Here is a 72089-nt window from a genome sequence, read left to right on the forward strand (position 1 = left end):
CATATTAAACTCATATTATGGTACCAAAAGCTTCATCTTCTCTCAGGTCTAAAAATTTAGCTCAATATAAGAAATAAGACAAGAAAACTTATAGATTCATTGTATGAACTCATATTGAATCACAAGTAAAAGATAGATGAGAAAAGTTTAGCCAAATACATGAACAAAATCCCAAAATCTTCTATTTTTTCACCAAAATGAGCTGTACAATCAAGCGTTTCCACAAGTTCTTCCTTCAAGACTTTCTCTCCTAATGAGAGAGAATATACAAAGTTCTATGTTCTAAGACTCCCTAACTCTTCTCTATGATTCTTACAATATATAGATGTTAAGAGAGTCAAAAAGTCTTTCTTGAAGTGACATAAAGTTTGATTCACAATTTTCTAGGATTTCTTAAGCAGCTACAACCAAAGTTCTTTGCTGGAAATAAGCTGAAAAAGTTGTGAAAATGCAGAACAAGTTACTGTGCAAGTTGCACATACGTTTACATAATACGAACCCTTAATACGCATGCTCAAGGTCGCATATTGAGGGTGCATATTGCCTTCCCTATATGTTTTCATCTTTTCTACTCCGACTTCATCAAGAAGATAAAAAACAGAGATGCCTGCGTTTTGAGGTCACGGTTTAAGGCCAAAGAACTGCATCTGCTAGTCTAATATTCCCCAAATCATCCTTGAATTGCGTCCAACATAATTGCATGAATTCTTCTTGACTAAAGTGATCACTGCTCTTCAAATCCTATAAATGCAACCAAACTTCCACATCAAACTACTCAATTGCCAAATTTTGGCTATAAAATGAAACTTATAAAAATAGAACTTTAAAGAGCAAATTTCATCTTTAAAAATCATAATTCACACAAAAAATAATCAAATAAACATACTAAAAACACATAAAATAAATACCTATCAATAATCATGATTAACTGATTATTACTTGCTATTGTCTAAAAGTATTGTTTCATCAATGAACATTGGGATTCAAAAGTAGTTCATGGAAGTGTTAAGCTTAAGACATTAACTCATTAATATAGGTAAAATGAAACTTATAAAAATAGAACTTTAAAGAGCAAATTTCATCTTTAAAAATCATAATTCACACCAAAAATAATCAAATAAACATACTAAAAACACATAAAATAAATACCTATCAATAATCATGATTAACTGATTATTACTTGCTATTGTCTAAAAGTATTGTTTCATCAATGAACATTGGGATTCAAAAGTAGTTCATGGAAGTGTTAAGCTTAAGACATTAACTCATTAATATAGGGTTGCATCTTTATTTTTTTAACAAGTAATTTTATAGAATTTAATGAATCTATATTTTGTTTCATATCACATTAGTAAGTGTGAAATAGTTATATATATAACTGGTGATAAGTGCATATTTTGCATATTTTTAGTGTGTTTTATTAGTTAGTATTGGTGTGTCTTAACTACTTTTATAGCTAATTAACTAAAATTCTAGTGAAAATATGTATTTTATAGTTTAAGTGGTAAATGTTACGTTTCTATGAATTTTAATGGTGAAAACTTCATATTTTTATAGGTTTAAGGATTCAATCATCAAATGGAGTAAATTGAGAAGATAATTGGATGATTGATGATGATTTGAATTGATAAAAAGAGAACATGAAGTGCAAAATGTTCAAAGAATGAAATGCAAGTTTCCAGCTTTGATACCTTTTGGTATTTTGGCTATATCCTGAGTTAGAAATATCGGATTAAGGTGATTCTTATACCATTTTGAAGTTAAGAGATGAATATACATTTGATATGGAGACATCGAAATCCATTTTAGTCGTTTTCCTAGTGAAAAGGTTGAAATACAGAAGTGCATTTTCATTGTCGAAAGCTGTAGCAGAGTTCTAACCAGTTGAGGGTAATTAGGTCATTTCATGATCCACAGAGCTCCAAATTGGATGATTCTTGATGCATTGGAAAGTAACTAAAAGGGCTACAATTTTTATGTTTTGTACAAGAGCTAGTTTAGCCTCTATCATCAAGAAAATATCAGTTGAATTTGGACCAAAAATAGAACAAGGATGAATTCTACCCAGAAAGTGAAAACTTGCAAAGGAGAAAACATGTGATATAATACGTGACCTAAGGTCATGTTTTTTAGGTCGCGTATTCTTCAATTTCGGCTGCAACTTCCTCTACAACTCGTGCTATATTCATACAAGCTTTTTGACCCATTTTCCTGCAAGAAATTCTGTGGAAACATAATTTAAGGGCTCAAGAGGAATCTTAACATAATTTAATACTTTGTCTTTTGCATAGAATTCCTCTATAAATAGAGGCCTTTGGAGAATATTTTCACAATTTTGGAAGAATAGAGAAACTCACCAAAAATGTAGTTTTTACTAAAATTTTCTTAGTTCATTAGTTAGGGTAGTATAGTATAGCTAGTATAGTTTATCTATCTTGTATCTATAGTTAGATTTGGATGAAGATTAGAGGAGCATAGATGGAGAGTTTGAAACTCATGTGACAAGAGTGACTTTTCTCCTATCACTTTTTCTTTGCAATTGAATTCATGTTTAGCTATAATACAAGTTTGGATCTTGTTTTCATGTTTAGTTAAAGTTTATGCCTAAAGTTATGGATGAACTTACTATATCTTGTTAGTGATATTTATTTGGTTATTTGATGATATTATTTTGAACAACTTGTTTATCACTTTTGCTTTTCTAATCATGATTAACCGGCCATTAATTATGATAATCTTAATGTGTTAAATTTGCAATGAGAATTGGAATTTAATACTAATTCAAGAAAGTGATAAATCTAGGAGGGCTCACCAGAGTAAAAGTGCATTATGTGGCTTTAGTGACTTGTTTCATATAATTTCATGGAAAAAATGAACCTGTAGTTAATTTCATAACCACGAAAGTAGGTATGGTTTAGTTACAAATATAATTGATTCATTACGAGAGTAGGTTTCACATACATGAGGAAATTACGCCATAACTAACCAAAATAATAGCATTCACTTAACCGGTAATGTTATTTGCAAAAGTAGTAAGGAATTCCATACCTCTAAGAGTTTTTTATTGTATTTTTGTTACTTTTGTAGTGTAGAGTTAATTTCTTGCACTTGTGATAATCTAAATAATAAAGGAGTTCAAAACCATCGATAATTGAAAATCTTTCCTGTGCGATCGACACCTAATACCCCTATACTTAATAAATGATTCATATACTTGCGAAAAATCGCATGCGGGTTATTTTGAATTTTATAAATGTAAAACTTGACTGTGGAATGAGTTTATTATTATATATATACCCCACGCTCGTCAAGTTTTTGACGCTGTTACCAGGGAAAATTTGTCAATATCGGTGCTTAGAACAACTTTATTAATTTAGACATTTTTTCTTGCTTTTTTTGTTTTTTTTGTGTCTAGTGTCTTAATTGTTGTGTATAGTGTTTCATTGAGTCTTTATTTGTATGTTTTATAAGTGTCGAGTCACTTATTCTTCTTGACTAAATGTGTTTTTGAATTACTTTGAAAACATGTTTAGGGGCTCAAGAAGAGTAGTAAATATGGGAGAACAATGCATGAGAAGTGCAAGATCGGTAATGGATGATTACTTCATGTAAAGCTCCATGGATAGAGATAACTAAGAAATTATCGAAAGTATGTCGTTTGAAAATGGTTTAAGAGTTTAAAGGCTAAACTTGATATTATAACGTTAAAAGTTCAATTGGATACCATTACAAATATGCTTGAACAAAAGTGAAATTTTAATGCTTTCAATTTTTATCATGTAATTTGTAACTTGTGTGAAGATTATCATACTACTCATATATGTAGGCAAGTACAAAATGTGGATTATTATGATGAATTTAGGCACTATAATTCTTGTTTTGATCAAGGCAACCCTAGTTTGGGTAATTCTTATACTTATGGTTGAGATAATCAATATATTAATAGTGCTTCTCCTTGTTTATATGATTACTAACTCTAATTCGTCCAATATGAATGTAAGCCATTTTGGGAATTAGCAGTAGAAAAATTAGCTAATGCATCTTTACCTTGGGAATTAGAAAGTGAACCATTAGCTAATGGTTCTAATCCATCTTGGGAGCTAGTTATAGAAAATTCTTCTAATCAATTTGATTTAACTATAGAAAAGTTAGCAAATGCAACCTCTGATCGTTTTGCTAGGGTTGAAGAAAGGTTAAATGAATCAACTTCTCACTTTTATAGAATACAAGAACAATTGCATATTTTGTGTGAAGTTATTTCTTCTAATGATATGCAATATGATCCTAGCATGAACAGTGAGCATGTTGCACATGAAAATGGATTGCATTTTGATGGAAATAATGCATTTAATATGTGTTTCAATGAAAAAGAGTCCATTTCACATGATACTACCTTTGGAACTAACCTTGAATCTCAAGAGGTGAGCCTTAACGAATCATTGAGAACTCTTGAGGAGTTTGTTGAAAGTATAGATTCTAAAGGTATTGTCGCCCAAGAAACCCTTACGGCATCTCCTTTGGTGAGTACTCAAATGATACGCATTTAAGGTAATATTTATGAAACACTTGAGATGGATAAGCCACTTCTACCTCTAACATCATTATAACACGTGGCTTTTGTTATTAAGTCACCTTTTAATGATCCACCATGTCCTGTAAATGGTGGATCATTCATTGACAAAGCCTTCTTGAAAAATAAGGTGAAATAGTTAAGTTAATGAATAGGAAGAAGCACTTGTTGGGAGGCAACCTAATATTTTGGTGTATTATTTCAATTTAGTGTGATTTTAGGGTTTTGTTATGTATTGATGCTATTTTTTTTTTTTTTGTAGGTATTGGAAATGGAAGCAAAAGTGACTATTTGGGGTGAAAAAAGCGAAATTTAATAAAAAAAAACTCAACCTCTTAATTTGAATTAAAAGTGTTTTTTATTCATTAAAAAGGGATAAAATGCATGTTTTGATCATTTTACATATGTGTGTGCGTTGATAATTTCGACAAAAAAATGATCTAGAATGCATTTTGCGTAATTGGGGTGAAAACATAATTTTTGAAACATTAAGAAATTTCTACAGAAAAACTGTAGAATGAAGAAAAGCGAGCTCAGAAATACGTGACCTCAAGTCGCGTTTTCATGAGTTGTGTATCCATTTCTGTGAAAATAAAGAAGAAAACGCGATCTTCAAAACGTGACCTCGAGTCACGTTTTCAAGAACCGCGTATTTGATCCTATAATTTTTCAACTGAAAATACGAGTTGCAAAACCCGGCCTCAAGCTTGCATTTTCTACTGTTGCGTTTTAGGGTTTCTTTTTAAAGAATCAAAATGCAGGTTCCTTTTTCATTCTCCTCTTCTTCTTCTCCTCATGGTTTCTTGCTACACTCACACACACTTCACAAATTCTTATTTTTACACCATTTACTTGCAAGAAATCATCAAATAAACATCAATTGATCTTCATAGAGCCTTTTTAACCGATTAAAATTCAAGAAAAACACTTCAAAAATTTGTTCAAAGTTAGGGTTTCTAAAATTCTTATCCAATTAATTGGAGGTTAATTGGGGTGATTTTCATAGGATTTTTGCCTCATTTGCATCATCAAATATTACTCTACCAATTCGAGATAAATTTCTTGAACTTAATTTGGTATTTTAAAAATTCATCATTTGCATATTTTTTGACTTTATTAATACACTTTGAATGGCGAATTTGTGTTGTTATTTGTTGATGAATATAAGCTCTCTTATGCTTATTTAACATCTCTAAGCATGTTTAGATGATCAAATATGGGAATGTGATTATCTATGCAATGTTTCACTTTATGCACATTCATATTTTATGATCAATATAATAATTGCTCTTGAAATGTTGTTAAGCGTAATTGGATGGTTCAAATTGTTAAAATATGACTTGTTCATGATGCTTACATGTCTATATTCATTATATGGTGATATTTTAGCAAATTTGAATTTGTAAACTTTAGAGAATGACTAGTTTGTCTAGTTAGCAAAATGATGCATTTAAATGGATAAATTGATTGCATAATTTTCATATAGAGCTTGATTGGATGATGAATCTTAAATATGAAGAATTTAGCAATTTGTGGAATTTTACGAGTGAAAAATATGTGAAGTAAAGTGTTTTATTGTACCTTGAGGAGTTTCTTGTTAATTTTATATGGGTACATCACCAAGACAAAGGCATAAAGTTACGGATCGCCATTTTATATTTATTAATACCTTTGTTATTACCTTTGTTTCTCACTTTCAATTCTTAGGTTTATATTATAATGGTTACCAAATGGAACTCATGAATTTTTTTTTTTTTTGTAGAATTGCGGAAAATGGATAAAAAACTTCATTGCGGATTGTGGAACTTTATATTCGCACACTTCGATTGCAACAATATGGGAGTTTTACTTTCTTTATTTTGGTTTTCCTTTTTACACATTGAGGACAATGTGCATGTTAAGTGTGTGAGGGGGGAGAATAGAAATTATACATATTGTATGTGATTGACTTGTTGGTTGCAAATATTGGACTTATGATTTAAATTGTTCAAAATTGGGTTTGTTGGTAGGGAGTTTTATTCATTTATAAGGAAAAACTCTGTCAAATTTTTTCAAAATCTTATCTAAAATTGTAAAATTGCCTTAAAAAGTTTCAAAAATTTTCAATTTTATCTAAGGGGTAACAAATTCCACACCATTAGTAACTCAAATTTCTTCTACTTTTGAGAAAAATATATGTGATTTGAAAACTTTTTTTCTCATTTAACTTTTTTTTAAAGAAAAATAGCCTATTATTATTAATATAAGAAAACCAAATTACATAGAGAGAAACACCACCCCCAGCTTGTGCGACCTATTAAACAAAGTTACCCTTTATATCTACCCCTATGGAAACTAGAACAACTCCACCTATCTAAAGTAATATCTCCTCTAACTATGCGGGGAAGGTCAATGACGGAATCATAAACTACCGAGTCCCCAGAATCAACCCCAAGCTTAGCAAGTCTATCCACAGGTTTGTTCGCTTCTCAAAAACAATGTGATATCTCGATGTAGTGATGACCATACTGCACCAATTCTTGTAACTCTCGCTGCACCACCCACGGACACTTAGCTCTCCCCTGAATAATCTGGATAAGAACTAACGAGTTAGACTCCAAATGAAAATTGGCTAGTCCTCGAGCTATACCTAACCGCACCCTATGGAGTAGCACCTTCACTTCCGCTTTTAAACTAGTCATGTCCTCAAAGTAATAGGAGCATGCTAACAGGACCCTCTCATCACTATCCCTGAATAGACCTCCCCCTTCACTCCTCCCAGTGTTTCCTCTTGAGCACCCCTCTGAATTTAACTTCACAATTGCTTGCACCGGACATCTCCATCTAACCTGCACCACATTCACAACATTTCTCAACCCAACTATTGCATCAAAGAAACTAGGCCACGATGAACAAGAAATACTATACTCCCAGAACTGAGCGCCGAAACTCTCTCGAAACTCAGTAAAAACTCGGTCACAAACTTGTTTCACAGTCAACAGCCTCCCTTCAAAAACAAACTTATTTCTCGCTTTTCATAAGTTCCAACAAATCAATGAGGGCAAAAGTCGAAATAATAATCTAATATAAGGACCTCTACCAGACTTTAGCTACCAACTAATCACTTTATGCCTTATCGAAAAACCTTCACCAAACCCGTCAAACGACACTTCAAAGAAACTCCAAACCTGTCTAGCAACCTCACCAATACAAAAAATATGGTTAATAGTCTTTGAGAAGGGTACCGATAGCAAAAACAACGAGACGAGCCTACTATACCAAATTTATGCAATACACCTATAACTGGTAACCTGCCCCTCATTAATCACACCATAAAAAGGAAATCTTCAAAGGTAAGACCGATGATAGAAAAAAGAAAAGAGTCCGGAACTATTATCACCTCGCTGCACCACCTGATAGGCTGCTGCTGTAGAAAACTCACCCAAGGTACTTGGAGCTCAAATCATTTTGTCCACCTGACCTAAAGATGGTGGAGCAGCATCCAAGACCCACTTCACACAGTGCATAGGCAAAACCTGACATAACCACTGCACATTCCAACAACCTTGAACCACGAAGTCCGCAATTGGTTGTTCTTGAAAAATTTTCACTGTCGACACAACGGCCCTCATCCTAACCAATTATCGTGCTAAAAACTTGAGTTTTCACTACCCACCTTATATGCCTCTCTGCCACCACCTGAACGTCTAACATCCTCCTCCAAGTAGCAGATTGCCCTGGGCGAGCCTTTGAGTAGCAAGGGTGCAAATTCAAAGTATACTTTGAATGCATGAACTCTGCCCAAAATAATTGCCTCTGCCTGAACTTCCACCACAACTTCAGAGAAAACGCACCAGAGGCATGCTGTAACGACCGTAAGCCCATACCTCCCTCCCATAAGGCTTACACAGCTGGTCCCATTTAATCCAATGTAGATGTGACCCAAACTCTGACACGCCCCATAAAAAGCCTGTAAAAATATTCTCCAGCAAACTGAGTATTAAAGGTGGGCGCGGGTCGGGTACCCGCTCCATTCACCATTTGGCTGACCCGACCCGCACCTTGCGGGTCAGTCATTTTTTGATCCTTACCTGCCCAGCATATCAACGGGTACCCTATAATCGGGTATCCGCTGAGATAGGGTCAGATCAGCGGGTACCCGCCCCGTCCCATTTATCATTTAATTTAAAAAAAATGATTTCTACTAATTTAATTTTATATTTTACACATTCATCTAAGATTTAATAAATTTTTTTTCTAAAAAAAGGTTTTCCATCAAGAAACAAACATGTGAAGAAAATATAAGATAAAGGAAAAAAATTAAAAGAATTCGAAATCAATAAAAATTTGAAATAAGTAGCATAATTTTCAATATATATGTTCCACATTAATTAAGCTTTTTTCTATAAAATATAAGATCATGGCCTCTACAAATGGATCTTGTAAATAAACTATAGTCTCTCATATTTGTAATGCAATTTGTTCAATAAAATTACTTATTTAGTTCTTATTATTTTATAGGGTGTGTACAAAAATAAAAATAAAATAAAAATATATATATGCGAGGCGGATCGGGTATCCGCGGGTTTTTAATTATGTGACCCTAAACCGCCCCACATCTTAGCCGGTACCCGACCCTCTTTTGATCCGATCAAATAATAAAAATCAGATATCTTAATTTTCGGATCGGATCGGATCAGATATGACGGGTTTTCGGTTAGCGGATAATTTTGCCCACCCCTACTGAGTATCCCCTTGGGAGGGTTGGATGCCACAAAAATATGGGTAGGCATAGACGACAGCACACTTCGTATCAAAACCAACTTGCCGCCATACGATAACAATTTCTCTTTCCATGATAGCACCCTATTCACAACTGAAGTACACAAAGCTGAAAAATAACTCTTCTTCAATCTTCCAGAGTATAACAGACAACCAAGATACTTTACTGGAAAAGATTGTGCATGGAATCCAGTGATTTGTGTGACACTACACATTCGCACACCCAAGAGACTAGCATGAAATAAAAAAATAACTCTTACTATGATTGACCTTCTATCCCGAGATCATTTCATAATCCTTTAGCACCTTCATAATCAGCTGTAACGACTTCTTCATTCCACTCAAAAAAATAATAACATCATCTGCATACGCTAAATGGTAACAACCGGACACCCTCGTGGAATCTTAAAAGACACAAAATCCTGTTGCCCAACCAACGAATTTAGAAGTCGAGACAAAACTTCGGCACCTATGACAAAGAGAGATGGTGATAGCGGATCCCCTTAGCAAATACCCCGACTAAATTTAAAAAAATTCTGAGATGACCCATTAATAATAACTGAGAACCAAACATTGGATATCAACCTTCAAACCATATCTATCCAAATCTCACTAAACCCAAACCGTCTGAGCACTTGCAACAGGAAAGGTCAGGAAACCCTATCATACGTTTTGGCCATGTCAAATTTTAACAAAATATTACCCCCTCTTGTAGACTTCCCAATATCTGACACTATCTCCTAAACTAACAGAAAATTGTCGAAAATCTGTCGCCCCTTAACGAAGTGACTTTGCTGAGGTGAGATAATACAAGGCAACACCTTTGCCAATCTAACTATCAAAACTTTTGACAAGACCTTGTTAATAAAATTACACAAATTTATTGGCCGAAACTGACTAAAGTCTTGAGAAGCACTGACTTTGGAATAAGCACAATCAGTATCGAAGTAATACCCTTAGGCACCTCATATCCACAAAAAAAATTGCCCACCGCTTCATAGACGTCTTTGGCCATCATGTCCCAAGCAAAGGTAAATAATCTCCCTGTAAAACCATTTGTTCCAGCGGCACTCTCACCATCCATCGCAAACACAATCTCTTGAACCTCCTCCAAGGACGGGACACGCACCAACTCCTCATTTTGTTTATGAGATATTATTTTAGGAATTTCATCTAATGTGTCCCATGACCTCGAACAAGGATCCGCTAAAAACAAACTTTCAAAGAAATGGACCGTCTCTGTATCAATCTGACTCTCCTCTGCTAACCGAACCCCAAGTGAATTTTTAATGTGATGAATAATTGACTTGGCTCTCCTTTCTGCAGCTATAGAGTGAAAATATTTTTTATTCCTATCACCATCCTCTAGCCATTTAACTCTCGTCATTTGCTTCCAATATCCCTCCTCTATAAAAAGAGCATTCTTTAATACCACGCAAGTCTCTTGCAGTGCTATCAAATTGGGTTCAGAGGGATCATTATCAAAATGCTCTTCTGCCATTAATACCACCTTCTCAGCATGTTGCACCGCATCAAAAATATTTCCAAATTTCTCACGGGACCAACCTTGGATATATTTTTTCACCTGTCGCAATTTGGCAGCCAGCCGCTGCAATGGAGGCCCTGAAAAAGACCCTTTCCAACCTTGCCGAATTACCTCCAGTAGCTCTGGTTTAGACGTCCAAATGTTTAGAAATCGGAACGCTTTTGGCTTGTTATCAAGCCTAGTCACAGCCGACAATAGAAGGGGTGCATGATCAAAGGGGTCTCTTCCTAAATGTTGCACCCGAAAATTCAAAGATAAGGTAGACGCCGCTTGATTAAAGAGCATTCTATCAAGCTGCTTCCAAATCCGGGCTCTCCCTCCTCTATTATTGCACCATGTAAAACTGGATCCTGAAAAACTAGTATCCTGTACACCTACCATCGTCATAAATGAAATAAACTCCAACCCTTCCTCCGATCGAAAAGATAAGCTAGCTCTTTTCTCCTCCCCACTAACAATGGCATTAAAATCTCCTACCAGAAACTACAGGCAATCCATAGGGTTGTCCACTAATAGTGCTGCCCAAAGCAAAACTCTGTCTTGTCAAGTACATTTTGCATGTACAAAAAAAAAATCATCGGCTCAGGAGATAACTAAGATTGTATTTTAACTGACAAGTGTTGATCAGATTCCCCAATATGCTCACAGATAAATAATCTTTGAAAAAACATCCATAGGGAGCCCTCGCTATTAACAATACAACCATCTATCTTCAACTTTACCTAAATAGCTGGACATCTACCACAGATAACTTAGGTTCGCAGATTGCAAGTATTTGAATAGAGTAATCAGCAATAAGGCTTTTTAATCGACAAAGATTTCGGGCACGCAAAATACCCCAATATTCCAAAAAAGGAAATTAATCATTGGACAAGGCTACAGAAGAGCTTGAAGATAATTTTGTCTTAGACCGTAATGCTCGGTCACTAGGAGCTGGGGCACGCGTACCTTTGTGTTGAAGCTTCATGATTGCTTTCTTCCCATCCTCCGCCTGAACCTTTGCATTGACTTGCTGAACTGTAGGATCCAGATTAAAAATATCAATAAACGACCCAGTCTCCCTTTGCACACCCGCCACTTCGCTACGCGGCGATAAGTTCCCAGCTACTTGTTCTACACGATGAACCTCCTCCTCCTCCCTCGCTAACCCCACCGCGAGTGCCTCATCCGATCTTTCACTCTCTCCCCATCCTGATCATACTAGGTTGGTTCTGTAATCCCAGCCAAAGGCGGCACACTGGTTTGAGAACCTGTCGTTTTCCCCGACATGCCCGCTGCCATAACCACAGTGAATGGTAAAACTGTTGCGGCAGACCTTGACATCAGAGCCTCATGTCCTGCACAAATCTGGTTGTACACCTTCTCCGTTTCCACCACAGGAGAAGGTATGGCTCCCTTCGAATATGCGCCAGATGATTGCCCAACCAAATCAATGCTCAAAGCCACTGCTGCTGGTTGGGGAAGGTGACTGCCCAGAGCCTCCTCCTTCTCTGCTGCTGTTGGTTCACAACCTCCACTAGTAGCCGCCGCCAAAGGACCAGTCTTAGTAGAGTCCTTGGGTAAGGTATCCCCAACCAACCCCACGCCACTTGCACCCTCTTCCGCTATCAACCTATCTCCCTCCTTTCTGACACTGCCGATCTGCTTGGGACGAAAGACCACAGCAACCCTTCATTGTGTCTGTTTTAACCTTTGTGTAGCAATGTTGCCCGCTATTCTAGGTATTTAACATGACACCCATCCATGTAATGGCCCTGGTGGAAACCGAAAGAGCAATATGACGGCAAATTTTCAGGCTCCAACACTTGCCGAAATCCCTCTGAGTCACTTGTCCCAACACCAATCCATACCCATTTGGTCGTGCCAATGAGGTGGTTGCAGCATCCCTGAAATTGATGGTTCTTTGTCTACATGGAATGATGAAGTCCATTTAAATACCCGCATTGGGCATCCAACTACATATCATACGTTTCTTCCCCAAAGTTTATGGAAATCCTTCTTACTAGCAGGACGAATCAGCACATGTCGCTGATCTAATAGATCCACTGAAATCTCACCTTTCAAATCCAATTCCTTGAAAAATCGACAAATATCATCCATGGTAGGGCGACTCTTTGAGAACTTGCCAACCAGAGACAGCTGGAAAGAAGCTGCAATTTTTGACACATTCATCGGAGAGAAAACCACCGCCGGCTCCCCCCTTCTTGTCGTCTTGTCTATTTGCAATTCCAGAGGTGGATCACCCATTGAAGAAAAAAGTGACGAGATTGATTTATGCTGAAAAGAAGGCCGCGACGCAGAGCTTGGGTACCCTCCAGCCTGTGGCTGAAGGGCAGCCGAAGTTGCCATGGAAGAAGCCCTAGCCGCCCAACACTGAGAAGAAGGGATATTTTCGGAGAAGCCTAAGCCCTAGGAATAGAGGAAAAAGTTCTCATTTAACTTAAAAATGACTATTATGTGATTATAATTTGTGCATTTTTAGAAAAGTATATGACGTAAAGTGGAGAAACTTATGTCTAAATTTTGCATGTGTGATGAAGTTTCTTCTCTTTACTTGATTTTGTAAATTAAGTAATAAATATGGTCAATAATGACAATACTCTTCTCATAATTATGCTTTTGAGGGACTAATTATTATCTTTACTTTGAAAAAAAAAGTAAAAAATAAGCAAAAAATAAACAAAAGAAAAAAAAAGAGAATAAAACTGTTCTACTCCAATGGTTCTTATACTTAGTAATCGGTAGTTTTCATCTACAAATGTCGACTTTCGCATAAAATGGTATTTGAATTAAAAGTATGCAAAGGAATTTGAGGATGTGAAATATTGAGTAACCAGTGATTTTCATTTAAAACAAAAAGAGAATAAAACTGTTCTACTCCAATGGTTCTTATACTTAGTAATCGGTAGTTTTCATCTACAAATGTCGACTTTCGCATAAAATGGTATTTGAATTAAAAGTATGCAAAGGAATTTGAGGATGTGAAATATTGAGTAACCAGTGATTTTCATTTAAAAATGTCGATCTTCGCATCAAAAATCACTTTCACAACTTGAGTAATATTTAGTTATGTTATATGAATAAATCTCTCTTTCAATAAGAATAAGAAGATGATCATGGGTTTAGGAAGCATTTTATTGATCATATGACTTGCTTGTAAAATTGAGTAAGAATGAGAAATTGACTTGAACTTGTTATAATTGCAGTATAATTGACTCTTCTTTACTTGATATTATGAGTACTTGAATTTAATTGAATGATTATATAATAGTTGTTTACCTTATTTTTGAGGAAATGAAGTTGAATTGTGAACATATGTTTATTTTTAAAATGCTGGATCATTGTTGGTTTATATTTCTAATTGCTTGAGGACAAGCAATGATTCAAGTGTGGGGGAGTTTGATAAGTGCATATTTATATTTTTTTAGTGTGTTTTATTAATTAATTTTAGTGTGTTGTAGTTATAGCTAATTAACTAGGATTCTAGTGAAAATATGCATTTTGTGGTTTAAGTAGTAAAAATTGTATATCTATGAATTTTAATGATGAAAACTTCATGTTTCTATAGGTTTAAGGATTCAATCATTAAATGGAGTAAACTGAGAAGATAATTGGATGATTGATGATGGTTTGAAGTGATAAAAAGAGAACATGAAGTGCAAAATGTTCAAAAAATAAAATGCAAGTTTTCCAGCTTTGACAAGTTTTGATATTTTGGCTATATCTTGAGTTACAAAAATCAGATTGAGGTGGTTCTTATACAATTTCTAAGCTAAGAGATAGATATACATTTGGTATGAAGACATCAAAATTCAGTTTAGTTATTTTCCAAATCAAAAAGTTGAAATATAAAAGTACATTTTCATTGTTGAAAGCTGCAACAAAGTTCTGACCAGTTGAGGGTATTTTGGTCATTTCACGGTCCACAGAGCTCTATTGCATAATTCTTGATGCATTGGAAAGATAAATCAAAGGATTACAACTTTTATATTTTGCACAAGAGTTAGTTCAACCTCTATCATAAAAAAAATATCAGTTGAAGTTGGACAAAAACCAGAGTAAGAATGAATTCTGCCCAAAAAGTGCAAACCTGCAAAGGAGAAAACGTGGAATACAATATGCGACCTAAGGTCTGGTTTTCGAGGTTGCGTATTTTTCAATTTTGGTTGCAACTTGCTTTGCAACTTGTGCTATGATCACAAGCTTTTGACCCATTTTTCTACAAGAATTTTGGTGGAAACAGACTAGGATAGCTGCAAAAGAAGCTTTACCATTCAAATCTTACTTGTTTATGCGCTCAAGAGGAATCGTAACATGATTTAACACTTTATCTTTTACATGGATTTCCTCTATAAATAGAGGCCTTTGGGGAATATTTTCACAATTTTGGAAGGACAGAAAAATTTACCAAAAATGTAGTTTTCACTAGAATTTTCTTAGTTCATTAGTTAGGGTAGTATAGTATAGTTAGTACAAATTATCTATTTTGTATTTGTAATTAGATTTGGATGAAGATTAGAGGAGCAAAGATTGAGAGTTTAAAACTCATGCGATAAGGGTGACTTCTCTCTTATCACTTTCTCTTTTATAATTGAATTCATGTTTAACTATAATACAAGTTTGGATCTTGTTTTCATGTTTAATTAAAGTTTATGCCTAGAGCTATGGAGGAATTTGGTACATCTTGTTAGTGATGTTTATTTTGTTATTTGATGTTATTATTTTGATCAAGTTATTTATCACTTTTATTTTTCTAATCATGATTAACCAACCATTAATTATAATAATCTTAAGATGTTAAGTTTACAATGAGAATTGAAATTTAATACTAATTCAAAAAAGTGATAAATCTAGGGAGTACACTCACAAGAGTAGAGGTGAATCTATGTGGATTTAGTGACTTATTTCATATAATTTCATGGAAGAAATGAACTTGTAGTTAATTTCATAATCACAAAAGTAGGTATGGTTTAGTTACAAGTATAGTTGATTCATTACGAGAGTAGATTTCACATACATGAGGAAATTATGCCATAACTAGCCAAGATAATAACATTCACTTAACCAGTAATGTCATTTGCAAAAGTAGTAAGGAATTCCATACCTCTAGGAGTTTTCTATTTTATTTTTGTTACTTTCATAGTGTAGAATTAATTTTTTTCACTTGTGATAGTCTAAATAATAAAGAAGTTCGAAAACCATTGATAATTGAAAATCTTCCCCGTGGGATCGACACCTAATACATTATGCTCAATAAACGATTCGTATACTTTTGAAAAATCATGTGTGGGGTATTTAAGATTTTACAAATGTAAAACTTGACTATGGAATGAGTTTATTATTATATATATATCCCATGCTTGTCAACTGATACATCGGCAAAAGCGTATATCATGTACATGTATATGTTTATATAGATGAATGTATTTATATGTACATGTGTATATGTGTATGTATATATATAATACATATATACATGCACACACATATACATGTATGCACAGATGTACATATATATGTATGTATATGTATATGTGTGTGTATGTATATGTATTGCATATATACATATATAGGTATATGTATGCATATACATATATATATATAGGGCAAATTACACTTTATTGCCCTATAGTTTAGCAATTTTTCACATAACCGTCTTATAGTTTTAAAAACTATACATAATCTCCTCATGATTTGGATTAAAGTGTCAAAATAATGAAAATAATCATTCGTAATAGAACCTTTAAAAATGTCGAAATTACCCTTATAAATACATGATACACTAACCCTGTATGATTTTATGTTTTACTATTTAACCTTCTTATGATTTAATACTTTACCATATAACCCCCTTATAATTTTCAAAATATACATATAATCCCCCTTGGTTAATAAATAATTTTCAACTTTACATAAGATTATTTTTAATATTTTAGGTGACTCCATTACGAATGATCATTTCCGTCACTTTAACACTTTAATCCAAATTATGAGGGGATTATATATAGTTTTTGAAACTATAGGGGGGTTATATAGAAAAATACTAAATCACAGGGGGATAAAGTATAATTTGCCCATATATATATCTATAAACACACACACACACACACATACATTAAACCTTTGGATTACATGCTTACCGTATAATTCATTTATCAATTAGCCACACTTTTGAAAATACAAACAAAACCTAAGATACTTCCACAATTTGAGAATCTATGAAAGAGGTCTAAAATTAAAAATGGCTATAATTAATAAGGAAATAAATATTTCATATCCTTCTACTTAGTAACAACAAAACAACAAAAACTCTGCAAATACCAAAGCTGAAATGGATTATCTAACTCAAGAAGGAAAAAAAATCTAATCCAATTATTCTTTTTGGCAATTCCAACTTAAATATCGGAATACTATCCCACATGAAATCCAAAAGTGGTGCCTGTGTAATAGATTGCTAGTATATTTACATTCATGCATACATAGACAAATGCATATTTACATACATACATGTATTTCTTTTGTAAAAGACACAAATTACCAAATCCAATTTCTCTTATGAACACATATGAAACCTTGATTAATCTAGAACAGTTAATGTTGATTCGATTATACCACCAAGGTCTATCTCTCCTCTTTCTGATTCGGTTATACCACCATGGTCTATCTCTCCTTTTCCTCCTCCCCCCTACCATGCAAGGCAAACCCATGCCCAATTTCCAACTAGCAACAATAGCAAGCTCCCCCACTCTTTCCCAATGCAAATGGTTTTGGATGAAGTATTAGGCATGATGATTTATTTGTTTCAGATTAAAAGGGACGAAATTACAAAGCTGTTTTATATATATGCTTATGAAGAACTTCCTTTGATGGGTGAGAGAAAACAACAAATAGAGAACTCATGTACCACACAATGCGATGGAGATGAACTTATGCAGTTTTACCATATACCATTGCCATTCTACACAATAAATTTGTTTGGAGCAAATTATTGAAGGAAATTGATTTTGACATTCAATTTCTTTTCCAAAACTATTGGAGAACTTTGGAGTGCTAAGTACTTCCCATTTTTCATTAGATCCCTAGATAGTTGTTGAAGTTAAGTTATGTCCAACTTTGAAGAGTTGCAATCGGCTAACTGTTATTAATGACATGTTTTTAGCACTACACTCAAGTTTAATTTCTAAATACACCCATTTTTTATAAGTATACATGTCACTCTTATAGTATAGGATGTATAAAGGTCGACCTGATGAGAAACTGAAATCAACTACTTGATCCTCCACTTGCTCTATTATTTAGATAAATAACAATTAAAGCATAAAAAGCAAAAAATTCAACTTGAATAGAAAATATAAGAAACAGCTTGTAGATGAATAGTTTGAGAGAAAATTTATCAAATACTAAGATTCTAGGGTGTAGATTCCACTAATGGCCAAGAACATGAGTGAATGGATTAAACTCTTGCTATTAGCACTTGTTTTGCTAGGGATTTATTTCCTATGGTAACCAAAACTCACTCTTATGATGAATCAGCCATTACTAGCATTAGACTTCCCTATTTTTGTGGCACAATTCGAAGTGCTACTTTATTTACTTCCATGAAATGTGGCGAGACAATCTTCCTGAGTGTACCACTACTCTTGTGTGCCTACTCCTTAGGTTCTATTTATTCTCTTTCTATTATTGTTACCATTTCTCATTGATTGACAACAACTAGATGACTTACAATTGGTGATCAAGTAATCACATATGTTAAAGCATGAATAAATGGACAAGTAAATACAAGATATAGTAATAAAAATCTCATTTAACTCATGTTATAGACCCATTAGCTTGCTCTAACCCTAGATGAAGTATTTAGTTCAACATATACAAAAAAGTAATAAAACACTAGTATTCATTGTAACAACCCATATCAAAGAAAGATTAGCGAAGAAAGTTGAGAAAGACTTGGCCAAAAGATGAACAAAACTCTGAAGATCTTCTATTCGTCTACAAAAATAAGCATGTTACAATGAAGAGTTTTTCTTCTCTCTAAGTGTTCTTCAACAAGTTCTCCCCAAATGAGAGAAATACTACTTCTAAATGGTAACTGAAGAGTGACTCCTCTTGTGTTTTTCTTCTTTCTCCCTGTACTAAGTATTACTAATATTTTTTTTCTTCTTTTCATTTTTACTAGACAAAAGACGATCCTCTTTATAGTGTGAACACTTCTTTCTAGTGTGAACACATGACAAAATGGCTTCAAAAATCAATCTTGGTGACTCCCATGGAATCTTGAAGACCTGAAGTGACAAAAAATTATTTCTTGAGGTTACGTATGCCTTTTGCCCAACCGCCAAAATGTCTTGTCAAAGCTTCAATCACAAGCAAGACATTATGGCTCAAAAGGAACCAAGTTGCGCGAGTTGTGCAACTTGCATTACAAGATTTTGGCTAGGAAACCAGCTTTGTACCATTAAACCTTAACCAGTTTGTGATCAAGAATCGGCTAGGAACACCAATTTGTCCATGAGAGCCGGCGCCCAGTTCGTCTTCCAAAATCAACTTTGTAGGAGGTAACTCACGCTGGTTTTATATTTTTCTATGCTGCAATCATTTCCTCAAGTAAACACTTCCTTCTCGAACTCAGCAAGTTGATATATTCATACTTCTTGCCCCTTTTCTACAAAAAATAACCACACAAAATAAGTAAATAGTGACAAATAGTAATATTAATCACCAAGACTCAAGCATTATCTCTTTGAGAAAATCACTACTTCAATTCTCAATTCCTATAAAAAATAACTAAAAATTACCTAAAATAGCCACAAAAGATAGCACATATTAAGGACTTATCAACTCCCTCACACTTGAACCATTGCATGTACTTAAACAAACAAAACAAACTTCACAAACAAGGGTCCAAGAGATTGAAATAAACACACTTGCTCATTCAAATTCACTCTTTCAATAACAAGAAATATCCATACATAGTGATTCCACTTTCCGCAAGACTCATAATATCGATTTAAGTGAAGATTATTATACATCAAAGTTAACACATTAAACTCATCTCTTCATCTCTGTTGGGTGTTAAACTAGCAAAAAAATTTTTTTTACTCTAAACGTATAATTTGAAATATAATGGTGAATAGGGTTGTATCTAGAGGGACTAGGTGATTTATTTCTTTGAGAAACAATAAATAAAAAGATGAATTGGTAGGAGATTAATCTAATTAGTCAAATTAAATAAAGACAAAAAATACAAAATTAAATAAAGCTAAATTTAGAAAAAGACATATCTCTAGTGGGAGGATTAATCTCCACCCTTGGTTCATTTAAGTGATTATTAATGCAAGAATAAAATCGCCTACTAATAAATAAACTGGTTATGGTTAACAACAAATTTTGGCAACTAGCCTCTCATTACTACTGCAATAACTACAACGAGTTCTGTGATTATTTTCCTTGCCAATTAGATAACCCTAAACATGCTCATAAGATTTAATTTATTGACAACATTAATTATTAGAGAAACTACCAGTTCTAACCAACAAACTCACAAGTTTGATTCATTTAGATTATATTATTTACTCCAATGATATAAATTCAAAAGTTAGTTTTACAATCAAATTATATCACTTGCCACAAATACTGAAATTATCAAACAATTATGGATTTGATATTTTAGATGGCAATAGATTATTTTGTTAAACTAAATAAGGGTCCTTTATTTAATTCAATCAAAACATTCATCTCGAGAATGAACAAAGAATATATAAATACTTATAAATAAATGAAACAAATTAAATAGATTAGTTCTCACAGGATTTCATGAACTAAAAGTTTTGATTATCCTTTGGTTGGAATAGAAATTTAGCCACTCCTTATGGTTGAATCACAGTAAAAAAATATGATTAGGATTTGTGATTAAAAAGGAAAGAGAGTAAAAGGAAGAATGGAAAATTTATTTGAATGAACGAAAGAAACACCAGGGCTTCCTTCCAATCTTGAAACGTCTAGACTTCAGAGCAAATTAAGATGTGGCTGTGTTTTGTAAAGTCTTTTGGAAATTTAACTTTTAATGCACTTTTTACTCACTTTTCACCACAAATTCCTAGCAACTTCACCAAAAACCATATATGAATAGAATCTAGCAATTAACACCATATTTTGGCAAAATAGAAGGGGAAATATTCACAAATTAAACGTGCAATCAACCATTTATCAAATCTCCCCACGCCAAAACACTACATAGCACAGTATACTAGAACAAGTACCAAATCTTCTAGACAATCTCATCAAAATCACATTTAACATATCGCTTTGACTTCATTTTGATCCGAATTGATTATCCAAATTCCAAAACCCTACAGAAAACCATACATTTTGCATATTTATTTACCTAAATGCAAGTTTTGAATAAAAACAATAACTTGTAGAAACATTTGCCAAAAAGGCCAAATTTCACCCTTTTATCCTAAACACATGTCAAAATTAAGTAATATACATATTTTTGTTAACAATTTAGTTTATTTCGTTCAAAAAAGGGGGGGCCATGGAGGAGGGCACCGACCTTACCTACCAACAGTACAGCAGAGCCTAACGTTTTCTAAAGGAAGGGAGACCAATTCTATCCAATCTAAACGCCCCTCGGGCTTTAGTAGGGAGACCCGCAAACTGATGGTAAACTCCGTCACCCCCATCGTCGCAGCCAACATTTGATAAGCAATCAACCACTTGATTACCTTCTCTAAAGCAATGGAAAATGCTGGTGAAATAGAGTGAAAGTTGAAGGAGGTTTTGAACTTCTATAGCAATACTACATGGGCAACGAATTTCCTGCTTCAATATTTGAACCAGTACCAACGAGTCCACTTCAACTTGCACACTCACATATCCACAAGAAATACACAAGTTAACCCCGAAGAGGAGGGCCGCCCATGCCACAGCTTGGATGCTAGTACAACTGCCGAAGAAAGTGGAGAAAGCAAGCAAGAGCCTTCCCTCATCATCACGCAAGGCTCCCCCACCCCTGCCCTCCTAGGGTTGCCTCTTGAGCATCCATCCGTATTCAGTTTGAACCCCCTATCGGCAGCCTCACCCATTTCACCAGCCTAACCGACGCCTGCTTACGAGCAGAGGCGAGAGAAACATAAAAGTCTAGCCAAGTTGTAGGGACCTAGGACCATCCAGGGAACCTTAGAATGAAGAGACACCGCACCTCGTCAAAGACAAAGCCAAAGCCAAAGATAGCCCTAGGGCTGTAAGCTTTCCCGTCAAAGCGCGCGTTGTTCCTAGCCTTCCAAATGTTCCAGCATTGTTCCTAGCCTTCCAAATGTTCCAGCAAATCAAAGGAGGGATAATCAGGTGAACAAATTATAGAAATGCATTCGAGCTCGAACGAAACCACCAACTAGCCATGTTTCCCCGTATCGAAACACACAGGCTCCAAACCCCTGCAGCAGAATCGAAGAATTTTCATACCGCTACGACTAACTTGCCCCTGCAAAACGTATAGTCAAGAGTCTCAGCATTTGCCTCGGTACAGCAAAAACACTTCGAAGGACCAGCAATACCAAATTTACATACCGTAGAATCCAAAGGCAATCGGTCCCTCAGCAGCCGAAGCAAGAAGAAGGATATTTTCAATAGAGTTTGGGCTGCCAAACCCTGGAGAAGATAAAGGACCGCGGCGAATGAGCATGCACTAAGTCATAGGCTGTGCACAACGTGAAGACTCCAGACTGTGTGGGTGCCCAGACCATCAAATCATCCACTCCCGCCTCAATCTTAGGGAGAGCGAACCGACCAATCTCGGATAATGTGTTACTCGGCACCCATCCCGCCAGTAACTGAAAAATTCATCTACCCACTATGAGAAAATCTGAGACCCTGTGATCCGAGACATTGCCTAACTACGCTGACAAATGCCCAAACCCTAACCAGTTATCAAACCAGAAATTTGAACTCCCCAAGCGAACCACAAAGGTGATGTGCTGCTCAGCCAAATCTCGCACTTGAAGCATCCTACGCCACGTGGCTGACACCCCCCACTGAAGCACCCATCATACCTAGGTGAGCATTGGAAACGTATTTAGCTATTATGAAATTAGTCCAAAGAGACGAATTCTGTCAAAAACCAACCCCATCCTTCGCCAAGAAAGCGTTCACCACGTCTACCATGGAGCGAAAACCAACCCCACCCTCCTCCTTAGCAGCACAAAGCTCTTTTCAAGAAATCCAATGCTGCTTGGGTTCAGCCCCATCAATGCCCCAAAGAAAGTTAGCAAAAAGCCTTTCTACTGTATCCAAGATGGACTTCGGAGGTGAAATCGCCGCCAGTAAGTGAAGAGGGATAGAAGACAACATATGCTTTATAAGAATAATTCGTCCACTTGGAAACAGTAATCAATTCTTCCAGGAAGTGACCTTAGAGTACATCTTATTGACCAAATCCTGGAAGAAGTTCTTCCTCTATCGCCCCACGAATAGCGAGGACCCAAGATAGCATACAGGAAACTCCTTCTGAGAAAAGTCCGTGATACGCTGAATTACAGACCTCCTGCTCCGGGGCATTGCCGAGTGAACCATAAAATCGCTCTTCGAAACATTTATCCTTTGGCCTGCGACACACTTGTACCTTGCCAGCGTCTCCATTAATAACTTTAAGGAGGACGCATCTGTATTAGAAAAGATGAGGATGTCATCTGTAAATCCCAAATGGGTAATGGGAGGACAAGCCCAAGGAACTTTGAAGCCACCAAATCCCGGGTGCAAGTGAAGTTGATTTAACAGGCGAGAAAAGACCTCTGCACCTAAAATAAACAAGGAAGGGAATAGAAGATCCCCCTGCCGGAGCCCACGCGAGGCTGGGATAAAGCCATGTGGCACCCCGTTAATGAGAATCGAAAATCAAGGGTTGGAAATCAACCGCCAAACCATGTCTATCCACCTTTCGCCAAATCCAAATGCTCGAAGGATGTTAACCAGATAGACCTAAGAGACCCTATCATATGCCTTTGTCATATCTAGTTTCAAAGCAACATTTTCCCTTCTATTCTTCCGTCCCATACCCATAAGCATCTCCTGCGTGAGTAGGAAGTTATTCGATATTTGGCGATCTTGGACGAAACCACTTTCATTAGAGGAGATAATGCAGGGCAGGAGAGGAGTTAATCTCGTAGGAGAGGAGCTAATCTCTCAGCAAGGATCCTCAACAAGACCTTATTGAGGAAGTTACATAGGCTAAAAGGCCGAAACTGAGCAAAAGAACTTCGGCTCTGCACTTTGGATATGAGCACAATTAACGTAGCAGTGACCCTTCGCGGTAGCTCCACTCCAAGAAGAAACTGACCACCACATTATAAATGTCCTGGGCAATTATCTCCCAAGCAAAGGTGAAAAATTTTTCAGAATACTCATCGAGGCCTGCAGCACTATCCCCATCTATACTAAAGACCACCTGCCATACCTCCTTCATTGTGGGGACCCTCTCTAACATATCATTGTCAGATGGCAGAAGTAGATTGGGGATAACGAACGATAAATCCTAGGACGAGGTAGGCTCAGCCGAGAAAAACGAAGAAAAATACTGAACCGCGTCGACACCAATGGCATCCTCCATGGTTAACCATTGCCCTGCCCATCCTGGACTCGATGAATTATTAATTGCAACCGCCTCTGCTTGACAACTGCATGAAAAAATTTAGTGTTCTTATCACCCAAGTCGAGCCTGCCAACTTTCGCTTTCAGCTTCCCAAACCGCTCCTCCACCAGCAAACATCACCGCTACTCCGCGGTGGCCCGCTCTAATGCCTTCTGTGCAGCATTTGAGTCATCCTCCTTCACACGTTTCTCCACGACAAACACAGTCTCCTCAACCTTCCGTGCGTTTGTAAAAATATTACCGAAACATTGCTTATTCCACACTTTAATATCCATTTTTAAGTGAGCCAACTTAGTACAGACTATTTGAATAAGAGAGCCGACACACTCTTGTTGTTAGGAGGCCTCCACAACATCTCTAAAATCATAATGAGAGGTCCACGCATTTAAAAATCGAAACGGCCGTGGCTTCCCATCAACTCGTGTAGCGACAGAGAGCAAGAGGGAAGAGTGATCGGACGGATCCCGTGCTAGATGAGAAACTGAGACCACAAGATCGGCGTCAAAGCATGGGTTATTGATTAAGAACCGATCCAGCCGTTTCCAAATTTACGCGCGGCCAAATTGATTATTACACCACGTATAAGAAAAGCCAGAAAACCCAGCGTCAAAAAGTTCTGCAGAAGATATAAACTCCAAAAAATCGATTGCCTCAGACAAACGGAAAGGCCGACCTCCTTTCTTCTCCCTGGCCTCCACCACAACATTAAATCCTCCCCTACAAGCCACGGCCCATGTGAAGGCTTGTCCTATAGCAAACCGTTCCACAATGCTCGTCTCTCATCCCCCATGCAAAATGCATGGGCAAAGGAGACAATCAAAGTGTAGGAAAAAAACTATGGTGGACAAGAAAAGAGAAATGCTGCTCCCCCTCTCCCACCAATATAAGATTAAAAGGACCATTATAAAATAACCAAAGAGAATCGGAAGCATTATATACTACATTATCAAAACGGAGCTTTTGCCGAAAAACCTCAACAAGCAAACAATAAACATGAGTTTCACAAACTATTAGAAGCTAAATGTGGTACTGCAGTATAAGTTTCCTGAGACACCTAAAGTGAGAAGGTTTAGACAAACTTCTTATATTCCAGAAGAGAGAGTTAATCATGTGACAAAGCATGGAAAGAATTCTGCGATTTGGTTGTAGTGGACCTGAGTGTTCTATCCGACGGGGCAATGGAACGATATCCCTTCCGCTTTCTAACCATCTGGAGAGAGTCGTCCCGCGCACACTAGACCTTATTCGAAATACAGGGTAGCACCACCTCCACAAAGGGTTGGTCCCGTGAGAAGAGATTGCTCGCCTACCCTCAGCATCTAGTGCCTCAGAAGGTGTGGCCATCGCCATGGCCACTTCACAAGGCACGACAACCTCCTCCCCAACAAGCAGAAGCTGACCTTTTCCTCAACCAATGCTGCATCACTCACTTCAGCAGTCCCTATAGCAGGCGTGATCATCACAGCTTCAGCAAGAGACGAAGAAGGCGGCAGGCCTATCCCAACCGAAGTGGGAAGAGGGAGCTGCCCAGTTGTCACCTCCACTGAACCCACCACCGCAGCAGCAGGGATCCCCAAAGCAGCGACTGAAGGAAGGCTGCCTCGCCCACTCTCCAACGCTGGAACCGCATCTAGGACATCAGCCTGCCCCTGCACAGCAGCGGCAAGGGCCCTTCCAGCGGGCTGTGCCAACTCGTCCAAACCCGCTACCCCTGTCTGTACTTTAGCCACACCCCTAGACTCCTTCTCTAGCGCGCGAGACGAAGGACACATTAGATCAAATTTTTGACAGCCGTTGTTAGCATGACCCAAGCACCAGCAATTGGTGCAATATTGAGGCACATTCTCTGCCTGCAATGGCTGCCAGAAATCCTCACTAGAGTTCTCGACTCCAATCCACACCCGAGATGGGAGAGGGTGAAGTAGATCAACTTCCACACAAACGCACGCAACGCTCGGCTTGGTTAAGTTCATAGTTGCAGCATCAAGAAATAACGACTCCCCCACTGCCTGAAGAATAGAGAACATGGAGTGTTTGTTAAAAAAGTGAATGGGCAGGCTTGGGAGGGAGAACCAAACCGGAACCAGGGACGATTCTCTGTTCACATTAAAGGATACAGACCACTTGAAGAATCTCATGGGGAACTTATCCACATACCAGATTCCTCTCAACCACAGGCGGTAAAGGTCTGATTCTGATGAATAACGAATGAGTACATGCCGAGCATCCATGTGGCCTACAGTGCATGTATCCTTCATGTCCAGGAAGCGTACGAATTTCTTGATGTCCTCTTGTTTTGGGCGACCGTGAGAAAACTTGCCAACCAGAGAAAGTTGAAACGGCAACGCAAGCTTGGAGATATCCTCCATCGAGAAAAACACAGCAGCTTCCCTTCTATGGGAAGATAGCAGTTTAGTGGGGATAAGGGACGGTGGAGCCGACGTAAACAACTGAGCAAAGGACCTTTGTTTCATAGATAGAGGGGGATGCCCTTCGGTCGACGACCGAAGGGCAGCCATCAGCGCCGCTGGAGCTCAAAAACCCTAAGAGAAGCCCACAGCCGTAGAGAGAAAGTCGGACTTTACAAATTCAAAATTAAGTAATAAAACACACTAAAAATATACAAAATAAAACATTTATCAAATTTCCTTACATTTGAATCATTGCTTGTCCTTAAGTAATAAAAAATACGAACCAACAATGATTCAAGAGTTTGAAAAAACATGTGTACCCTTGGAATTCAATTCCTCAAAAAACTAAGTAAACAACCATTATACAATTATTTATTCTACCTCAAGTACTCATAAATATCAAGTAAAGGAGAGTTAATTATTGTTGAATTTAATTCTTGATTTTGATGATAACAAAACTAATTGATGATTTAGACTAATTGTTTTGTTTAAGAAAATATCCAGAACATGTGTCAAGTGCAAAAGAGAGAAGCAAAGATTTAAACCAAAAGAAGCAAAATTTTGCTGAGTCTATCGGACGCTCATACCAAAGCATTGGAAATCCGATATTCACCAAGCAAATTTCGGACGGAAGCTAAAGAATGCTCCACAAGGCGGTAGGATGCCCCATAGTCAAGGGATATTATCGGATAGACATGTTGGACCAAATTACTTGGATCGACCATCCGATAAGTTTGAGAAAAACTCTTTTGCTCTCTAACCTCTATTGAACGCAAAGCATGTCGAACACACAAACTCCATCGGCTGTCCAATAAGAATTGAGAACACTCAACCAAATGGATGCATCAGATGCACAAAAAAGTACTGGATGTCTGATATGCCTAATAGCTAGTTTCTCCTGCGTTTAATTCATGACCGTTGGAGAAGAAAAAGAAGCGTTTTTTTGGACAACTATAAATACTATCAATTCTGGGGTTGTTGGGCATCAATTACACATTGAATACAACCTCCCAAGAGTGATTTTGAGCAAGAAACACTCTCTTAACTTCTATTGTAATCTTTGTGTAATAAATAGCAATTATAGCTTTTCATTGTGAGTGAACAATTCAAAGTATAGTTTTGTGAGGGTTAACCAGATTAGTTGTAAAATCTTTTGGCTTAACCAAGGAGTGATTCGGGTGCAAAAAATGCACCTTCCCTTGTACAACTTTGGTTTTGCTTCACCAAATTGAAGAAGCTTACTAGTGGAATTGGACCTCAAGTTGAGAGAAACTTGGAAGTCCCCTTGGTTTGCAATTTTCTCTCCCTCTCTTATTTTACTTCTATCAAGTTGATTAAGTGCCTTTCTTGCTTTAAGTCTTTTATTTTACTTGTTTTTTTTTTTTGCTCACCAAATTGATTGATCATCTAGGAAACTCGGTAAATTTAAATTTGGAAAAATTTCCTTAAACTTGATTAGGATTATAATCAACCTAATTCACTCCCCCCTTAGGTTGCACTTGAGCCTAACAATTATTCAACTAGTTTAATTCAATTTCTCTCTCTAATCTAGTTTCACAAGCAAGTGAATCATATGGTCGATTAGGAGCTTTCTAATCCTACAATTATTTCCTTTTCAAGTACTTATTTAAGTAGTGAAAGTGCCTTTTGACACCCGGTTATTCAATACTTCACATATTCAAGTTACTTTACATATTCTTAATTCAAATATCGTTTTACGCAAAAGTCGATTTTTATTGAAAACTCTCAGTTGCTAAGTACAACAACTATTGGAGTAAAACAACTCTTTTTCTTTTTTCTTCCTTTTTCCCTTCTTTTTTTAATAAAATATATACTCCCTTCTTAACAAATTCATTTGAAAATAATCATAGGAAAAGCAGTACATTTATTGACCATATTCAACAGTCAATTTTGCAAAATCAAGTAAAGAGAAGAAACTTCATTAAACATACCAAATTTAGACATTATTTCCTCTATTTTTACAACATATACTTTCCTAAAAATGCAAAACTCCTTAATTGAAGAAAGAATTTCTCAAGTCACATATATTTAATTCAACAAGTAAAGGAATTGGAAATACTAATGATATGGAACTTTTGCCATTTGGTTTAAATTGAAAGAATTTAAAAAAGGCAAAATTTGAAAATTTGGATAATATTTTGAAAAACTTTTGACAGAGTCTCCACTTGTAAATGGACGAAAATCCCTATCAGCAAACCCACTTTTCAAACAATTCAAAACACAATAAGATTTTCATCTTCGAATCCAATATATTCAACCACAATTCAATTGCACATAACACATAGAATCAAAAATTTTCCCCTTCATTTTTAAAATACACATTGTCCTCAATGTGTAAGAAGAAAAAAAAATCAAAGAAAGAAAAAACTACTCCCGAAGTGTAGTGATTGAAATCTATTGTCAACCATGAAGTTTATGTACTATAATCCACAAATCTACAAATACTACAGACATAATAAATAACAAACTTCATAAGTTCCTCTCAATACCATTAGTACCTAAAAACAACAAAAACAAGGACTAAAAGTAAACAAAGGGTGCATGAAAGCAAAAGTAATATCAAATCAGATGAAAGATGGAAAAAGCTTGAAACATTGAAATGGGGTCATCTTGAAGCCATTGTTCCATCCTTTCCATGAGCTCCCTCAATAGCTCCTTTCACATCTCTAGTGGCCTTCTCATTAGTGGCTCCGCTCGCACTATCCTCGAAAATAGGTGATGGCAAATGTTAGATGCCAAAATGATCCTCTGTTCGACGAATATCTTTCATGGATCGAAACACTCCACTACGTATGCCTCCATGAAACAAATATCTTTCATGAGCCTTTTTCACTGAGAATGCATATCATGAGGTGGAGGTGGTAGTGTGGATGTCAAGGGGCCAGCCTTGCCCTTATCTCTAGGCGTCGAAGTAGAAGGTCCTTCTTATTTGGCCCAAGTGGTGTTTCTAGCTTGTTGACACCTTGGGTGAGAAATATTATCAATTCGGATACTTAACTCATTGAGAGTATATGCTTTCATCTCATAAATTGATTTTACGGGCACTTGATCCATTCCTTCAAAATTGACTCCCTCTCGTTCAAAAAGAAATGACAGGAGGCATAGAAACCTAAGCGATAATTCGTGGTAGTATGTATCACAACCACCCTCATATAATCGATAATGATGTTTGGGAGTGAAATGTGAGCAAATAGATAATTGTGGTATGGAACATCAGATCCAAAAAGTACAAGTCATTCTTTCGGACTTCATTCATGCTACTCTTCTTTCAGGCCACATTACGAGTGAACATGTATAAAGTGAGACGATGGGGTGGCTCAAAGTCACTTGCTATGATTGTTATCTTGTTAGAAGTTTTGGTGTATTGAGAAGTCTGTTGAAAACACTCAATAGCAAGAAAAGGATCCCAATGTTACTCTTTCTTCAAATCAATAGCTAGACCATCATCTCAACATCCAAGATGTCTTGTCAATATATCTCTGGTGATGCTAGATGCTCAACTGTTTGCCACAAACAAAGGACTGGATAACCTCTCTGCTATACCGGCCTTTATTTACTATATTCGCATAAAATTCTTTGACTTGTATAGGATAGATGTGATATGGTAAAAACAAGATTGGTGCCCACCCAAGAATGTTAAAAGCTTCTGTGATCTTAAATTCTGCATTGGCCTGCAGGACTACATGCATTTCATAAATAAAGTCCTTGCCTTCATGTACTTCACACCACTCTTGGTTCTCGTTAGAGGTGAACCTATTTACATCATACTTCGAAGGAGCTTAACGACTAGTTGAAACTCTTTTTTGTCCCCTCCTAGACAGTGAAAAGGGAAAAGGACTGTTAGTAGATGACTCCTCATGAATAATAGCTTGTCTTTGCCTTTCCATTGTACCTATAACATCCTAGAATAACCACTCTACTTCCCAAATTTTCAAATAATCATTCATCCCATAAATAACTAAAATATTTACAATAAAGCATATAACATCCACTATAAATTGATCAAATTATCATTTAAATGAATAAAGTATCAATTCTTGACATGACCACTTGTACCACATCACTATAGCAATAAACTACCATTTAAAATGTAAAATTGCGCCAATAAATAACCTTAATTCATATGTGCAAAATTAATTCTAAAAATCACTATAATTTGTCAAATTCTTGAACTATCAACATTTTATCCATCGATTAATCTCAAGATGAAAAATTAACATTAATAAACTCACTACAAGTCCTAAGAATGTCAAATTCTTCATTTATCAAATTTGAACCAAATTGGCCATTTGCTATCAAATTTTTTTCAAAATACCAATTTAAAACAAATGTAGCTATTTATCTAGTATCAATATGTCATATTTTGGCTAACTAATTCATCCAATAATGCTCAAAAACTTCCCAAGACCAATTTCCACAATTATCACAATATAGGAATATGCCAAAAATTAAAATAAAACATACATCATATTCTCACATTTAATCATATAAACATGTTTAGAGATGCTAAATAAGCATAATGGAACTCATAAACAACAACAAACAACATTAAAAGTTCACCATGCAAAACTTGTCAAAAAGCTCAAAAAATTCATACATGGCAACTTTTAATCTACCAAACTTTGGTGAAAAACTTATCTCCAATATGCAGAGTGATATTTGATGATGCAAATGATATCAAAAGTCCCAAAAATTTTGTCCAAATAGGCCCTCACTTGAGCAAATTTAGATTTGAAAACCCTAACTCTATGAAGCTCAAATCAAATTTTCAGGTGTTTTTGGTTGGTTAAGAGCTTTCTGCGGTGAATTTTACAAGAAAAATGGAAGAAAATGAAGATTGGTGAAGTGTGATGTGAGAGTATGCATATTTGGCTGAAGAAGAAAAAGAAGAGAAATAAGAAGATTGCCTCGCATTTTTCTTCTTAAGAAAACCTCGAGCAGATCTGCGAGATACACCAAGCAGATTAGGGTCGCGTTTCTACTCCAAATTCTCAAATATGGAAATGTGAGGCAATTTTTATCCAAGCATGATACGCGAGGCATTCCTCACAAATCTACTTTTTCTACATTAAAGTATAGAGTTCTCCACTTTTCCTATTTTTCACATGACTTCCTCATTTTTCTAAATATGATTCAGATCACTTTTTAACAAAGTTTAACACTTCAAACAGATTAAAATCATCACAAGCATAACTTCTAACCCTATTTTATGAATCATAAAAAATTAAAATGCAAATTGAGTGGATGACTTCTTCATTTTTCTTGTTCCTCACCAAGTTTCAAAAATAGACTTTTGCCTTAACTTTTCAACCCTACAAAACAAAATAACAAACACACTTCAAAACATATAAAAAAATATAAAAAACACACTAAAGCAAGGTAAAATTTTCAATAAATTAGATTTCCTCATAACAAGTGCTTTTGTTTAAAGTCCTTGTCTCGACTCAAAATACGTCTCTTTAAAAGAAGGTTCGGGAGCAATTTTCTCCCCAAGGATTGAAGCTTCGAAACCATCCATCTTGTGATGAGTTTTGCATTGGCCTCCATAATATAACACCCTCAAAGGCCCAGGAGGAACATTAGACATAACATAAGTAGACTCAAATTCACTTTTCAGTGGAAAATACTTACCTTCCTCAAGTCGACTCAACTTTTGACCTATTTTCTCTTGGTCTTGCAAAGGCATAGGCTTGTTTTTCTTTCTTTCCTTTGTTTCCTTTGCTCCTAAGCCATGAAAGTTAGTTTCAAGGAAATTCATTGATTTAACCTCTTCAAGCACCTCTCGTATGACATTCTTTTTACATGGCAATTTCGAAATAAGGTTAATTGGTTGTCTATCTCTATTTATTGAACAATTGTACTTTACTGCCTCATTATTAACCCTAACCCTAAATATTAGCTTACAATTTTCCACATCAATTAACATCCGTACCATGGCTAATAGGCATTTATATAGCTTTCTCTATATCTAAAATAATAAAATTTACAAGTATGATAAATTGTCTTACCCTTATTAGCACATTTTCTAAGACACCTATTAGATATATGATTGATCGATTTGCCAATTGCAAATTAATATTGGTAGCTTTGAGTTCTTTGAGTCTCAATTTTTGGGTAACCAATAGGGGAATAAGAAATACACTTACACTTAGATCACATAGAGTGTTAAAGAAATGCAAATGACCAATAGTACAAGATATTGAAAAACTTTCTGGATCTTTCAATTTGGGTGGGAGTTTGTTTTTAATCAATACACTACATTTCTCATTAATACTAGCATCTCATTATCCATAATCTTCCTCTTTTTTAACATAATATCTTTCAAAACTATGCATAGAAATGAATCTATGTAATAGCATCAATGCAAGAGATGTTAGTGTGCAATTTCTCAAAAATTTTGAGGAATTTTTCAAACTTTCGATCCTTGTTATTCTTCTTTAGCCTCTCTAAAAAAGGAATAGCATCAGAAGTCATGTTAGAAGGAAGAAAATCAACATTAATAACATGATCTTTTTGGTTATCCTTTATCCCTTCATTAGTTATTTCCTCATTTTTTCCCACTAGGTTCATCAAAACTAGGTCCCTCTAATATTTAATTACTTCTAAGATTGATATCATTGATATGTTCTCTCAGATTAATCTCGATCTTACTAGTTAACTCTCGTGGATGTCTAGGGTTAATGGCATTGGTAATTTGACCCATTTGAACCTCTGTATTCCTGATCATGCAAGTCATTTGGTCCATCCTTCTCTCAACTTTCTCAAACCTCTCATTTGTGCTTTCAGCATGTTTCTCAAGGGCAATCTCCCAATTGGTCATGACTCAATTGGTGCTTGTCTTGGTAGAAAGTTAGATGGAGTTGTTGGACGGGTTTGATTAGGTTGATCACTCCATCCTAAGCTGGGATGGTTTTTCTACCCAAGGTTGTAAGTGTTAGAATAAGGGCTGTTTTGAGGTGAACAATTATAGTCGTTAACATATTGAACCTGCTCAACATTGAAACAACTAGAATTATTATGATTTCCACCACAAATAAAACAAAATGTAACATTTACATTGCAACTTGTACCAATTCCATCTTATCTACTAAGTAAATTAATCACTTTATTCAATTGAGCATTTAACATATTAAGAATTTCTACTTCATATATGCCAGCCAGCTTTCTATGATTTCCTTTTTCATTTGCCCATTAGTAGTTATTGGTAACCATTTTCTCAATCAGTTGCTAAGCTTCCTCAACTGAGTTGCCCATTAATGCTCTACTTGCAGCTACATCAAAGTTAATCTTAGTAGGATTTGTTAAACCATTATAGAAGGTTTAGACTATTAGCCAATTTAAAAGTCCATGATGTGGTCAATTCTGTTGAAACTTCTAATGCCTCTCCCATGTCTCACATAATGATTCGCCTTCCAACTGAGAAAAACTGGTTATATCCATTATTAATTTAGCCATTTTTTCCAGTGAAAAATATTTATTTAAGAAAGCTCTTGAAAAATTCACTAATATAGTGAAAGTATTAGGTGCATGAGAGTTTAGCCACAACTTAACTCTATAACACAAAGGAAATGGATACAATCTAAGTTTAATAGCATCATCACTTACTTTATTTGACTTGATTGTATCACAAATTTCTAAAAATTGACCAAATGAGAATTAGGATCCTTAGTTGAGTTATCCCAAATTGATTTTGTTGGATTATTTAAATTAAGGTAGGTTTAATCTAAAAATTATTAGCATTTGTGATACTTGTTTGTGCTTCTGATGCATTTGGAAATGTAAAGTCTCTTAATGCTTGCTGATTCCAATTTACTCTTTCTTTCACTATTGATTCTAATAAAGGTAGCTCAACTGAAATCACACCTACACTTTTCTCTACTTCAGTAGCTTGTTGTTGTGCAAGATGTCTCACTTTCCCTGCCATTCTCTCGACTTAGAATCTAATGGAACTACAACACAGAGCGATTGGTGTATATGTTGCACAACAGTAAAACAAGAAAATTAGTAAAAAATACAACATATATATATAATAGAGAGTGAGAGGAAGAGTGAGAGTTGGCACCTAATTTACAAATAAAATTGCAAATTTAAAACTAAAACAAGTTTAGATTAATAAAACCTAATTTTTGCCCTAATATTAGCTGATCCCCAGTAACAGCACCAAAAACTTGATGTAATCAAGGATTTTAAATAATAAATCCTAATAATCTAATTATTTGATCCCAAATACCCTGCTTTATTTCACGTATAGAGGTCCGACAAGTATAGTGATAATTAGGGTCAATCACACAAGGAATCAAGTAACTACTACAGCTTTTGAACTTATTCTATTATCTAAACAACCAAGAATTCAAGTAAAAGTGATACAACAAATTAAACTACTTAAAATAGCAAAATAGCAAGGGGTGACTTAGTAGAACAAATTTCCTAGGGTTCATGAATCCCTTGTAACTCAAGATAAGTACTTAATTTGGTTGACTTATTAAGGAGATAACTTTCAAAATAATTTGTATATTGCTTTCACAAATAAAACAAACATACTTATACTAAGCCTTCACCTGTTTGCATGAAAAGTTAACTTAGTAAAAATTTGTGATGTTTAATGAAGTTATTAACTTAAGTCTACCTAAATCCATCTCCTACTAATGTGAACATATGATTTAGGATTCATGTATCTCGACCTAAATATGCAAGAAAAAGTTTCAATGCACAAACACACGTTTGGATGATTCATAGTTGGTGATCAAGCAACTACAAATATAAAGTATAGATACATGAACTAACAAATTCACAAAGTAGCCAAAATCAACACGAGTTAACACATATCAAGAAACTAGCAAGTTCATCTCTATCCTTATGAGGAAATGGATTAGCTAGACATGAAGTTTAGCATGTTTAAGCACATAATACTCGTATAGCAAAGTATAAGTAAACATAAGAAATTAAGAGTAAAAGTTGAAGAAATCCTATTTAATTAGATCAAACAAGCTCCTCAAGCTCCATTTTACAACTTTTGTTCTTCAAGTTCTAGCACAAGAGTAGTTTCTTCTACTAAAGATACCTCACTTTTTGCCCTCTACTACTTCCTCTGCCTAAGAAAAGCTCTATCTAAAGTCTCCTTTAATTTTATAATACAAGGATTTATATAGAAGAAAAATTTAATAGAAGATGCTCCTTGAGATTCCAAAACGATGCTTCTACAAGTCTCCAATGTGGCTTTTTTAGAATTTAGCCAAAATTTCTTTGAAAAAATTGACCTGTAAAGTTGTCTGAAAAGTCTACAAGTTCCAAAACAAGTTATAGAAATGTACAAGGGATCTGCACCCAAAACCACGAGGCATGTCACATATCTATCCCTTGCCTCTCTGAAGTGAAAACTTGAGCTTAGGGATACGCGAGGTAGGCTCGTGTATCTTCTTTCTAAGGATTGAAACTAAAATTTTGAACAAGATCCATAAGGCATGGTTCTTGTTTCCATCAACCAAGTTTGTGTTTCTAATTTTTCTTCACACTTCACATCAATTTCATGGCTTTTAAATTCTCAAAAACTGCTTTTACCTGAATCGAACAGCATGATATGTATAGTCTTCACAAATGAAGATCTGGCAACTTTTTTAACTGATTTTAAATTTTCCTTTTTCATGTTTGCTTTTTTGATTGATATTTGTAGAATTAAGTCATTTTCCATTCTATCAAACATTAATGTTTAATTGAATAGCATCTTATCATCTTCTCACTCTCCTTTTCTCTTTTAAACTCATTTTCTCCCCCTTCTCTCTCAATGTCTTTTAATCAAAGCCTTCTCCAACTCTCCCATGAGAGAAAGACCAAACAAATCTAGTCTTTTTCTTTATAGAAAGGAGTCCTCTCTTCAACCATTTTGTCTGTTTGAATAAATTTTCTCAAACCTAGTGAGAGTTTCTTCTCTCCTAAATTTTTTCAAGAGTTTCATTAGCACCTAAGAGTTTTTTATTTTTATTCTTTCTCATTTTTTAATGAGATTTGAGAGATTCTTAGATTTAGTTTTCTAGATCTGAAGTATCTTAATACCATACCTAAATCTTTTTTTAAACTATCAGATTTAATACTATCTTTGTGTTTAAAACGTTTTCTATCACATCTGGCTGTTAGACATGTATAGATCTATTTTGATGCAGTGTTCCATTTGAATGAAATATTCTTTTTGAAGTTTCAATTTTATCTTCATGTTTTTATCAATTTTTGATATTGATTGTATAGATTGATTTTCAGATCTATATGTATCTATGTTATGTTTGATGTATTTTTGGCTAGTAGTGCAAAAATTGCAACAAAATTATGATTTTCACTAAAAAAATTTTTTTTTATGGTTTCCAAGAAATGAGAAGTTGGAAACGAGTAAAAAACATGGGATTGGTTAGAATGTTCATAACAATGATGTAGGATGTTCAATATTGTGATAATGTACTTTGATTAGGGCCTTCTATGATATTTATTTTGACAATATTGATCCTTTTGATACAATTTCTTCTCTAATTTGGTGAGGTGTTATATGGTATAAATTTATATAGGGGCTTATATAAAAAGATCTAATTATAAGTGGGGATTTAAATGAGTCTAATCAAGCCAAGTATTCTAGTGTTTAATCTTAATCGATTATTTTAATAAGTTTAAAATTGTGTGCAAATTTAATTTGTTCATGAGCTTTTATTGAGTCGAGTTCAAGAAATCTGAATTTTCATGTGCATATTTCAAGTTTTATACTAATCAAATCAAGCTGAACTGAGCTCTAAAAAATACCAAATTCAAAATATTATTTGATTTAATTAGTTAGCGAACCAAGTTCAAATGAATTCTCATAGAGCCTAGTTCAATTTGAATATTGAGTAAATTGATTCATCTTTTGGTCTTAATTTTGTGGGATTCACAATGATAATAGAATTATTCTGTATAGCCTACTCTATTGAAGTGATTAACTCATTGAACGTTGAGGGTAGAAGTGTCAAAATGAGTGACTTGGGCAAGTTTGGGTAGGTTAAAATGGGTAATGGGTACAAGTGAGTCAATCCATTTATACTCATTTAATTAGATTGGTATAAATGGGTAAGTCAAAAAATGAATTGGGTAATCCAACTACCTATTTATAACTCATTTACTTTAACTTTTTATAAACTCATTTAAATTCATTTTTGCAAACTAAAATATCAATTTATACCACTATTTGCACCCATCATTAGTTTTAAATATTTACTTATAATGCTCAATAAGTCTAATTACCAATTTTTTTCCATCCGTACTTTATATCACAAAATTACATACTATTTAATAATTAAATAATAAGAATATAAAATTTGAAATAAGTATTATAAAAGTTAGCATAAAAACTTAATCCAAAAATTTTGAATCTCTAGTATTTTTCGTGTGTAAATTTAAAATTTCCTTTTGGAAAGGTGGGAAAAGAGGTTAAAACTTGTCATAAATTGGTAATGCTGAAAAATAAGCAAGTTAACAAACTAAGAGAAAATAAAATGATAAGATAAAATCAAAAATTAATAATAATAATAATAATAATAATAATAAAACAAAAGTAGTTAACATCATGACAAAATGAAAAATTTGGAAAAAAAATGATAGGGGAAGAGAGGAGGTTTGGGGGAAAACAATTCTAAATGGATTAATTAGGTTTGATGAGCTACCCAATAATATCCATTTATTAAATGGATATTATTGAGTAATCCATTTATACTCATATGCAAAAACTTTAGATAGTTATACCCATTTATTCATGAATGAGTATGGATAAATTTAATTAAATGAATTTATTTGCCACCTATAGTTGATGGTTTGATTAGATTTAGCAAAATTACAAGCCAGTTCATGCGCGCATAAAATTCGGAATACGATATTTGAAGTTTGAACGTTCAAGGAATGACTAAAAATTGAAAATTGGGCCGGCCAAAGCAGTCAATAGCCGACTGCGTTTTCCATTTGGTGATGGTCTTTCCGTACAAAGTTCTAGAAAGATGGGCACATTGCATCGGTGTTTTGTATTGAAAACGTTGTTGGGCGGTGACGTTTGCTCAATCCGCTGGGTCTCCTTGGGCCGAATGGCTAATAGACTGGAGTTGGGTCGATGCACTAATTATTAACAATAAATTTTCTTTTTCTTTTTCTCTTTTTGCAGGAGTTGGGTCGATGTACTAATTATTAACACCGGAGTTGGGTCGATTTACTAATTTTTAAGTTCCAAAGGTAAAAGTCGTCATTTTTAAAAAATTTAAGAGGTTGAACTTAAAAAATGAAAGGGAGGGATGGAGATTTGAATCCAAGAACTCTAATTTCTAATATCTCAATTTCAACCACTAGATCTCTTAAATCTTATTAGTAAAGGAGAATGGAAGGAAAAGAAAGGCAAAATTCAAAAAAAAAATTTCTATTCAAAATCATAGCAAATATCATGTTAAAGGAGATGACTAATCTATTTTGTTGAATCTTGTGATTATTAGTGTAATTGCATTGCTTATTTATTTATCTAATTTATTAAAAGCGAACTTTTTGAATGATGAAATGTGTGTATTAATTGTTTCTATGTTTTAATTACTTTTATTCTTTTATTAATACAATTTATATACATGTATAAGGGGTATTTATGAATTAAAAGTTTCATCTCTCCTTAAAATACTTTTTTAATGTTATTTTTTTTCTAATTGAATTAATTTGTTATCAAAACCTTAATTTCAAGAGAGGTTTGTATAATTTTGCAAATTTCAGGAAGAGACTAGTGAAATGGTCAGAAAATTCTAAAATTATCCTCACTAGACAAAAGCCTCCTCGGCCAAGCACATATAATTTATTATCACAAACCCTTATTATACAGCATAAACAATTTCTTGCTGCAAACCGTATTATACAACATATTGTTGCACCTCGAACCATTTTTATCCCTCTTTTCAATAATTATGGTCGGTAGCCAAGTAACCGTCGTCGTTACTTCAACTCTCTAGCCATTTTCTTCGTAGGAAAGAAGGGCCTACCTTCTGCAACCAAAAGGAAAGGAAACCAGGACATGTGGCGGCACTGCTTGCTCTTCAGAGATGTGAACTTTGATGTCTCACGTGTTCGCAAGCGGTCCGGTCTGGATACCAAGTCCACGCGTAATTCCGGGATCGACTTGGGCGTTGCTGATCATCAATGACGAAGATGACAAGAGTGCATTTGGTAAAAAAATGGACGGACACTTGGGTTCCAGCTTCTCTTTTCTTGTTTGGGATGTTGAATTGTAGTTCGCAAGTGCAAAGGTCAATATCAACATTATATATGGAATGAAAGGAAATTGACGAGCAATAGACAATTCAATCCGAAATTTTGAACATTAAGTAATTCTCAATACCCTCCCTCCCCTCTCCACACGTTTTCCACTTTTAAGATTCAAACATTAATTTTGATAGTAGGGAGAATTTTAAGAACACTCCTCTGATCAATGGATCAACTCCAGTAATTTGGTAGTTCTCATATTTTTAATCAAATCTAAACATAATTACCACAAGAATTTTTTTTTTCTTTTTGAATAAAATATCTTAATATTATTAAAATATGCACTAATGATAGAAGTTACGTCATCAACTATATATGGATAAGAACAGATTTGAAGAACAGACAAAAATTATATTGTAAAGTTTTTTTAAAAAAATAAAAATAAAACAATTGTAGCCCCAAAAAAATTTGTTCATCCTTTCAGTCACCAAATCTGTTGATTGCTACTTTTAGTCCAAACATTACGGTGAAATCTAACAAATAAACCCAACTAATTTCATATTTGACAATTAAAATTTGAAAAAATTCAGGTCTAATAAAAGAAAGTTAAGTTCTAATTTTTGCATACTCTTTATTTTAATGAGATATTTGTGCATTCTTTTGAGTAGAAATGTTTCTACTCTTTTTGTCAAGAATGAAATTTCATCGTGCGTGATTAACACATTTAATATCGCGACTGAATCATCTGTTGCTTTACAATTCACACGGTTTTAAAATTTTTAGTCAAATTTTTTGGCAGAACTTAAAGTACCCAAAGTAGAAAAAAAAAGCTAGCTTTTCTTCTATTCATTCAGTATTTGTCTTCTATTTTGTCAACATCAGTCCTTTTTTCCATGATGAACTATATTGAGAACATATAGAGTACGCTAAAGACAATCAAGGACATGTCTGTCTATAATATTTTATTTTTGAAGTAATAGGCACTGAATAAATTTTTTAATTAAGCAAGGCTCCTTCCTTTTTTATTAATATAGATAATAGCAAGGCTCCTTTACTATGGTGTAATTTTTTTTTAAAGTTTTCTGATCCCTAAAAACTCTTGTCTCAGCTATGCCAATTCTTTTTTTTTTATTATTATTATTTTTTTGGGATAGAAAATATTCTATTCTTTCCAAATCTGCGAGCCTTTTGTAATTGTTTGCGGCTGGAACCACACTTTTCCCATACAGAAAAGTCCCAACAGACAAATTTAGAATGTGTGTGTTTGGATTGCTTGTTTCTGTTGAAAAATATTATCGTTTTCCGTGGTCACATTTTCCTATCACATTTTTTCCTCACATATATCAAATCGCTACAGTAATTTTTTCATAAAAAATGATGAAAAATGCAATCCAAACAGTTATTCAAAGCAAAGATAGCGAAACCACGTGTCGAGTACATTGACCAATAGTAGAAAATTTTCTGCTTCAACGTTTTATTTATTTATTTTTTGTCAAAAAAAGAACCTGGACTTACTTCACGCCCCAACCCTTATTTGGATTGTTGAGTTTTTCCCCATTTTTGTGACAGGAGTCGAACTTTAACTTGGAGGGTCTTCTGCTTCCACGTTTTAGCTCATGCTAGTTTATCTGTCTCTGTTTGTCTTCTTCTGAAAAAGTATTTATTGTCATTTAGTCCCTAGGTTTTAGCCAAAGGTGATTTGACCAGAGAAAAGAAAGAGGATACAAATGAAATCGTGCATACAAACTACAAGGAAAAAAAGTATGAAGTATTTACTTAAGCGGTTTAATTGAATTGAAATTGGTATTAAATTAGATACCCATTTGTTGGTTATTATTTTGTCACAGATAGGGAACAGCTAGAGAAAAAATTTTATAGTCCCAATTGTAAATAAGTTGCGAGTTTACTATTACATGGAACAAAATTGCTGGAAATATATAACACGGCATTAATTTGTCCATTATTGACTTTGGGGAGAAAATGTTACAGTCTAGAGGAAAGAAAATCCCCTTAAATATGGATTTACAAATTTTACTTTTCAGAAAGGAAAAAAAAAATGAAGAAGATAGTCCACCGGTCCTTAGACAAATACTACATACAGAAGGAAGTAAATTAACTTTCATTGCGGGTATTGTCAGAATGTACAATAATCAAATCAGATATTCTTTTTTATTTTTAAGATTTTTTGGGTCTTTTTAGTGTGTGCCAGATTCGGGTCTTAATTATTTATACATATAATCATAGAATGTTAGTAATCTTATGTATGATCATAATTAGCTCTTAAAAGTTCTTAAAATTTCATCAAAAATGTATATGATCATAACTAGTTCTTAAGTTTGAAGCAAGAAATTTTTCTTTTTCTTTTTTTTACAATGATATATTTCAAGTTGGTACTATGGAGGTGTGCTTGAAATTACAGGTTCCACCTTGTGTTTTTTGTTAGTGTTTTACCTGAAGGCAAAGATGATTTTCTGTGTGTAGGATGATTTTACTTTCATTCTGTTTTAGTGCTAATTTTGTTTTTGTGTTTATGCAGTAGACCAACTCAATGGCATAGTGCATTTTTGCTTTTTGCTTAAAAATAAAATGCTATAACTTGATCACCGTATTTAAGCAAGTCTTCTTGAGGAATGAACAAAAGATAATTCAAACCAAACGGGAACTAAAACATTATTAACTATAAGTGTTTTTGAATGAAGTAAAGGCTTCTTTTTCTCTTAACTCTAGTTCATATTAATTTTCATGCTCAAATTTATTTTGTAGCTCATTGAGATTCCAAGAAAAAAAATTAATAAAGAAAATCACGATGGAAAGCCATATAATATATTGGAAAGAATTTTGAATAAAAATAGAAAGGCTAGTTTATGGAAACGTGGCTAGCTAATTATGGAGTGCAAATGTACATAATTCATGAATTCTATAAGGAACATTACCAAATGTGCAAGTGTACTTGTTCATGGTTGACCTGTCACCAATTGCATCGAACCTTTTAGGGTCATTAGCATCATAACGAGTAATAAACACTTTATTTGCGTGTTGAGTCTTCCCATCTCTTGCATCATTAGTTGAACAAAATTTTCAAGGTAGACGAAGCTCAACTAGGGCAATATATGGCCTGATTGTAGGGTGAAAATATCTTCAGATTTAGCACCAGAATTTGTCGGGGGTCAACAATACAGAAGATGATTACATCGCTTAATTCTGCAAGAATAAGGGATGCTTAACTTTGTAAACTCGGGAGAGAGAGAGAGAGAGAGTAAAAGAGAGTAGGCGAGCTTATTTATTAAATTTGAAATAAAGGATTAGTAACCCATTTGGTACATAAAACCTAGACGGTGTTCGTCCAACAAAGGTCATGAACAGTTGTCAAAATAGTAGTCTTGAAAGGCATATGACCTAAATTTTACTAACAAATTATAAGGAAAAGATAAAATAAAAATCACCCTGAACAATTGTCAGGAATAATCATTCCAGAAGGTCTCATGGTCCCTTTTTTTTTTTTCGTGCTAACTAAGCAAAAATCCAAATTGTAAGGACAGATTAAGGTACCTAATTCTGACTCAATCAACTTGTATGGACCCGTATGAATAGTAGCTAAATAAAACATACATGTTCTCAGATTTTTACAAGCAGCAGTTAATAGTGAGTTACAATCTACTGAAGCGCTTTTATACCGTTTAGGAACAGTTTGAGTGAGGATTGTTGCTTCCCCTCTCCCGTGTTGGTCTGGCTGTGTGGAACATACCAGAAAAGGCAGACTGATAAACGGTCATCGGTTGAATCCAAGTTAGGTGATTTATACTTTTGTGTTTGTAAAAAAGTAAAAACAGTGCACACATTCATTGCATCAATCTCAATTTTATTCAAAAAATGTACACTCGACATATGTTCATAATTAAGTCCAATTAATACATGGAAGGTTTTAATATGATATATGATGTAATCATAGTCCACAACCTAAGGAATTATTTTGAGTGATAATTGACTGGCATTCATCTGCGTAATAAACTTATCCTCTAGTCCATATTAACCATTTTTATTGAATGTCTAGAAAAGGGTTACAAGGCTGTCGTTCCAATAAAAAAAAAAAAAAAATTAAAGGTTGCAAGGCTGTTGTTTCAATTTATTAAAAAGGAGTAGGAACAGTGAAAATACCATCTTCCAGGAAATGATAGTCTGTATACTTGGTGTCAAATAAGAACGTCACGGATAACGCAATTTCAAATAATTGATCGTGTATGACGACACAGGAGGAAAAAGAGAAGAAAAGAGATACAACAAATAATTGACCATGAAGATGTGCTTTTTCTGCATACAATAGTTTTAAGTGTGAACCAGGTCAGATTTTCTTAACCCCTTTGCAGAATGAAAGCTGTTGCACTGACGACAAACAATGAAGAAGCAAAGAAACAAGGAAAATATCAAATTTGGAAAGCAAAAAATGACTTTTTAAGACTTGAAATGCTTCACAATATTTGGTTCCAACATTTGATTATTCTTGTAAATAGTGGCCGGTGCAACAGTGCATTCAAATGTTACCTATCAATCAATTATTGATATTTGGGCAAATTTCACTTTACCTCCTGTGATTTAGTATTTTTTTTACATAACCCCCTATGATTTCAAAAGCTATATATAACCCATTCATGGTTTGGATTAAAGTGTTAAAATGACGGAAATGATCATTTATAACGGGGTCACCTAAAATGTCAAAAATACTCTTATGTAAAGTTGAAAATTATTTATTAACCAAGGGGGATTATGTGTATATTTTGAAACCCTAAAGGGGTTATATGGTAAAGTATTAAGCCATAAGGGCGTTATATAGTAAAATATAAAAATCATACGGGATTAGTGTGTCATGTATTTATAAGGGTAATTACGACATTTCTAGAAGTTCCGTTACGAATGACTATTTCCGTCATTTTGACACTTTAATCCAAATCATGAAAGGGTTATGTATACCTTTTGAAATCATAGAGAATTATGTAAAATATGTTAAATTATAGGGGGTAAAATGTAATTTGCCTTGATATTTCAAGATAGAAAAATTTATCGATATTGGGAGACAACCTGCGCATGCAGATGACAGGCTCTTCAGCTACGTAATGATTACGGAGTGGATAGCATGTGCTAAAGCAATATGTAAAATAAATTTGTGAATTTATTAAAAAGTATAAAGTACTTCCAAAATTACGTGTAATTTATCATTCAAATATATATAATCACGACTATTGCACTCAATATATTTATTTATTCTGTAAAATAAAATATACTTTTCCAAAAAACTTTTTTAATTGTTTCAAAAAACTTATACTTAAATTTCCTTTTAACGAGTGACCAATTAGCATCATTTAGCCAACCGTTTATTACATCAACAGATTCATAATTAACAGTATCCATAATTATGGTGCCCCTAAACCTGATCCGCCGACAAATGTGAACCCGAAGGGAATAAATCAATAAATTGGAAGTCTTGCTCTACCTATTCAAGTGTCAATTTCAATACATCCTTCGTACGTTGTTTGGCTGTGGGACCCGCATCACGGACAAACGTTAATTCTGGTTTCCTTCGCGGAGGTTCGTTCTGTGTCTTGATGAATAACCATGCATAAGTTTCACATGTGACACTATTTGCCTATATATACACTGGGATTTCTTAGCCATTCAAACTCTGAACTAAGATCCTTCAAAACACATTATAATTATTCTCTGTTGAGTTTGCTATTCTCTTAATCTTAGTATTGGTTTGGCTTTTTGAACTGTTTTTATATGATTTTTGACTAGGGATTTGCTGAGATTTTTGAGTAGCGTTATGGAGATTAATAATGTTAATGATGCTTCAACAAAGATTGACAGGAAAACTGTTGAGAGGAACAGAAGAATTCGCATGAAAGGTCTCATTCATGAGCTTACATCCCTTGTTCCTCCTCAGCATTTTGTTCCATCCAAGGTGCCTTGAATTCCTTTTTTTTTTTTATTTGTTAGCTTGGATCTGGTTTGATTTTAGGTATTTCTGATTTTGAGATAAATAATGAAATTTTTGGTTTGCTTTTTGGATGAATGGAGTACAAGGTTTTGACGTTAGGCACAAATTTAAAGCATAGAAATTAGCTAGGTGAGAAGAATATTGTTTTAAGACATGTAAGAACATGTATTGCATTGGCTACATAGCAAGTAGTCAGTAGATTTGTTTTCTACAGAAAAATCAATTGTAGAAAGAATTTCACATTTATAAGAAAAGTTTAGGGAAGAATTGGTAAGGAAAAGGTTTATTCTACAAAAGGTTTACTTTGGAGTTTAGAATTACACCATTCCATTCTTGCAACTAGAATCGTTCAGGGTTTTGTCAAAACCATGTTTTTGTTTTCGTTTTTGCCCAGAATACATCACTAGGAAATCATTTTGTTTGTAACATCATTTGTAGTGAACAAGAAGTTAAGGTACATGTGTGTAACTGGCTAATCCCGTGCACGGTAATCCTTGTTGTTTTTTGAGAATTCAGGTTGTAATGGTTTAGGTTGAAAATTACATTCATGGAGAGGTCATATCACATATGGCCTAACCTGAATATTAGTTAGTCACATAAAGATGAAATCCTAAAATAAACAAAACTTGGCATCTCTAATCTTGATTTGCAAAGAGACGGTAGAATAAGGTATTATACTTATGGAATTTCATGCTTCCACTAGTTAAAATATCAACTTACTGGTTACCTAATGGTCAAAAGGGAAGATCATCTTCATGTTGAGTACCATCACTACATCGCTTCGCCAACCAAATCTGTTGAAAAACACACGTTTCACATGGAGAAAATGCCTTGGTGAATTTTTTTGAAGTATTTTTCTAAGCAATGTTAATCGTACAAGCAACATCTATAGCACAAGAATGAGACAGGCGATACCTCAAAAAGAAGTTCATGGTTAAGTGTCCCGAATTGATGAATACATTGAATCTGAACATGTTTGTAAATTTCACTTGAGTAATCTCTGCGCAAATTTATAGTTATTTCCATTGATATACTAAGTTTGTGTCATCACCTGACATAGAGAAACTAAGTTTGTTTCATCTGACACACTTTCCAACGGATTTTGAAGGACGTTTTGGAAACTAAGTACAAGGAATTTTTGTTATTGTTCATTCTCCAATTTCCTCGAGGAAATTCAATGATTATTTAGAAAGTAACTTCATCAATTTTTAGTTCCATTTTTTTGCATCCAATTCAGGGAATGAGTGCATCGCTTAATTTTATGTCTTGTCCTATTTGGCTGAGTGAATCGGTGTTCTCCTTTAGAGATCTCGTTACTTTCTAACAGATTGTACTATATATTTATCAAATTAAAGGATTGAAAAAAAAACAATTGGATTTATTTGTTTTGTTGTGTGAGGCTTCAAATTCATTCTCGAAGTATGGTTTTTAATTACCTTTCTTTTGTACTGCGCACTATGTGGACTTTTATTTAAAAAATATTGATTAAGATGAGGCTGTTGATAGTATGCCTCTTTTTGGCCATTGAACTACTTCTGTCTTAGAAAAATTTTGAACATTACTGGTGTCAAGAGTATTATTTTCAAATGCACATTAGCGTTAATTTCAGAAAAGCTAATATATATTAATGCAAGATACAGTGAATTCAGTTCCACATCTATTTGATGCCAAATTTTCTTTTCAATTTCACATAGCTTCTCATATTCATAGATTTTATTTGTATTGCATTTGGTAACAAAGTTAAAAGTTTCTTACTTGGTAAATGCAGGAACTGCTTTCTCAACGAGACCAGATTGATCAAGTTGCTGCTTATATCATGCAATTAAGAGAGAGAGTAGAGAATCTGAAGAAGTCTAAAGAGCTAGTAAAGAGCAAAGTCGAAACAAAGGGTACAAAAAGCAGAAATTCAGCTATTCCGGGATCAAGTATTCCAATTGTGAAAATCAGAGAAATTGGTTCAAACTTGGAAGTGGTTTTAGTAACTGGTTCAACGAAGAACTTTGCTTTACATGAAGTCATCCTAATTCTTGAAGAACAAGGTGTAGAAGTAGTTAGCATTAGCATTTCTACAATGGACGATAAAATCTGTCACATACTGCACGCTCAGGTGATTATCAGTCTTCTTGGCTTTAAAAGAAAGAAGTATTTAAGGAGTATATAGTGATCAATGTTTTCTGGATTAGAATTAGGAAAAATTACTAAATTGAAGAGATTAAAAACCCTAAACTGACATCTCATACTTTTGTTTCTTAATTTGCAGGTTAAAGTTTCCAGACTTGGCGTAGATACATCGACAATTTACGATAAATTGCAGAAGTTATTTAATTATGACACTTGGTTTGGGAGAAGCAAAATGAAGGAAAACGGAGTTATTAATTTGAAGGGTAATGAAAACTAAATAAATAAAGCAAGCAGACAGCTATCCTTAGTGAATGGAATTATTTTTGTCTCTACGTGAGATTTAGTTCCTCATTTTCCTTGCAATTTTTGAGTCCTGCTATCATCATTGAGGTAAAAATGGCGGATTTTTGTTATATGTAAGGAGCTTACGAGTTATTTCATCTTTTCTTGAGTTCACGGTGTGTGTGTTTGCTTTTTATACGATTACAATTTAGCCCTCACTGGTTTAGAGTGGGATTAGTATAGGGTTATGTACTTTTACAACTAAGCTTTGGAAAAAGGTTGAAAATTGAAGAATGAAAGTTCCTCTTCCTCTCTTTGGCATAACAATTTCTTTCTTTTACCCTTTATTTTCTGTAACTTAAACTCAATGTTTAGTTGTAATAAAAGTATGTTATTTTATTTCATTTTTACTATGTTTTATTAAGTCTCCGTCATAGAATTAGGATGAATCTCTGATGAGTGAGGGGTATGAATACAAAATTAAATCCAATCCACAGTCAACTTTTATATTTATAAATTCTTAAATATCCCATATGCAATTTTGTACAAGTGTATGGGTCATGATTGAGTATTAGATATTAAGGATTGAACCCCAAGGGAAAAATGGATAACTACCGGTACTACTAAAACTTTTATATTATTTAGATTATCAATAAATTGAAAAAAATAAAACTAAGCTAAATATGCAAGAAAATAGCAAAAGAAAGTTCCTTAAGTCATGGTATTCCTAGCTATTCGTATATGTGCAATTTTTGAATCATTAATCACTAGTATCTTGGTTAGTTATGGTATTATTTCTTTATGCATGTAAAATCTATTGTCATAGTAAATCAACTGTACTTATAACTAAGAGATAATTTCAAAAACCTCCCTTGAAATTTTTGACAATTTCACTCAACTCCCCTAAGGTTTCAATAATTACATAAACCTCCCTTGATCCAATCAAATGACTAAAATGCCCTCCACTTAATTGTTAATTCATAATTTTGACAAAAAAATAATAGTCAATTCATAAAGGAACATTTAAAGCCAAAAGATACTTCAATACTCTTTTCTAATTTCAAAGAAGAATTTCCATCCATTTTCTAATTTTCTTCTCTTTCTCCCTCCCTCTCTCTTCCATACTCTTCTCTTTTGTCCTCCTACAACCACTTCTCCCTCTCAACAAATATCGCGCTCCATTATTACCAACCATATCACTACCAATTTTTTACCATCTCCAAAATTTTTCTACATTTTTTTGTGTTCTTGTCTCATTTTTACTATAAAATTTTAGATGCTTTCCTTTTTTTTTCAATATTTTTACTCTTTACAAAAGTTAGCCAATTGAAATTAACAAGGTGTAGACTTTGGATTTTATTATCAAATTAGGGGAAGATGAAAAAGGTAGCAGTCATATAGAAAAAAAATGAAATTGAGAGTTGGATGATAAAGAAATGACTATTATGTTTGTTAGGCCAAAAAGTCTACCCATTAAAAAATTCATTGGTTCTTTCTTTTATTCCACCTATTAATTGTGGTTTTACTATGAAGGTGAAATTTTTTCTCTATTTCCCAGAGTGCTATAGCAATGATGAATTATGTTCTTATGGGCATGGAGACATTTCTTGGTTTAGTATTGATAGTGGTAGTAGCAAGTTGCATAGGCAAGAATTAGCAAGTAATGAATTTTGAGATGAGTTGGAATCGCTCGACTCTGTTTGCTTTAGTGAGTATGCCACTTACAAGAAGTTAAAGACTGAATGCTTGTTTTATTCTATCTTGTTCTCTAGAAGAAGGGTATTTTAGGATATTTGTGAAAAAAGTATAGGCTATTGGATCTATATTGTTACATAAACCTTACAAGCAAAGGGATAGGTGTAATTTTTGAAACTTCAGGAGAGCTTTCTGCAATTGCTGGAAACCTCAAGAGAGGTTTCTAAAATTATCTCTATAATTAACCCATACATACTCTTGTAGTTATAAAATTAGTTACAAGTTTATTACCCCTATGAAATTACATGAAATAAATCACTAAAGTCACAAATGTACACCTCTACTCTCATGAGTATACTCCCTAGGTTTAGTACTTTCTTGAATTAGTGTTTATTTCTAATTTTCATTGCAAATCTAACACCTTATAATTATTATAATTAATGGTCAGTTAATCATGATTAGATAAGCAAAAATGCTAAATAACTTGCTTAAAATAATAGCATCAAATAGCCAAAAAATCAACACAAAATAATCATAAAAAATTCAACCAAAGTCCAAGGCATAAACTTTAGAAAGACATAACAAAATACAAATCCAAAACTTATTTATTAACCAAAATAAGAATCCAATTCAAAAGGTAAAGAGTTGGAGAACAGCGAATTCTTGTCCCATGAGCTTCATCCTCTCCATTTTCATCCTAGTCTACCAATGTACAAGAGTTGATAACACACTCTACTATCTAAACTATACTATACTAACCTAAAACTAAGAAAATATAAGAGCTATATTTTTGTAGTGTACTCTTACACTCTTCAAACTCTCCTGAAAAAGAAGACATAAACTCTATTTATAGAGAAATCTTCATCCCTCTTTGTCTCTTCCTTCAAGTTTAACGTTGGTTTCGAATGTCAATTTTTGTGGCTTCAAAACTAAAGCACATCATTATCGAAGAAATAAAGTAAAAAAATTATTGCTAGAATCTCCACTTTATAACTACAAATCTTCCATGAAATGTCTCCTAAAAATTAAAGTGTAAAATAATGGAGCTGAAATCAAGCTGCACAAGTTGTAACCACGATGTTTGACTGGAATCCCTCTGGCAATGCCTCTAGAATTTCGATCAGATTCTTGGAGGAATTTCTCCCTTGTTTCACCAAAAATTTCTGCATCGAATCCCTCTAACAATCCCTACAAGGATTCTCGAAGGAATTCGAACTGACTTCGTTTTTCAACAAGTTTCATCATTTTCTTGTTTTTGTGACTAAACCACCTTTGAAACTTACGATACTTGCAAACTTTAGGACTTCAATCAATATAATACAAGCTTATTTCTTGTCCAAAATGAAGTCCATTTCAAACTCCGACAAAAACAATAAAAAACATGCGAGTAAAAGGGACAAAAATCTCATTTAAACATTCAGTAGCATTTAGAACCAATTCTAATCAAAATGTATCATTTTCTTCTTATAATATTGAAAAAGTGTCTAACAATAACATCAAATGTCATCCAAATATAGCATAAACTAGTCACTTATTGATAGGGTGTAAATTGTAGTACATTTATATGCATAAGTTGCTAGTTAACCATGTTATTTGAGCTTTATTTTGAGTAGAAACTACTTAATTTTTCTCATATATTGTTCTAATTGGTGAAAAGCTTGATTAGAGGGAAAATGGATTAACAATGTGGCGTGAAGAAGCAATGGAAGAATAAAAAGTCAAGAAAAAAGGGTTTGGCAGGATTGACATGTTTCAGTATTTTGGCGATAATGTGAACTACACAAATTAGATTGAGATGATTCTTGATTCAATCTGAAGTTAAGAGAATACTCTACAACATGTTTGAGACATCAAAGCTAGTTCTCAAGTTTTCATAGTCAAAAGTCCAAATTACTGAAATATAGTTGTGCTGCGATGCTCTTATAACCAGGTCTCAATATTTTAGACATATCTTAGTGTCCAAACCTGCAAATGCCTTGATACTCGTGGCATTGGAAAGCTTATTCAAAGGGATATGATTTCACATTTTGATCAAGAACTAATTTTGCCTATTTGATGGAGTTTTGAGGCTTCAAATGTGATCTATGCATGGATCCGTACCGATCCATGGGCGGATCCATGACCGACGCCAGACTTCGCAAATAACTTTGCGCCAAACATCTCCAAATCCTTTTATAGTTTGTGTTCAGTCCAATGATTGGTGCCAGCCATTGGACCGGCCATTGGGCCGGTCTTCATCAAATAAATGTGTGAAAACATAATTTTTCGGGCCCAATAGAGCCTAGACTCACATCTATTGTTTTCTCGCCACTACTTTATTTAAATTGATTGTTTCTTTTATCGTTTAGTTAGAAAATACACTTCTTAAATTTGAATTTGTTAGAATAATTAAAGTAGAAAATTAAGTCGTCCCTGTGGATTCGACCCCAGAATATTCCAGGTAAATTATTACTATGATTGACCCTATGCGCTTGCAGGAATTCGTCGATCAAATTTTTACCGAGAGTAACGGTTAATTTTTCTACTTTAGTTATTTTTATTTTATTTTACTTTTAATTCTTCACTTTTAGTTTTGATTTTTCCTATTTAGGTGCTTGGTGTATTACCCAGTCTCAAAAAGATGATTTGGATTTTATCTAGAAATTGAAAAAATTGCAAAGTATTTGAGGAAGCAAACTCGCTTGAAAAAACAAACTTTGCAGCCATTTTCATCATGATTTCGTATTACCTTAAAGATAGCTGAGTGGGGCAATTCTAACGACGAAGAGATGGCTGAAGAGAATAGAAATAATGGTAATAATCAACAGCAGGTAGTGCAAGCACTGTGATTGCAACTTTTTCCCACTACATCAGGCTAAGCGACAGAGCAAGAAACTATGAGGTCAAAACTGTACATTTCAGCATGTTGCTCGCTTTCCATGGTTTAGCCAATGAAGACCCGCTCTCCTTCAAAAGGGAATTTTATTTGAATGTCCAAACTTTCCCTTTGAGTGGAGTCTTAGGAGATGACTTGCGAATGAGGTGCTTCCCTTATTATCTCAAGGATCATGCAAAGTCTTGGTTACTTCATCTACCTAAAGGATCTTTGAGGACATGGGAAGATGTTTATACATCTTTATGATCAAGAACTACTCACCTCAGAAGACCATTGATTTAAGGAACAAGATTTGCACATTTTCTCAGATGGAATGAGAGCCAATACATGAAGCATGAGGATGCTTTAAGCTACTATTTTCTCAATGTCCTCACCACCAATATTCATTGGCATTGCAAGTGCAATTTTTCTATGATGGTTGACTTTAACAACCCATAATATGGTGGATATCACAACAAGAGGGTATATTGGTGACAAAACTCCGGAGGAATTAGTTAGTCTCTATGAATTGTTAGCTAGCAATTCTCAATAAAAAGTAATGCGAGGTAAGAGAGTAGGAGTGCATGAAGTGAATGTGCCATGGGATTTGGGTTCACGGGTAGCTGAATTGAGTCATCAAATGCAACAGCTCTTAAATCAGGTAGCTCAATCTCAAGAATCATATGCTTATTGTCATATGTATGGGTATTCTGCTACTAGTTGCTATAATAGAGATCCTCCCACCATGGTAGAAGATGTTAATTTCAATGGAGCATATGGTGGATAGAAGTTGTAGTCAAGGAATGATCATTTTTCCACCACATATAATGAAGGATGGAAAAACCATCGTAACTTTTCATGAAAAAATCAAAAGGTTAGACCTATGGGACCACCAGAGTTTCAAAATTTGCAGTAACCTTCTCAACTTCCTTCTCAACCTGCTCAGAAGAAGAAGTCTAACTTTGAAGAAATAATGCCGCAGTACATGCAAAAGGAGAACCAAAAGATGGACCAATTTGACAGACTTGCTTAATCTTAACAACCCTCTATTCAAAATCTTGAAAGACAAGTTAGTCAGTTGGCAAAGATAGTAACTGAAAGGGTACCAGGGAAATTGCCTAATAGCATTGAGGTGAACCCAAAAGAAACTACTATGGTAGTGACTTTTCGTTTAGGCAAAGTATTGGATGATTCTCTCATTAAGTCCAAGACTAAACCAAGTGAAAAACAAGATAGAAGCGGATTTGCTATTGAAATTGAAGGAATTGGAGATTCCAAGAGTGGTTCAGGTGAAAAAAACTCAAGATGAAAATAATCAACGTATGAAAGTGCCAGAGGTGAAAGCTTATGTGCCGCCCATTCCTTTTTCCCAAAGGCTTAAGAAAAAAGCAACTAACGAGCAATATCAAAAGTTTATGGAGTTGCTCAAGAAATTTCAAGTGAATGTGCCTTTTTCTGAAATTCTTACTAATACACCTGCTTATGCAAAGTTCTTGAAGGGAATAGTGTGTAATAAAAAGAAGTTAGAAAACTTTGCAGAGGTGTCTCTTACTGAGAAATGCAGTGTAGTGCTACAAAATCGTCTTCCTATCAAGATAAAAGATCCAGAGAGTTTTACTGTGCCTTGTCAATTTGAATATATGCTTGTTCATAAATATTTGTGTGATCTTGGATCTTGTATTAATTTGATGCCTCTATCATTTTTCAGGAAACTAAAGTTTGCCAATTTGGGGTCTACTCAAGTGATTCTACAACTGGCTGATCATTCAATGCGTTATCCTATTGGTATTATAGAAGATCTATTAGTTAAAGTCGGTAAATTTTATTTTCTTGTTCTTGACATGGAGAAGGATATTTCTATACCAATTATTCTTGGTAGAGTGTTTTTAGCTACGGGAAGGGCTAATATAGACTTAATTGAAGGAAAATTGACTTTAAGGGTCGATAAAGAGAAAGAAGAATTTGATGTTTTTAAACCCTTAAAATACCCTTCATACGAGGAGTCTTGTTCCTATATTACTACTTTTAATGATTTGTATGGTGAAAAATATGTATTAGAGTAGGATGTAGAGGTCATCCCCTTGCCAAATTATCGTGCATATTCATTTTCAACAGTTCGAAAGCACAATAAAGATGTGAAAAATTATGCAAAATTTCAGACACACGCTAAGGAAACTGTGAAATCATTCAAACCATTTCATCCACCATAATCATACGCGATCCTATTTGGCTGAAGACGTTAAACTTAGAACTTTTCGAGAGGCCACCTGATATTCTTTTTAATTTTATTTAATATTTTTCTTGTGCTTAGGATTAGTGATGGTGTTTATTTTCTTACAATTTTATTGCTTTCTATTTTGGGTTATTTGGTGGTATATTTAACTCCTATTTGTAGTGTTTTCTTGTCTTTTTATAGGTTGGTAGGATGGCTTCCTGAATTTGACTATTGCATGGTAACTAGGAACTTTTCTCACCTCACTTGGTCTTTGGCACTTCATTTGTTATTAGGGGGGATTTCACTTTTATCTCTTTTCTTGTTATTATTTCCTTGTTTTATCCCCAACATTGAGGACAATATTGTCTTAAGTGTAGGGAAGGAGAAAATGGGTGAAGTGAAATTTTGGGCTAAAATTTTTGAAAATTTTATTGTTGATTCCCTAATAGGCAATGGCTTATATTTCAAGAGTTATTATTATTAAAACGATATATGTATGAATGTATTAAGTATTAAATGGTATTATTTTAGAGTGCTTCTTTGGTGAATATTTGGTATTTTGAGACTTTTTCAATTTTTGGCTAATTTTTCTAGGTGTTGTGATATTTTTCTAAGCATTTTTCTTATAAATGTGGCCTAATTATTAATCTTAGTTCTCCTTATTATTGGGATATGAAGCAGATTTTTGTATTCTTATTTGTTCTTATATGCTTAGTTTATTAAATTGAATTTTGCTATATGTCGCTGGTTGTCGTTGCTGATAAGGGAATATTTCACATATATTTCGTACAATTTTGCACGAGCTTTGGTCATATTTTTAGAGGTTCTTAGCCATACTTAAGATCTTTTTGGTACAAATTACTTCAAGTGTTGTTTAGTGATCGAAACTTGCAAAATGAGTAGATTAATGCATAAACATATTATATTTTGTAGGTTATCGATGCATGAAACACTTACATAAGATAAAGAAGAGGCAAGGTGCTAGTTGGAGGACAACGAACAAGTGGAACAAGAAGCTAAAAATTGAGCGAAAGAGAATAGAATTTGAAGGTGGAAACAGGGGAGAAGGATCCAAGCTCAAGTCCATTTTCATCCCCTGTGATCCGAGCCCTCGTCTGATCTTCTGGAGAAATGGATCCAAGGCCAGGCAATCCGAGCTCGGATCGATTTGAAGAAGGTCTCGGATACTGCATAAAGAACATGTGAAGAAAATACTGAGGGAACTGATCCAAACTCGGATCACCTTTTCACCCCTCAAATCTAGGTCTCAGATCTTTCTCTCTCCTCTGGAATTGGCATAACAACTTGTGCTCAGTTCACATTTACTTTTTGACTCATGTTTCACACAAAATTTCGGATAGAAGCTAGCAGACTTCTTGTACACTTGAAGAAACAATATGTGAAGATTTCAATCAAGGGCAAATTTGGAAAGAAAAGGAAAAAGATATTATTAGAAGGGAGTAGAACATAGTGGAAGGGGTTCATATCAGATTTTAGCATTAGAACTTAAAAGTTAGTTTTGTCATATTCTCTCTAGTTAGGACTTTTTGTGAAGAACAATTGGAGATTTCATTGTACCTATTTTGTTGAAGAAATTGAAGATCATTGGGAGCTTCTTCATTAATCTTGGTTAAGCTTTCTTTAATCTATCTTTTACTTGTGATTCATTATGTGTTCATGCAATGAAATTATGTGTTTTCTTGTTATATCTTACATGAGTAGTTAAATTTTTAAATTTAGGGAGTAGATGAAACTTATGGCTACTTGACATGAAATGAATATGAGTTACACTTGTTACATCTTGTATTAATTTGTCTACTTATGTATGCTTATCGCTTGTTGTTACTTGATCACTAATGACAAGATTTTAGTTGTTATTATTCAATGAAAATTGATAATAATGATAGAACAACATGAGTAGAGCTTGAGTAGTAGACTCATGAGAATAGAGGTATATTTAAGTGGATTAAACTTGCATTTCATAAAGGAAATAAGAGTAGATATAGTTATTCACCATCAAAATAGGGAAAACTAGACGACATCTAAGCCATTTCATTATGAGAATGAGACTTGATAACATTGAAAATGAATCTCTAATTAAACAAGGGTTGTAACAAGAGGTAAATCTATCCATTTGTGTTGTTTATGCCATAAGTGGAATCTACATCTCTAGATTCAAGTATTTAGTAAATTTTTTCCATTTGTTATTTTGCAATTGTCTAATTAAGATTTGTAGGTACTAGTAGTTATAGATTCTCTTACTTCAATTATTAGTTAGTTTAAATAATAGAGTAAATAAAGGACCTAGTACTTATTTAAATTACTTCTCGTGGGATCGACCCGATACATGCCCTAAACTACTAATTTGACTTGTATACTTGCACTTAAATGGGTATAAATCGGAATTCAACTTGCACTTATATAAAAAATTCGTCAAGTTTTTGGTACCATTGCCGGAGAGCGGCAATATTAGGGCCTAACAAGATTTATTAATTTAGACCTCTATATTAGATTAGTTAGTAATAGTATAGTGAAAGTTCTTGTTAATATTTTGGATTGGATATTTATTTTTGTGATATTATTACTGCATTGTTTCTATTCTTCATATTTTGTAGTGTATGCACCGAGATTTACGTGTAGTAGCACCTTTTGATTCGAAAATTGAAAGGACACTACGTAGACAAAGAAAGCGTACACCACAACAAGAGGAAGAAGAGGTTCAGCAACCAATTGAGGGAATTGCGATAGAGCTACCTTTTCAAGAATAAATGACGAAAAACGAAACAATAGGCGAGTTCTAAGGGATTTTGCTCTATCGGGGACATAAGGATCTCAAACAAGCATAGCAAGATCTACGGTAAACGCTAATAATTTTGAGATTAAACCATCACTTATTCAAATGGTTCAACAATCTCAATATGGAGGAAATGTTATCGAAGACCCAAATTCTCATTTGTCAACATTTCTTGAAATTTGTGATACAATAAAGATTAATGGTGTTAGTGATGATACAATTAAGCTTAGATTGTTTTCATTTTCACTAAGAGACAAGGCCAAGATTTCGTTACAATTTTATTCTCCAAACACTTTTACTACTTGGGCGAAATTATCTAAAACTTTTCTTAATAAGTTCTTTGCACCTAAAAAAATTGATAAATTTAAAATGGATAAAACTAGTTTCTCTCAACAGGAAGGAGAGACATTATAGGAAATTTGGGAGCGCTATCGGGAGTTACAATGAAGGTGTCCTCATCATGGTCTCCCCGATTGGCTAATAGTCCAAACATTTTACAATAGACTCACTTATCTGACAAAGGCGCATGTAGATGCGGCAGCGGGAGGAGCTTTGATGGAAAAATCGACTAAAGAAGCTCAACAATTGATTGAAGAAATGGTTGCTAATAATTACTAATGGGCCAACGAATGAGGTAATACAATGAGAACCGCATGTATACTTGAAGTAGATACATTGAATATGTTAAGTGCAAAGATGGATAATATGGTTAAGATGTTTAATAGGCAAGTTGGTTCTAGTTCTAACTAAGGAGTAGTTGTTGCGTGTTGTACTAACTGTGGAGGAGATCATGATGATTCTATGTGTGCTAGCAATGAACATGATCAATATCTCAACAATTACAACAGTCCACCTCAAAACAATCCATACTCCAATACCTATAATTCGAGGTGGCGTAATCATCCAATTTTTGAATGGAAAGATCAAGGGAACCAACCAAGACAAACGAATCCACCGAATTTTCAACCAAAGCAACCACTTTCGGAGTCTAAAACAGCTTGAAAATTGGCAATTAAGAAGCTAGCAAATGTATCAAATGATAAAATTAAAAAATTAGCTAGTGCCACTACTTAATGATTTGAAAGAATTGAAGGAAGAATGGACCAACTCATCAATATGTATAGGAATGTCGAGATCCAATTAGACCAAATACCTAATGCGATCAATAATCGAAACCAAGGAGATTTACCTAGTAAGACTGAAGTGAACCTAAGGGAGCATGTGAAGACTATAACCCTCCATAGTGGTAAGGAAGTGGGTGAGCCGCCTGTGATTAAAAATGTGAGAGAACATGAAAAAAGAGAAAACAAACAGTTGAGTGAGTTAGAAGAGGATAGGAAAAAAAATAAGGGGAAAGACAAGGTGGAAGAAAATGAGCCACTAATTGTAGAGACGACGCCAACTCCTCCACCGGTGCCATTTTCACAAAGATTGAAGCCATCAAGAAATGACAAAAAATTTGAGAAATTTGTTAACATTTTCAAACACTTACATATTAACATTCCTTTTATTGATACTATTTCGAAGATTCCTTCATACGCAAAGTTTCTCAAGGAGATAATGACAAAGAAAATGAGATTAGAAAATAGTGAAACTATTGCATTAATGAAACTACCAAAGTTGAAAGATCTAGAGAGTTTCACAGTTCCTTACACTATTGGTAATGTAGAATTCTTTAAAGCACTATGTAACCTTGGTGCTAGTGTTTCATTGATTCATTTGACTGTGGTTAGGCAACTGGGGTTGAAAGAGTTAAAGCATACTAACATTTCTTTATAATTAACTGATAGATCTATTAGACACCCAATGGGTATATTGGAAAATGTGCTTATTAAACTGCAAAATTCATCATCCCCATTGATTTTGTTGTTTTAGATATGGAGCAGAATGTCAATGTACCTATTATTCTTGGTAGATCATTTTTGAACACTGCAGGTACTATAATAGATATTCAATATGGTAGTTCAAATTCCAAATCGGTGAAGAGGAAGTGGAATTTGATTTGAATAAAGTAGAGAAGTATCTCTCTTTTACCGATCATGTTTATTCTGTTGACATATATGATAAATTGACATTAGAGATGAGTCGAGTTAATCTTGACTATGACTCTCTTGAACTTTGTCTCAATGGTATAGGCTTGCAAGAGAAAAAAGTAGAAGAAATGACCAAATATTTGCAGGTACAAGTCCCTTACAAAAAGAGCAATGGTTATGAGGAGTTAGGGTTGAGCAAAGGGTTACCCCCACCATCGTGTGAGCAAGCTCCATGGCTTGAGTTTAATCCACTTCCTAAACATCTCAAATATGCATTTCTTAGAGAAAAGGAGACATTGCCGGTGATTGTCAATGCCGCACTTGATGAGGAGCAACTTGGCAAGCTCTTACGCGTTTTGAGAAAGCATTTAAAGGCTATAAGATGGACCATTTCTGATATCAAAAGAATTAGTCCAACTATTTGTATGCATCGGATTTTGTTGGAAGAAAACGCTAAACCGGTGGTTGAAACTCAACGAAGGTTAAAATCAAATATGAAAGGAGTGGTAAGAGTAGAAATTCTTAAATGGTTGGATGCAGGTATAATTTTTTCGATCTCTGATAGTGTTTGAATTTCTCCTATTCATGTAGTGCCAAAAAAGGGAGGAATAACTGTAGTATGTGATAAAAATGATGAAATAATTCCTTCTAAAATTGTAATTGGGTGGCGAGTTTGTATTGATTATAGAAAACTTAATACAGCTACTAGAAAGGATCATTTCCCTCTTCCTTTTCTTGATCAAATGGTCAAAAGTTGGCGGGATATGAATTTTATTATTTTTGGATGATTTTTCAGGATACAATCAAATAGTCATTGCACCGGAAGATCAAGAGAAAATCACATTCACCTGTTCCTACGGCACTTTTACATTTTGAAAAATGTCTTTTGGACTGTGCAATGCACCGGCCACTTTTCAACATTGCATGATGGCAAATTTCTCCAATTTTAATGAGAAAATCATGAAAATCTTCATGGATGACTTTTTTGTATTTGGATCTACTTATGATCATTGCCTTAATAATTTAAATCTAATTTTACAGAGATGTGAAGAAATAAACCTTGTACTCAATTGAAAAAAAAAATGTCACTTCATGGTTTGTAAGGATATCGTTCTAGGCCATAAGATTTCGTTAAAAGGTATTGAGGTAGATCAAGTCAAGGTAGAAATGATTGAGAGAATATCTCCGCCGACCAATGTGAAAGGCATTCGGAGTTTTCTTGGACACGTGGGATTCTATCGGTGATTTATTAAGGATTTTTCAAGATTGCTAAACCTTTATATAAATTATTTGCAAAAAATGTCCCTTTTCACTTTCATGATGCTTGTTTACTTATTTTTAATAGGTTGAAAAAGGAACTTGTCTCCGCACCCATAATAACATCACCGGATTGGAGTTTACCGTTTGAATTGATGTGTGATACTAGTGATCTTGCGGTGGGAGCTGTTCTTGGGCAAAAACAAGATAAGAGACTACATGTCATTTACTATACAAGTAAAATGCTCAATGAAACTCAAATCAATTATGTTACAACAGAGAAGGAATTGCTAGCGGTGATATTTGCATTGAATAAATTTAGATCTTATATAGTGGGATCTAAAGTCATCATTTATACCGATCATGCAGCACTTAAATATCTTTTAAATAAGAGAGATGAAAAATCTCGACTAATTTGGTGGATCTTATTATTACAGGAATTTGATTTAGAGATTAAAGATAAAAAGATATCCGAGAATTTAGTCGCCGATGATCTTTCTAAACTAGATAACACGCCTCAAGAAGACCAAATCCCTATTAAAGAGGAGTTTTCAGATGAGTTCTTATTGACTATTCAAAAGTCACCATGGTATGCCGATTTAGGTAATTTTGTAGTTAGTGGAGTGCTACCAAATAATTTAAATTCTTACCAAAGAAAAAAATACTTGAACGATGATAAACATTACTTTTGGAAGCAACCTTTCTTCTACAAACATTGTCCAAATGGAATAATTAGAAGATGTATTCCGGAAGAAGAGATACATAGTATTTTAATGCATTGTCACACCTTAAGACGGGAGGCCATTTTAGTACAATTAAACTGTAGCAAAGGTATGGCAATTAGGATTTTACTGGCCTACTATATACCGAGATGCTAGAAATTAGGTTAAGAGTTATGATCAATGCCAAAGAACTTGTAATATCTCAAGAAAGAATGAAATGCCTTTAATTACATATTTGGAAGTTGAGTTATTTGACATTTGGGGCATTGATTTTATGGAATTATTTCCTATCTCTTTTAATAACAAGTACATTCTCTTAGCAGTTGATTATGTTTCTAAATGGATGGAGGTCATTCCTTCACAAATTAACGATGCTAAGGTTGTGCTTAAGTTCCTCAAATGGAATATATTTTGCAGGTTTGGTGTTCCAAAGGCGATTATAAGAGACGAAAGTAAACATTTTTGTAATAAATCCATTGACACTTTGTTGCTCAAATATGGATGTAAGCATAAAATATCACTTCTCTATCATCCTCAAGCCAATGGCCAAGCAGAGTTAGCGAACCGGAAGATCAAAATCATTCTGGAGAAAATCGTCAATCGACCGAGAAATTATTGGTCAAACAAGTTAGAAGATACTTTGTGGGCGTATAGAACGGTGTTTAAAACGCCATTGGGAATGTCTCCATATAAGTTTGTTTATGGGAAAGCGTGTCATTTACCTGTAGAAATCGAACATAAAGTTTATTGGGCCATTAAGGTTATTAATTTTGATTTTAAATCTGCAGGTGAAAAGAGAATGCTTGAGTTAAGCGAATTGGAGGAATTGCATTTTATTTCGTATGAGAATCCCAAGATTTACAAAGAAAAAGTGAAATTCTGCAATGATAAACACATCCTCTCTAAATATTGTGAAGAAGGGCAAAAGATGTTATTGTTTAACTCAAGACTTAGATTGTTCCCTGGAAAGCATAAGTTTTGACGGTCCGGCCCATTTGAAGTGGTTCGCACATTTCCTTATGGAGCGGTGGAAATTAAGGGGGAAAAATGGTGCCGCATCCAAAGTGAACGGTTAACGATTGAAACCTTATTTGATCGGAGAGAGGGTTCCTAAAGGAGTTATTTACTCCTTGGAAAACACATTTGAAAATTAAAGATGATTGAGAAAAGTCGAGCTTAACGACTTTAAACAAAGCGCATGTTGGGAGGCAACCCAATATTAATATTATAGTTGTGTTATTTTTCATGTATTTCATGCATTTTGGTTTCATTTGATTTTCTAATTATATGTATTTCATTTGTTTGTAGGGGGCTACTATGATTTGCAAGTGAGAGTTGGTGTTAATCAGTATATATATGTTTACGTGCTCATTTGAAGTGTGTTTAGGGTTAATAAGCGCATTTTTCATGTTAAAGCGCAAATATGACCTAACACCTTTTTTTCTTTCCAAAATGATAACAGTTTTCATTAATATTCAGACTACACAGGGTGAGCAACTGCTCGTGCATCTTTCTAGGCTAAGTTTACTAACCAAATTGGGAAAGATTCTTCCCACTCTATATTACTTGTCACTTGCATGGCAAATTTTGCCAAATGATGACTCACACAGTTCCCTTCCCTTTTGACAAAGGAAAAGTAACAATTTGCAAACTGCTTCCCCAAACTGAGGATATCTTCTACAATTGCACCCACCTTTGGATCCTTCCTGCACCCCAAATATGACCTAACAACTTGAAATCACAATTTGTGATATAGATGTTTTTTATTCATTTTTGAGGGGTGAAATAGTTGTTTAGAACATATTACACTTGCGTGTGAAGAAAAAAGTTGGAAAACTTTCATCTAAAGTGTAATTCAGAAAGTGCAGAAAAACATTGTCAGAATTGGAAAAAATTGCAGTTTCTGCAATTGTTGCAGAAAAAAAGGGATTCGAGCTCTGATCCAATAAAGAAACATTGGATCCGAGGGCTCGGATAAACTTTTGTACAACCCGATCTGAGGTTCAACCGATCAGAGGCCTGATCAAACATATCCGAGCTTGGATCGGTTCGGGGATATAGCAGAACCGAAGCTTGGGTTTTGCATTTCTTCACTTTTTCTTCCTCTTCTTCATCGAAACCCTAGCCCCTCTCCTCCAATCTTCCATTTCATCCATTAACCTTCCAATCTTTCACATAAAAACATCCCCAAACCTCTTGTGGTCATTACCCCTCAACAATTTTACATCAAAACATCATCAACGAGGGATTTTAATCTTCACCAAGGGAATTAGGGCCGAACTGAATTTCATCCATTTGGGGGCCAAAATTGGGCTTGTTTGTTCTGTATTTTGCATCTTTTACATCCTCTAACATCATTCTACACGTTTGAGGTAACATTTCTTGATTTCCTATGATATTTTAAAGTTCTAAGAATTCAAATTCCTGAGTTTTCTGATATATTTTGTGAGGTATATTGTAATGATGAATTGTTGTTGTTTAGTTGCTCTTTGATGCTTAAAAATGTCATTAAACTTGTTGTGATGCTTAATATTGAGGAATTTGTACCTTTGGTGAAGTAATCTTATTTTCTCTTATTTATTAAGTTCATAGGATTTGTGTAATTCAAATGTGTTTTAATGCCCTATTTTTGGTGAATTCGATGTGTTGCGGAATTGTTAGAACATCTTGATTTCTTTGCATGTCCAATTGTGGCAAATGATATGAATATTGCTCACATGACTTGAAGAAAAATACCATAAGTTAGCAATACAATTTTAAAATTTGAAGATGTTAGGGTATGGTGATTTTTAGGTGATTTTAGAGGTGATTGTATGAGTGACAATGCTACAATGCTTAATTTCTATTCAACTCATATTAATGTGGATTGGTTGGAATTGAGAAGGAAAATTAGCAAAAGAAGGGGCTGTTAACTTGTATAGAATTCCACTCCTATTTTTGTATAACTCATATAAGCTCACTTGTTTGTGAATGAAGGCAAGATGGCTAGAACAAGAAGAGCTATTATTCGAACGCCTACTCCTTTACCAAGTCTTGAAGCAACACCGTTATTGGAGCAGAATCTTTTTCACCTGAGCAACCACCACGGTCAAGACGCAAATAAGCATCCACAAGCCGAGAGGAAACAGCTCCAGAGTATGATGTCACTCGATTCATATCACTCGAGAATCAAGAGTGATATGATGCTGGGTTGCTCAAGGAGATTATCATCGAGAAACACTTGGCGTCTGAGGTGCATGCTTACTACAAGGTGTCGACGCATTTGCTCGACTTGGATGGGAGAGCATTTTTCAATTGTCTCGACATTACTATCCTAACTTGGTGAGGGAATTTTATGGAAATGTGGAGGACAAACCTGGACATAGCGCTATTAAGATTGTTTCTTGGGTCCGAGATAAGCGCTTAGTCCTAAAAAGAGACACAATAGCCAAGTTTATCAAGGTCAAAGATGACGAGAAAGACGTGAAGTTAACAAAGGAATTTAAAGGGCGTGACCCGTGGCTAGTTGAGGAAGCTGTGGCATGCCTTAAGGGGCAATATAGAGATCAAGGACATTCCGGGAAGAAAATAGTGTATGCCAAATCTTTTGAAACTCGATACCACTTAATCTTTTATCTATTTGCTCACAATGTGGTTCCTAAGAAAAGTGGTAAACAAGAGCTGCGGAATAGTGACCTCTATTTCCTCGACAAGATGATACATGGGGTGGGCGCGCAACTGACCGGCATTCCATTGCCAAGCGTAATTATAAGTTATATGCGCACCACAGCTAGGATGCGACCCAGTGATTCTTGCTTTGGATTTCCTCGACTCCTCTCCTTGTTGTTTGAGAAGCTCCAATTCAATGTGAGTACTGACAAGGCAATGACTACCAAATCCATTGATGAGGTGACTATCACCTTGTTGAGATCATTAGCCATCCCTACTGATTTTGGTGCTTCTTTACTTCAAGAATGCGCTATTGGGGAAGCTTCTACCTCCACCTCATCCTCAACCAAGACCGGAAGCTTAAGATACTAAAACGCAGCCGACTCAACCACCTCCAGTTCGACCTGCACTACCTCCCTCTAGGTCTAGGTGGCAAGAGGTTTTAAACACTATCTGCTGGATGGAGACAAGAGTAATGGAGCGGATTGACCAACAGGAGCGCGTTGTCATGGAGAGGTTGGAGAGGCATGATCTGCGTCTTCGTGCTTTGGAGGACCATTTCCAAATTCGTCGTTCCCCAATGTCGACTCCAACTCTCATACCTAGCGAAGGTCAAGCTGCGTCCATTCTTGAACCCAGAGGCGAAGTTGAGCAAGAAGCTCATGTAGAAGTCGGAGGAGAAGAAGCCTTCGAACTCGGTGGACCCTTTGCTTAATTTCCTTTGTTTTCTTTTGTTTTGGATTGTTTTTTGTTTACTTTTCTTTTAGTTAAGTGTTTTTTTTAGTTAAATCTTTTGGATTGTCTTATTCCCCTACTGTTATGTACTTTTTCCCCCTGCAGTCTAAGTAGATTTTGGGATGTTCGTGGTGTTCAAGATGATTCGTATCAACTGCTGGATCTTCCATTCCCATTGCTTAGGGAAGTATTGTTTCTTTCCCCTCCTTTCACATTGAGGACAATGTGACTCTAAAGTGTGGGGGAGGGTGTGGTTTATATGGTTGTTAGTGCATGTTAACTCTTTACTTTTGTTGAGAAATAGTCGAAATGATTGTGAAAATATAGATTATGACTGAATTCTTGTTGAATTGTGGGTTGCTAGCAGGGAGTTTCGACTATTTATAGGGGAAACTCTGTTGAAATTTTTTTAAAATTGCACTTTGACTCAAGAAATCGTGATAGATTGTCAAATTTTCCTAATGGTTGAACAAATTCAAATATGCTTTTGAAGAATTCATTTCTTTCGTGACTTGTGATTAGTATTATATGATTCTGATAAGTGCATTTTAGAAAGTATACTTAATAAAGTGGGGACAATTGTGCCTTTATTTCTATCTTTAATGAGATCTCTCCCTTCACTTTGATTTATAAATAGGTAATTGATATAGTCTATTGGTAATGTTTTTTCATTTCCATGATAAAAGAGGGTTATATATATATGTATGTATATATATATATGTGTGCAAGAAAAAAAAGAAGAAAAAGAGAGAGCAATAAAGTTGGACCGACTACTTAAGTACTGAGTAATCAGGAATTTTCATCTAAAAATGTTGATTTTCGCGTAAAAAGGTATTTGGGGTAAAAAGGTGTTGTGAACTTGATGTGTAAGCGTGGAGTAATCGGGAATTTTCACCTAAAAGTGTTGACCTTCACGTAGAAAGGTATTTGCAATTTTCAAGTGTTGGTATTTTGCATATATTTATGATATCCTCCTGTAGTAAAATTCTAAAAAAAAAAATGGATATAAAAGAAAGTATTATCTTGTGACTATATGAGTCGATTATATGTGAAAACAATTTAGGGTGAAAGAATGATTTGAATGTGGTTAAATTTATGTATAATTGTTTCCCCTTTATTGAGTATTATGAGTATTGAGTATATTTTAAAAAAATTGCATTGTAATTAATAGCCAAGTTGTGAGAAGTGAATTTGAGAAAGCATATTTTCTATTTGGCACTTGAATTGTTGTTTGAGTGGTTTATTGTATTGCTTGAGGACAAGCAATGATTCAAGTGTGGGGGGGTTTGATAAGTAAATATTTCACATATATTTCGTACGGTTTTGCACGAGCTTTGGTCATATTTTTAGAGGTTCTTAGCCATACTTAAGCTCTTTTTAGTGCAAATTGCTTCAAGTGTTGTTTAGTAATCAGAACTTGCAAAATGAGTAGATTAATGCATAAACATGTGATATTTTGTAAGTTATTGGTGCATGAAACACTTAGATAAGATAAAGAAAAGGCAAAGTACTAGTTGGAGGACAATGGACAAGTGGAACAAGGAGCCAAAAATTGAGCGAAAGAGGATAGAATTTGAAGGTGAAAACAGGGGAGAAGGATCCGAGGTCGGATCCATTTTCATCCCCTTTGATTGTTGGCTGTCAAACTACCAAAAATAAAATTTATATCAATGCCTACACTCTAAACTAAATGAGTATAGTGGTGAGTAGGGTCTCTCCTCAAGGAACTAGTAGATTTACTACACACAGAGAATTTGAGGGATTTTAGGAAGGAAGAATAAAAGAACAAATTAAATATGTAAAGACACTAAATTTCCAATTCGCAAAAAGTGCAGTAGCTAAAGAATATAATTAACAATTAATTGACACAATCTAGTCAAGGAAATGATTTTGGCACCGGTTCACGCAACTGATCATAGAAACCTAAAGTAATTCACATGTTTGCAAAATAAATTGGTTCGAGCAATTTGACAACCGCCAAACTACCAATCTCTCCTTAATTATAAGGTAGTCCAGAGATGCTCTTAAACTACTCCCTTGTAAAATAGATAACCCCAGAGATGTTCGTAGGATTTAATCTATCCCCAACTTAAAGAATTAGAGAGACCCAATTCTAGTTAACAAATACACACGCAGGTTCATTTGAACTAGATTAACTATTCCTACAACATAGATTAAACTACTTACGAGGCAGTAAAATTGTGCCGTTTGTCACTAATTTTAAAACAATTAAGTGCTACGCACCATCGTCCTAATTGGCAGTATACTATTTAGACAATTGAACAACTGACCACATTAATCCAATAAATCCAAACAGTAATAGTTTATTAAAACAAGGAATAATTAAATACCCACTAACGCAGAATTTAAAATAGCGCAAAACAATTAAAAAGATCTCACAATTGTCCGTGCATCGGGTCTTGATTATTCCTTAACTAGATAAAGGAACCTAGCCTTGACACAAATAGATGATGCAATTAAAAGCTTTGATGGAATTTTGATGATGACAAGTCAGGCAACTAATCTAGCAATATAGAGTCCCCAACTCACGTTCCGAAGAAAAAAGGGAAGAAAAGAATAATAAACTAGCAATATTGTGATTGGATAAAGAGGACTAGTTTCTAGCAATATTGTGATTGGATATCTTCCCTTATTTTTCTCCTTGATTGGTTATCAAAATATTCTCTGAAGATGACTTCTAATCCCACGTACCTTCCAATCATATCTCCCAAAAATAGTAGCGAGCTTCTAGGGATAAGTTCTGTGGTCCGTCTTTCCGGACTTTACTTTGCGATCTCTAGCGTGGGCACGTATAAGAAGCGTAAGTCTTCTAGAAATTCGCACCTTTTTATCACTTTTGACACCAATTGCCTGCAATTGACACAAATACCAATTATGAGTGAAAACCCAGTACTTTACACAATAAGTGGCCAAAACTAAGATCAAATACATCAAATAAAATGCACAATTATTTCACTATCAGTGATCCGAGCTCTCATCTGATTTTCTGGAGAAGTGGATCCAAGGCCAGGCGATCCGAGCTCGGATCGATTTGAAGAACGTCTTGGATACTGCATGAAAAATGTGTAAAGAAAATGCTGAGGGAACTAATCCAAGCTCAGATCTCCTTTTCACCCCTTGGATCTAGGCTTCGGATATTCCTCTCTTTTCTGCAATTGGCAAAACAACTTGCGCTCAGTTCACATTATTTTTTGACTCATGTTTCATACAAAATTTCGGCTAGAAGCTGGCAGACTTCTTGTACACTTGAAGAAGCAATATGTGAAGATTTAATGAGGGGCAAATTTGGAAAGAAAAGGGAAGAGATATTATTAGAAGGGAGTAGAACATAGTAGAAGGGGTTCATATCAAATTTTATCATTAGAACTTAGAAGCTAGTTTTGTCTTGTTCTCTCTAGTTAGGGCTTTTTGTGAAGAACAATTGGAGACTTCGTTGTACCCATTTTGTTGAAAAAATTGAAAATCATTGGGAGCTTCTTCATTAACCTTAGTTAAGCTTTCTTTAATCTGTCTTTTACTTGCAATTCATGATGTGTTCATGCAATGAAGTTATGTGTTTTCTTCTTATATCTTACATGAGTAGCTAAATTTCTAAATTTAGGGAGTAGATGAAACTTATGGCTACGTGACATGAAATGAATATGAGTTACACTTGTACATCTTGTATTAATTTATCTACTTGTGCATGCTTATCACTTGTTATTGCTTGATTACCAATGACAAGATTTTAGTTATTATTATTTAATGAAAATTGGTAATAATGATGGAACAACATAAATAGAGCTTAGGTAGTAGACTCATGAGATTAGAGGTATACTTAAGTGGATTAAACTTGCATTTCATGAATGAAACAAGAGTAGATCTAGTTATTCACTATGAGAATAGGGAAAACTAGACTACATCTAAGCCATTTCATCATGAGAATGAGACTTGGTAATATTGGAAATGAATCCCTAATTAAACAAGGGTTATAACAAGATGTAAATCTATCCATTTGTGTTGTTTATGCCATAAGTGGAATCTACATCCCTAGACTCAAGTATTTAGTGAATTTTCTCCATTTGTTATCTTGCAATTGTCTAGTTAAGATTTGTAGGTAGTCGTAGTTATAGATTCTCTTACTTCAATTATTATTTAGTCTAAATAATAGAGTAAGTAAAGGACCTAGTACTTGTTTAAATTGCTTCTCGTGGGATCGACCCGATACATGCCCTAAACTACCAATTTGACCTGTATACTTACAGTTAAACGGGTATAAATCGAAATTAAACTTGCACTTATATCAAAAATCCATCAGTTGCCTAGTAGCCCGGGGCGTCTTCACCTAAAAGTATTGATTTTCGCGTCAATAAATGATGATAGTTATGAGTATGTGATTTTTTAATAATGTAAGTTGAGAAACCAGGCTCTTTCATTTGGGAGATGTTGGAATTCGCATCAAAAGGTTTAAATGGCTAAGAAATAAATGTATTCCCCTTGTTAAAATATGAAAAAGCTTAAGCGTGAGGAAATTTGAAGAAAAATAAAGACAAAGATATGAAAAGAAGGAAACAAAAATATGTGGATAATAAAATTAGCCTGTGGTTCCATGTGGATATATCTTTGAGATTTTGATTAATACATGGGCAATTCGCGAGGAAATGCTTACTAAATATCTTATATTCCTAATTTAGTTAGCCAGAATTGAAGGGTCAATGGTGTTAAAAGCTAACCGAAGAAGTGTCTCTTTAGCTTTTATTATTAGCATTTGATACTTGCATAGAATGGTTCCTTTAATAATGATAGTCTTGAATATAACCATTGTTTGTATGTAATTGGTTTTGTTCTTGTGCTTGAGGATAAGCATAGACTAAGTGTGGGGGAGTTTGATAAAGTGTAAATTGTAGTACATTTACATTCATAAGTTGCTAGTTAACCATGTTATTTGAACTTTATTTTGAGAAGAAACTACTTAATTTTGCTCTTATATTATTCTAAAAGGTGAAAAGTTCAATTAGAGAGAAAATGGACTAAAAACGTGGCATGAAGAATCAATGAAAGAGGAACGGATTTGATAAGATTGACATGTTTCAATATTTTAGTGATAACGTGAGTTACACAAATAGGATTGAGATAATTCTAAATTCAATTTGAAGCTAAGAGAATACTCTACAACTTTTGTGAAGACATCAAAGTCCAATTCTCAAGTTTTCATAGTCAAAAGTCCAAATTACTGAAGTATAGTTGTGTTGCAATGTTTTTATGACCAGATCTTAGTATTTTAGACATATCTCAGTGTCTAGACCTCCAAATGACTTGATTCTTACGGCGTTGGAAGTCTTGTTCAAAGGGCTACAACTTTTATGTTTTGATTAAGAACTGATTTTGGCTATTTAATGGATTTTTAAGGCTTCAAATGTGATCTATGCACAGGTCCATACCGATCCGCAGACGGATCCATGACCAGCGACGGACTTCATAAATGACTTCGTGCCGAACATCTCTAGATCCTTTTATGCTTTGTGCTCGGTCCAATGACTGGTACCGAACA

General features: G+C 34.5%; 1 protein-coding gene and 2 non-coding genes across 4 annotated transcripts; 2 read left to right on the forward strand and 1 right to left on the reverse strand.

Moving 5' to 3' along the window:
- The first annotated feature begins 34301 nt into the window (after positions 1 to 34301).
- Positions 34302 to 34409, forward strand: LOC113740513 (small nucleolar RNA R71). The gene has a single exon (XR_003460508.1). It is a non-coding gene; the product is annotated as a small nucleolar RNA R71 (small nucleolar RNA).
- An 11470-nt stretch (positions 34410 to 45879) lies between these two features.
- LOC113739538 (transcription factor bHLH162-like) lies at positions 45880 to 48912 on the forward strand. Of its 2 annotated transcripts, none has more exons than XM_072046119.1 (3): positions 45880 to 46146; positions 47951 to 48289; positions 48443 to 48912. In XM_072046119.1, exons 1-3 carry the CDS (start codon positions 46009 to 46011, stop codon positions 48578 to 48580), a joined length of 615 nt encoding a protein of 204 aa, XP_071902220.1. In that variant the 5' UTR covers positions 45880 to 46008; the 3' UTR covers positions 48581 to 48912. The 2 variants fall into 2 exon arrangements, 1 of the variants encoding a protein (XP_071902220.1); XR_011813094.1 differs by lacking the exon at positions 45880 to 46146 and adding an exon at positions 46962 to 47374.
- Positions 48913 to 58503: 9591 nt separating this feature from the next.
- On the reverse strand, positions 58504 to 58610 carry LOC113740509 (small nucleolar RNA R71). Its single transcript, XR_003460504.1, has one exon. It is a non-coding gene; the product is annotated as a small nucleolar RNA R71 (small nucleolar RNA).
- Between the last annotated feature and the right edge of the window lie 13479 nt (positions 58611 to 72089).

The sequence above is a fragment of the Coffea arabica genome, chromosome 4c, assembly GCF_036785885.1.
Source record: "Coffea arabica cultivar ET-39 chromosome 4c, Coffea Arabica ET-39 HiFi, whole genome shotgun sequence".
Taxonomy (NCBI): domain Eukaryota; kingdom Viridiplantae; phylum Streptophyta; class Magnoliopsida; order Gentianales; family Rubiaceae; genus Coffea; species Coffea arabica.

Coding starts and splice junctions, on each gene's coding strand:
- LOC113739538 (XM_072046119.1), top strand. CDS start 46,009: ATGGAGATTAATAATGTTAATGATGCTTCAACAAAGATTGACAGGAAA. Junction 46,147..47,950: donor AGCATTTTGTTCCATCCAAG/GTGCCTTGAATT, acceptor TGGTAAATGCAG/GAACTGCTTTCTCAACGAGA. Junction 48,290..48,442: donor GTCACATACTGCACGCTCAG/GTGATTATCAGT, acceptor CTTAATTTGCAG/GTTAAAGTTTCCAGACTTGG.